At 49.1% G+C, this 70,786-nt stretch overlaps 1 protein-coding gene and 1 non-coding gene across 3 annotated transcripts; both read left to right on the forward strand.

Moving 5' to 3' along the window:
- The first annotated feature begins 21,067 nt into the window (after window positions 1-21,067).
- Window positions 21,068-45,343, forward strand: Sparc (secreted protein acidic and cysteine rich). Of its 2 annotated transcripts, none has more exons than XM_048437737.3 (10): window positions 21,068-21,213; window positions 30,554-30,623; window positions 32,945-33,007; window positions 33,632-33,719; window positions 34,962-35,083; window positions 38,565-38,685; window positions 40,839-40,972; window positions 41,466-41,614; window positions 43,523-43,671; window positions 44,252-45,343. In XM_048437737.3, exons 2-10 carry the CDS (start codon window positions 30,567-30,569, stop codon window positions 44,278-44,280), a joined length of 912 nt encoding a protein of 303 aa, XP_048293694.1. In that variant the 5' UTR covers window positions 21,068-21,213; window positions 30,554-30,566; the 3' UTR covers window positions 44,281-45,343. The 2 variants fall into 2 exon arrangements, with proteins under 2 accessions (XP_048293694.1, XP_048293695.1); XM_048437738.3 differs by having other exon boundaries at window positions 32,948-33,007.
- LOC146892925 (U6 spliceosomal RNA) lies at window positions 32,490-32,591 on the forward strand. The gene has a single exon (XR_015003947.2). It is a non-coding gene; the product is annotated as a U6 spliceosomal RNA (small nuclear RNA).
- Window positions 45,344-70,786: the final 25,443 nt, after the last annotated feature.

Consider the following 70,786-nt stretch of genomic DNA (forward strand, 5'->3'; position numbering starts at 1 on the left):
TGTATCGGGTCTCAAGTTCTGCAGGTTGGCCTTGAATTTGCTTTGTCACTGAAGATAACCTTGAACTCCTGGTCTTCCCACCTTCACCTCCCGAGTGCTGTGTGTGCCCAGGCTGTGTGTGGATGCCTTTCTAATAAAGGAAGCTGAGAAAAGGTGGGAGAGGGCCACACTGATCCTACCCCAGCTTGCAAGGTCCTGATGTGGCTGGGTGAGGAGAGTGTACTGGACCAGGGCATTGGAGGACCCTCAAGAAGAGGTTGTGGTGGGGGCTCCCTGTCTATCCTCCACCTGGCACTGTGTCTCCAGGTGGAGCATATAACCCACAAAGTCGCCAGCTTATAGGTGCTTCACCGAAACCAGTTTCTGGGCTCCGCACTTGAGAATACCCCCCTGCCCACCCCACATCTTTCCACTCTACAAGATCACTGACATCCCACCCTGGGCCTGGCTCCCCTTCTGCCCTCAGTGTAGGCTGAATTTGGAAATAGCCCTCCTAGAGGCAGCTGTTTGTGGCCACATGGCTCCCGTTTTACCTAAACAGAAGCTGTGGTCCCTATGCATGCCCAGTAATTAGAGGGCCACAAAGCCAGAGATGGCAAGGAACGGCAGGAAGGAGAGGCCGGAAGACAGAAGATGATCAGCCTGGGGCCTGTAAAGTGCCACACCCCCTCTGTGAGGTTAAGACCCTCCCAATGCCACCTCAGCTTCTGCCTCCGCTGCAGACCAAACTTCCTGTGGGGACAGGTGCTCCGGGCATTCTGGACCGGGGCAGAACTGCCCTGAACCCAATCGCTTCCCCAGTCTTCCTTCTTGCTCTCCCTACTCCGACTGAGATACACGCTACCTCTTCATATTGGTGCTCTGGCAGTTTGACCCAGGATTCACATAGTTCAGGTTGGCCTGGAACTTCCGATCCTCCAGCCTCCACGTCCTGAGGGTTTGGGACCACAGACATGCATCATGATGCCCGTTTCTACAGTACTGGAGGTGGAACCCAGGACTTCATGTGCTCTGGGCGAGCACTCTGCCAGCGGAGACACACCCCCAGATCCTCACTCTCCCACACTTCGTGTTTCTTCTTTGTCCCTGAAGTAGTGTCTCATTACACAACCCAGGCTGGGCTTGAACCCCAGGCCCTCCTGCCCTCACCACCCCCATCCGGGAGTCACAGGTTCTTGCGACATCATCGGCTCATCGTCATTTTCTCATTTTCCACTTTCGAAGAATACCGGCCGAGTGTTCTTCGTAAGTTGTCTCGCTAGCGGGGTTGACTAACATTTTTGCTGGATTCCACTGGATCTGGGGGAGGACAAACCCCTTTACTATAGTGTCTGGGAGGAGCCTAGCGTGTCCTGTGGCCTGGCCCTGGCCATGTTACCTGAGGGCACTGAGGTGGACTATACCACTTTCTTCCCCCTGTAAAACAACCGCTTTTCTCTTTCCATACTCAGCTCTCAGGAAGGAAAGTCGCCTGGCCAGCCTCACATAAGGGGGGGGGGGTGAGAAATAAGTTCCCCCTACCCAGGGTGGGGGCAGGGAGTCCCTTCATGTACTAGTTGAAAGATGTTATTTGGAAATCCTGGGCCTTCTGTCTTTTCATGTCTGAGTAGCTGGATGACATTGTATTGTGATTTATCTCACCAGCCAGCCAGTCCAGCACAGTTAGTGAGCTCCAGTGTCGGCGAGCGACCAGGTCTCCAAAAATAAGTGGGATGTTGGTCATGGTGGTGCATGCCTTCGCCGCAGCAGTCAGGAGGCTGAAGCAGAAGATAAGGGTTTGAGGCCAGCCTAGGCTATGAGTAGGGAGACCCTATCTCTCTATCTCAAAACAAATGAACATGGATCTGGGGAGATGGCTCCGTGGCTGAGAATATACTGCTCTTGTAGAGGATCTGAGTTTAGCTCCCAGCATCCACAATTAAGAATAAGTCTTTTTGTTTCTTTGTTTTGTTTTTTGAGACAAGGTTTCTTCTCTGTAGCTTTGGAGCCTGTCCTGGAACTAGCACTTGTAGACCAGGCTGGCCTCAAACTCACAGAGATCTGCCTGCCTCTGCCTCCTGAGGGATTAAAGGCATGCACTACCACCGCTGGGCTAAAAATAAGTCTTAAAAACAAGCAAACACCCCTAAAGCATATACCTGGTTCACTTACATTTGTGACTACTGTACTGGTTTATTAACATGGGCTGGAGTTAACAATCCTGTGCCTATTCTCTCCAAAGTAAAATGCCAGGCTGTGTGTGGTGGCACACACCTTTGATCCTAGCACTTGAGAGGCAGAGGCTGGTGGATCTCTGTGAGTTCAAGCCCAGCCTGCTCTATAAGAATGAGTTCTAGGCCCTTTGGGGATATATAGTGAGACTCTGCCACAAAATAATAATAAAAATAATAAATTAATCAATTAATTAAAATATAAACTGATTGCTATTAAAGGTGATGGGGTGGCACTCGTCTCTGCTTTAGATATTTCTCAAATTTAACATTTAATGTCCCAAGACTTTATATCCCAAGAAACCTTTGAATTTGGAATAAAACAAGATGTTCTGCTGCCACATTTAACTAAGGAATAAACATTTGAGGAGTATAAATAAAAAGTGGTCAGATTGAACAATCAAGCAGTCATCTTTGCCTTTGCTCCCAAATGGAACTCTGAAGCAAATACTGTCCACAGAAAACCCCCCTCCCCACCAGAACATTTGCTGTTATTGTTGGGAGATGACTCAGGGTTTTAGGTGACTGGACAGTATTCCGTCATGCAACTTCGCCTCCATCTTATTTAACCTGGTCCCCACAGATGGAAATTTTCTTTCTTTCCAATATTTGACCATAATTACCAAGTCTGACATAAACATCCGTATTTATCTGTAAACTGGCAAACCCGGGGTAGTAACTTGTTTTGAAAACAAAGTTTTCCTGCTAAAAACCAAACTTCTGGGAGTCTCTTTTCCTTCAGGTGGACCAGGGATGAGTTAATATAGGTTCCTAGCCAAGACCCTGGGAAAGCAGCCCAGATGAGGGGAGAGGCATCCTGGGGTGCAGGAGTGAGATGGGAAAACAGCCTCCTCCTGTGGTTCCCCACTGGGAGAGGGTTGTTTATTAAGGCGGGTGGGAGAAGAGCCGGCCAGACACTGAGGGGTCCAGTGCTGGCCGCGCAGGACAGAGAGACTGGGCCTATTCAGTGAGGCTCTAAAAGAAGCAAGGAAAGGCAGGAAAAACAAGCCCAGACACACACTGGGTGGCTGCTGGCTGGCCCAGCCTCTGGGTACACTAAGTTCGTGCAATGCCAGGCAATGGGACCCAGCCAGCTCTTCCCAGGAATCCACCCCAAGCTGGGCAGGTCTCAGTTGGCTCCTCAGCTCCACAATTGCTTCCTGGGGCTATAAGGATTCTTACAGAGTTTGGGGGAGTTCAGTACTTTTCCAGAAAGATGGGCCTCCTGGACCAGGAAAGTGATTTTCCAGTGCACTGTGCACTGTGTCTGTGTGGATACGTCCTTACCTACTTCAGGAGTGGCAGGACCCTATCCGTCTGTTCTGGGCAGAGTGATGTTTGACATAAAAGACCTCAGTGTCAAACAGAAAAAAAAGTTTGAGAAATGTTGGGCAGGCCTGCCGAAATCAAGCAGAACTGGAATGCTGGGCCTCATGGCCCAAGCCTACAATCCCAGCACTTGAGAGGCAGAGGCAGGAGGAACAAAATCTTCCCCAGCTCCATAGCAAGTTCAAGGCCATCTTGGGCCACCTGATATCCTGCCTTTTCCCCACCCTCCACTCCTCACCCCCCACCCCCAAAAATCTAGAATTGTGGGACATGTTTATAAGGTTTCTAAATGCAAGAACAAGGAGGAAATTGAACCAGATTAAGACTAACTAATACAGCCGGGCGGTGGTGGTACATGCCTTTAATCCCAGCACTCGGGAGGCAGAGGCAGGCAGATCTCTGTAAGTTCGAGGCATCTTGGTCTACAAGAGCTAGTTCCAGGACAGGCTCCAAAAGCTACAGAGAAACCCTGTCTCAAAAAACCAAAAAAAACCAAAAACCAAAAAACAAAAAAACAACAACAAAAAAACTAATATAAACCTGTTGCTGGTGGCTCATGTAATGGTCTGTCCTGTCCCTTTAAGAGACAAGCCCCACCCACTCATTCACTCCTCCCCCTTTAGTTGAGGCAAGAGGTTCTTCCTTCTGCCCAGGTTCTCTTCAGAAGAGGTGACTGAGGCCTTTTCTCCTCTCTCCCTCTGTTTCTCTTTCTCTCCCCCTCTCCCCCTTCCCTTTCCTTCCATAACCCATAACTATACCCAAACCCTCTCTCTGACCCTATCTGTCTCCCATGCACCGTGGCTCCTCATGGGACCAGCTGCCCTGCAGAGTTCTCTCACCTGCCACCTCCCACCTGCCTAGGACCTACAGAGGCCTGGAGTGATGGGAACCGGTTGCCCCTTGAGGCCTGCCATCCCCTCTTGGGGAACCATAGCGTTTTATCTAAACCATTACAAGTCATGCCTTAAATCTAGCACTCAGGAGGCAGAGGCAGGCGGATCTCTATGAGTTTGATGCCAGCCTGATCTACAGAGCAAGTTCCAGGCCTGCCAAGGCTACACCAAGAAACCCTGTCTAGAAAAAGGAAAAAGAAAAAAAAAAGATAAAAAGAAAAAAAAACCAAAAAAACAAAAAGATTAGGAAAGTTATTAACACCATAGACAATATGACTGAGGTTTGGAAGCAAGTTCAAGTCCACAGAGCTCACTGGGAAGGGGATGGTGTCCTTTCACGTAAGTTTCAGAGAGTCTCAAGCCTTGCGGTTGGTTAGTAGTCCATAGTATTCATTTGTAGTTAGACTGTCTCTAGTTCCTAGGCACCAGGAGACAATAGAGAGATTGGGCTCTTTAGCTAATGTGTGTCTGTTTCACTGGATACCTTACCTGTAGCTCCTGAGTGGTCAGAGGAAACTTCCTTTGGAGACCTGAGCCACAGCAGGGTGCCTGTGAGCTACCCTGAGGGCAATACACCAAAGGCCCAACTTCAAGTGTGGTGGTGCATGCTTGTAATCCCAGCACACAGGGCGGCACCCAGGGCAGAAACTGGCGGCCAAAGCAAGTTGAAGGCCGGGAGGCCAGCCTGGGCTGCTAGAGACTCTGTTTAAAACAACAGCAACACACACACACACACACACACACACAAAGGAAGGAAGGAAACACTAATCAAAGCTGTTTATCGGCAGAATTCTCAGAGCCTTCCATAAGCCATTTGTATGAACAAATATGTGTTTGAAACTTTTCAAAAGAGAAACCAAGTGGGAACCACTCGCCCAATGTCTAGTCCTTGGATCCTTTACTGAACACACAGTAACTAGGCCTAACCTTGAGCATACAAGGATCTGACTCAGGGAACCCTTTGAAACCTGGCCAGTGAGAGAGGGGTCTGAATGCTGCCACACCCTACACAGGCACATCCTGCCCTGTCTTTGACAAGGTGGCCTAATTGGCTTTCGTGAGCATGAAGCTTTCTCCTGAACTGAGCCACGGCAGGCAGAGGAGCAGCTGTGGCAGGAGAGCCCAAACTCTCTCCCACCTTCCATGCAGTAGCTCCCCCTTACCACAGTGTCAGGGTCCAGCCTCGACAAAAATACCTCTGGCCAGGGTAAGAGCATGGGATTAGAAATATAGTGAAGAATACGAAGAGGCGAATGAAAATCATAAAATTTAATAAAATTTTAATAAAATAATAAAGTTTAATTTCCAGCAACTTAAAATACCCTTGATCCCAAAAGGTAGGAGTAAGGCAAAAGACTGCATTAACATGATACAAGGAAATGAACAGACCAATTGAAAATCACAGGCTACGTTCATAGTTAAACATCCTGTTGCTAGAACAAAACAATTCACCAAGTCACGCTCACGCCTGGACCAAAACATTCTGTAGGCAAACCACTCCCAGAGTGGAATCCCAAGTTATCTCCATAAAAGGGAACTGGAACTTAGTTGGAATCCTTGACTTTTGCTTGAGGTGGGAACAGGTCTACTTCTCTATTTCTGGAGCGCAAGGGCTGGCAGTTAGCCACACCTGTTGACAATAACCTCTCTGAGCAGAACTCGCTGATTTCAGCTAGGTGGGACCTTTGTTTTGAGGTAGAAGCACAATAGCCTTGCAGGAATTAGTTCCAACTCTCTGACCTTTGGTCAACGTGGAAACAGGCTCATAATTTCGGACCTCCATACTACAGTGATCTCTGAGGCCCATACGTGATGGGCTTGGATATGCGATATGAGAGGTATCTGCCCCCCCATTCCGAATGCTGGATTTGTGGAGACCTGAAAGGCTCTCTTTATCAGTCTGCACCCAACTACAGCTAAAGTGTCTGCCTGGACTTTGCTAATACTGGTCTACCTAGGAAGAACCATGGCCAGAGTCTCGACAGCCATTCATTTTCCTGAGATCAGCGTGGGAAAAAGTAGGGTTGATGGGGGCTCAGGTCGTAGGCCCTGTATTGGAGGCTGGGTTTACAAGACTTTCCTGGGGTCACAGGACAAGGCAAGTACGTTGTATCTTCACCCCTTCTCTTGAGGTCCATTGGAAAACCTCAAGTTTCTCAGAGGAAACTTTAGTCACGGATTGTTGGTTGGTCTTCAGCACACATTGCCCTGTGGACATTTACACACCATCTTGTGAAGCGTGCATACAGTTAGAGTCAGTCAAAGGCCTGACTCTATAGGCCTATAGAGTCATTTGTAGAGCATTTGCCTAGCATATATGAGAGACTGAGTTTGTTCTATAGCAATACAGACACATACATACATGCACGCACACACGCACGTACGCACGCATGCACACATAGAGGCAGCTCCACTTTGTGTAATTGTTTGCTCGGTGTCTGTAAGTCCAGCACTCAGGAGTCTGTAGCAAGAGGATCACAGGTCCAAAGCCAGATTGAACTACACCTGAGAAGGGGTGGGGACGGGGGTCAGAGCAGAAAGAGCAGAAAGGGACTACCTCTGAAGCTGTAGGCTTGTTGTTTTGTTTCATTGAGACAGGATTTTATTGTTAATATTCTTTAAAAAAAATATGCTGGCGTGACCCCAGCGTGCTCACAGAGCAACCACTAGTCCGGCAGAGACAGCTGTGGGTCCCTGCAAGGTCCCCAGGGGCCACCTCAGAGCAGATGGGAGCGCATCCTGTCCCGGGCAGGCTGACTGTGGGCAGGCAGGCAGGAGACAGAGACATGGACATGTAAAATGAGATTAAAATATTTATTCAGGGTTATGGAGGAAAAGGGGAGGGGGTAGAGAAAGAAGGGGAGAGGGAGAAGGAGAGGGAGAGAAAGAAAGACAGAAACAGAGGAAAGGAGAGAGAGAAAAGACAGAAAACACGTGTGCACATGCCAAGAGAGGGAACAGAAAGAAAGATGGCGGCCAGAGGTCAGAAGTCTCTGGGAGTAGGCGTGGCTTGCCCCTTAAAGGGACCAGAGATCAAAAGGAATGACATAACAATTTTTTTTTTTTTTTTAGTTTTTCGAGACAGGGTTTCTTTGTAGCTTTGGAGCTGTCCTGGAGCTAGCTCTTGTAGACCAGGCTGGCCTTGAACTCATAGAGATCCACCTGCCTCTGCCTCCCAAGTGCTGGGATTAAAGGTGTGCACCACACCGCACAGCACGTGATCAAAGTCTTACCAGCTTCTCAAAGTAGATAAAAGAGGCTTTGGCCAAACTGCTGCTTTTCATGTTTGTTTGTTGTACATATATGTGCATATGTGTACAGTGCATGTAAAGACCAGAGGTCAACATCAGGTGAGGTGTTTTCCTCAATCTCTCTCAATCTTTTTTATTTTTATTTTTTTGAGACAGGCTCTCAGTATGTAGTCTTGGGTGGTGTGGAATTTGCTATGTAGACCAGGGCTGGCCTTGAACTCACAGAGATTCAACTGTTCCTGCTGGGATTAAAGTCAAACACCACCAGGCCCAGCTCTACCTTAATTAATTTTTAGGACAGATCTGTCTGGGAACTGAGAACTCCCTTATCCAAGGAGACTAGGTCATCAAGTGGCAGGCATTTTCCTATCTCCACCCACGCAGAGCTGTGATTGCACCTGTGCTCGGCAGTGCCTGGCTTTTTCCATTGATCCTCACACTGATGTGGCAAGCTCTTGACCTACTGAGCCATCTCCCCAGGCCATGCAAAGTGTTCTTATAGGAAAGTTATGTTGTGGTAATAAGGTAGTGTTTGCTATCCAGCCAGATTGGCGGCTACCTAAGAGGAAGGAAGGGCATGTGTGTCCGCGGAATTCTATTTTTCTTTTTGGAAGTTTTCGAGAGGGTCTGGAGAGATAGCTCTTACTGTTCTTCCAAAGAACCTGGGTTTGGTACTCAGCCGTCTCATGGTGGCTCACATCGGCGAGCTTTCCTCTAAGCTCTACTTCTGTGTAAGCGCACAGGCATGCTCCTCACCAGTATTAACAAAGGTACTAAAAGAAGAGATCTACGTAATGACTCACAGGAACCCCTTCTTTCCCACCACATCTCTCAGCTCCTAGAAAACCTTTCCGAATCTGGTAGACTCCGACTCTCCTTCCCTTCTTACTATTCATTTGAAAAAAGCGTCCGTTGAGAACTTTCAACTTTAAAATAAATCTAAGCTTGTAAGAACTGTAAAAGATACTAGAACTCAGGAAATTAGCCAGCTTTCTCTAATGGCAGCATGCTATGTGGGATTTTAAAAATTTGTCTGTCTATTTACTTATTTATTTATTTTTCATGTTTCACAAATGTTTATTCATTTCATTCATAAATACTATACTCATCTTTGGAGTTCTCTTCTCCAAAGCCTTCTATGATTTCACTTGAACTAGGAATAAAGACCAAACTCATTGAACTTCCATTCAAAACCCTCCAAATATGTACCTATACATCTTTAGAATGTATCTAAACTGCCCAACCTGTAAAGAAATCAGCACCTGTTCCTTTTTGTATCCTACTACTTTTAATTTATTTTTTAGCTTACCTTTATTTATTTATTGTGTGGGGGGAAGGGGGTGCATACATGGTACATCATACATGTGGAGGTCAGAGGACAACTTGAAAGAAATAGCTTCTATCATGCAGGTCCTGGGAATTGATCTTGGGTCATCAGGCTTGACAGCAAGTACCTATACCAACGGAATCATATCTCTGACCCTTGCTTTGTTTTGAGACAAACTCTCACTAATTCAGGCAGGCCTTGAATTCACAATCCTTCTGCTTCAGCCTCCTGAGTGCTAAGGTTACAGGCATGCACTTCCTTATATAACACACACACACACACACACACACACACACACACATATATATATATATATACTTTTCTAGCAAGTTTTGGTAGCTTATGTAATCCTCACAACAGCCTTATAAGAATATAACTTATGTTACAAAAAATTGGTGCAGAATCAGGACTGACTTTCAGATCTTGTCTGTTCCCCCAACACCTCCCTTGCTCTCCCCAGAAAAAAAGAAGACTGGGGTGAGGATGAGAATCCCAAAAGAATGCAGTTCTTCCTGCGCCCTGAGGAGGTAGAGCCAGCCGACTGCTGTAATATAGACGGGCCTCTCCTGAACAGATTGGCTGCACAGCCAGTGGAATTACGTTTGTGACCCAGACAGCAGCCCCAGACATGGCTTCAGTTCCATCAGGAGCCAGGACAAGCTCTCTGGCCTCCTCTGTGTCCCCTGTCACAACTGCCTTGTCTTTCCACTTCCTAGTCTGCTGCTCCTCTTCATCCTGAGGGCGACTCTTCCCTCCACACAAGGCTCATCTTCTTGTCTCCCGCTCACTTGGCTGCACAGAGCCAGAAAGTAAATATTTAGTTGAGTGTGCTAGAACATGCCATGATCTCTGCACTTGGGAGTAGGAGGCAGGAAGATCAGAGGTTCAATATCTTCCTGGGCTGCATGAATGAGGTCGTCTTGGACTATAGGAAGCCCAGGGCAAGGAGAGAAAGGGGGGAAAGGGAGAGAAGAGAGATAGAGACAAAGGTAGAGATTGATTGGACTTCTATTGAAAATACAAAACCCATTCTCCTGCCAAAATAAGTACAAAAGATAATTATGGAACTATCCTTAAGAGAAGATAGGAGTTCTTAAACTTTTAAATTTTGTTACCTATGGGATTTTTTTTATTATTGTGACAAAGCAAATGTAATAAAAATTTCTTTTCTGTTCTTACTCTTGCTTTCACTCTCTCCAGAATCCTGCTATGTGGTTCAGGCTGGTCTGTAACTAGAGATTCGCCCCCACCCCCCACTCCACACCTCTGCCCTTCCCTGTCCCACTAAGTCATGGAATTACAGGCATGGCCACTGTGCTGCTTAGTTTTTATCATATTGACATGAATAATAGAGTCACCTGGGAAGAAAGAATCTCAATTGAGGAATTGCCTCCACCACTTTGGCCTGTAGGCAGTTTCTTGATTGATGAGGGAGGGCCTAGCTCACTAAGAGCAGTATCACTCCTAGGTAGATGGTCCTGGCCTCTATAAGAAGACAGACTGAGCAAGCCATGAGGAGCAAGTCGGTAAGCAGGATCCTCCATGACCTCGGCTTCAGGTCCTGCCTCCAGGTTCTTGCCCGGCCTTCCCTCAATGATGGGCTATTACTTGGAAGCCTAAGGTGGAGTAAGTGTGTTTCTCCTAGATTCCATTTGGCCAGGGTCTTATCACAGCAATAGAAAAACAAACCAGAACAGTCGCCATGCCCAGCCCCATAACCTGAAGTCTCCATGGGAGACCAATCCCAGTCAGATAAGGCCACAGCAGTTACGAAGGCTGACAATGGTACATATTCTGGGAAAGAGTCAGAGAGAAAAGTCAGTCAACACACAGAAAAGATAATCGTGGCTTTGTGATGGGTGCTACAAAGACAATAGCTCAGAGTAAAAGAATAGAGGAGATATGTGGGGAGGGGCTGGCCACTGGTGACTCTCTCCAAGATTAGGATGATTAAAAGTTAGAGGATACATGGTCTACGTGTTGAGATCCTTTCTCAACAATACAACATGTTGGCGGAGCAGGATGAACAAAGGAAGGGGTGTCTTGTCTGTGAAGACCTACTTAGAGAGGCAGGTAGAACCAAGGTGATGCTGATGGGCCAAGTCATAATGGGCTTGAAGGACTAAGAGACAGAAGCTGGGTTACATTCTACTGAGGAAAAACACTGGCCCGGCTCATGGCGGAGCCCTGGCTTATTCCGGAGGCCCTCCATCCTTACTCTCTATGATTTTCTGTCTCCCAGGCACTAATCCTGCTGTGCGCCTGTCTGTTCACCTCTGTGTTTGTCTCTTCTCTGACCCCTCCAACTTCCTTTCTGCCTCCTACATAAATGGGTGGCACCTCTGGGTGTTAGGTTCAGATGTAGAGAGCTTCACAGACTCGGATGTAACCACCCTGTCCCTGCCCTCAAGAACCTTATCCCTCTGCAGCAGGAGAGCAATTTCCCAGCTAAATTCACACTGTTATCACGAAGTTACATCCCCTGCCCTTCTTGTCTATCACTATTTTTAAACTACCAGTACATTTTAATTAAGAATGTGTGTGTGAAAGCACATAGGCATGAATATTACTGTGAGTGTACTCAGGTCAGTGGGTTGCTTACAAGAGCTGATTCTCTCCTACCACAATGGTCCTGGACATTTGAACTCAGGTCTTCAGGCTTGGCAGCAAGCGCCTTTACCAACGGAGCAATCTCCCCCGCCCAAGTTTTACTCTTCCTGGTGTGATACTGTCTTTCTCTGGTGGCCTCTGCTTCCTTCCCTCACAGTCTTGCTTACCTTTTCTCTCTGATTTCTCATGATTTTTTTTTTTCGAGACAGGGTTTCTCTGTAGCTTTGGAGCCTGTCCTGGAACTCACTCTGTAGATTAGACTGGCCTTGAACTCATAGAGATCCACCTGCCTCTGCCTCCCGCCTGCAGGGATTAAAGGCGTGTGCCACCACCACCCAGTGATTTCTTATTCTTTTATAAATTAAAAAAGATTTTCTTTATTAACTTTAAAATCACATGCATGTATGTGTACTTTGTGTGAGTGTATGCACCTGAGTACAGGTATTCATTGGCCCAGAAGGGGGCATCCTCTGGAGTTGGAGTTCACAGGTGGTTGTGAGCTTCTTGTGAACACCAGGAATTTAACTTGAACCCTTAGCAAGGGCCGTACACATTATTAAACCCTGAGCCATCTCTCTGGCCTTTTTTTGAGACAGGGTCTCACTGTCTGGCCAGGAACTTGCTATGTAGACCAGGCTGGCCTCCAACACACAGAGATCCTTTTACTTCTCCCTCTGGAGTCCTGGGGTTACAGGGTCACACTGTGTAACCCAGGTTAGCCTTGTGCTCCTCGCCTTCCTGCCTCAGTCTCCAGAGTGCTGAGAAAGCACCATCATGCAAGCCTTGATCCCCAGTTTTAAAAGGGTGAAATAAGACAAGATTACATGCTGGTGAGAAATCCCACATGGAGGTAGCAAGGAGGAAATGAAATGGCGCTCATCTTCACCTCTTTCCAATCTATCCCCTCCTCTGGGCACTCATAGCTCGGTGTGTGCGCAGAAGTCTCAGGTCTCCACTAGCCATCCCTTTTGGTTGTACACATTCTGGAGAGTGGGAGAGGGGAGTTTGTGCCACTGTGGATTGCACCCAGGGGCCCAATGAGTGTTAAACCAGTTCTTTTCCACTCAACTACCCCAGCCTACTACTAACCTTGTAACTGTCTCTCTTTATATATTTATGTATGTGCGCATGTGTGTGGGTGTGTGTGCGTCCCATAATACTTGAGAAGATCAGAGGACAACTTTTAGGAGTCAGTCCTCTCCTTCCACCCTGTAGGTCCTGGGGATGGAATTCAGACCATTGGGCTAAGCGGCAAGTGACTTTATTCATTGAGCTCTACCAATCTTTTTGATAGCTCTCTCTCTCTCTCTCTCTCTCTCTCTCTCTTTTCCCCTTCCCTCCCTCCCTCTCCCACACCCTATCTCTCCCACTAGCTTCTGCCCTGTCCTCCCTACTCTCTCCCTTCCATTCTCGATTCATGTTAGTTCTGCCTCTCAGTAAAATGTAGGGTTTGTTTGTGTGTGTGTGACAGTCTTAACTGCGTTGACCAGACTAGCCTTGAGTTTCCAGTCTCTTGCCTTAGGCTCTCAAGTGGTTAGAAATACAGGTAAGAGCCACCAAAGCTGTGTGCTTGACTTAATAGGAAGGGTTTTGTTTGTTTTTTCAAGGTTGTTTTTGTTTATTTGAGGCGGAGTCTCCTATAGGGATGCTGGCCAGAGCTGAGTGTAGCACTTGGAAGGTGGAGGCAGGAGGATCAGGTCAAGATCATCCTTGACTACAAAGAGAACTCAAGACCAGTCTAGGCTACGTTAGATCCTGTCTCAAAACCAAAAAAAATTATTACTATTATTTTTACTTCTCTTTCATAGAAAGAGAGAGAGAGGGCTGGAGAGATGGCTCAGTGGTTAAGAGCACTGCCTGCTCTTTCAAAGGTCCTGAGTTCAATTCCCAGCAACCACATGGTGGCTCACAACCATCTGTAATGAGATCTGGTGCCCTCTTCTGGCCTGCAGGCATACATTCAGACAGAATACTGTATACATAATAAATAAAATCTTTAAAAGAAAAAAAAAAAACAAAGAGAGAGAGAGAAAGAAGGAGGAAAGAAAAGAAAAGAAGAAGCCGAAAGATAATACAAAGGGAATTCAAAGACAGGCATGTGCAGACAGGCCGTGAATGAATGAGCAAATGCTGGGAACATCTGCTAGGCCATATGAGATACTGATTAGTATCCTCCAAGGAAATTAGATTGTGTCAGTGGACATAAATCCATGGGTTAACATGTAACTGTAGAGCACAAGCCCTAATCAAAAGTAAACAGGGAATCCCACAAAGATAAGCCCTGAGCAGAGATAGAGCCTGGACGGGCTCAGGCACCACGCTCCCAGCCAGTTTAGAGGTCACTGGATTGACCTTTGGCCACTATCACATTCCACCTCTTTCTCTGTGACGTAGGTTATGACTCTCTGTCTCTCAACTTTGATGCATCTCTTCATTTGTCTCTTCTTTGTCACCTTCTAGGACTTGTTTTCTTTCACTCCATCTCTGCCTTGATTTAACAAATTCCACTGATGACCTCACTGGGGGCAGGGAGGGGGAGAGAGGGTAGGCTATGCCCAGGGTCTGTACCAGGTGCTATGGGGAAATAACAGGGCTCCATCCTACCTACCTTGGTCTCTGTCTGTGTTTCTCTGCAAAACTGAAAAAAAATCACAGGGAAATTCTGAGGACCTGGAGGAGAGGGGGGTGTGGGGACGTGGCAGTGGAGGGGAGGGCCTAGAGCTACTGCAGTGAGCAGAGGCACGCTCCCAGCTTCAGCTGGCCAGAGCAGAGGTGATTTCACGCTGAAAAAATGTCTGAATCAGGAGAATAACTCAACTGAGGATGGGGAGGTGGCTGCTCAGTTGGAAAGAGGAGGGGCTGGAGACCGCAGCCTGGAACCAGATGGGATATCTGGCTAGGATCTGGCCCAGCTCTCTTTTCTCACTCATTGTTCTGGAATCTTAGTCTATGCTGCAAGTGAAGGGTCACACTGAAGACCAGGATCTAGATCAGGAAGAGCTTTGGGGATGAGGTAGAGAATCCTGTAGCTCTGTCAGCAGAGACAACCATTGAGCACGGAGTGAGGAATTCAGGAAGGGGGGGGGGAGCCATAAGAGGAAGAAAGGCAAACACTGAATTTAAAGTCTAAAAGATGCCTGATGGTGTCGCATGGTGGTAGATGATTTTGTCAGTATGCTCAAAGCTCTGGTTCGATCCTCAGTCCTTCTACAGTAAAGCATTTCTGGCATGGGTGCGGTGGTGCACTCCTTTGATTCCAGCATTAGGGAGACAGAGGCAGGTGGGATCTCTGAGTTTGAGGCCAACCTGGTCTACAGAGCAAGTTCCAGCCAAGGTTAAACACATTGTGAGACCCCGTCTAAAAGAAACGTAATTCATGAGGGGAAAAGCTATTTATAGAGAGTTTGATTATTTTTTTCCAGGCATCTTAATAGCTATAGAACCCTTGTTCACAATTAAAGGAGCAAAATGACTGGGGACACAAAAAGAAAGACAGAGCTGGGGCCACCACCTTGCCCTTTGTTTCCTACTGTTGAGAAAGTCAGCTGAAGCTGACACACTCATCTCCAGGATGGCTTAAGACCAGGAGGTTGGAGTTGACTTGCCGTGTCTTTGTCTGACTAGTGAGGTGCTTAAGTCTCTCAGCTTCCCATCTAGAGCTCTTTTTAAAAGGTTGAGAAAACAGTCATGTGAGCAGGTAAAGGTGCTTGCTACCAAGGCTGACAACCTGGATTCGATTCCTGGCACCCACACAGTAGAAGGTGAGAACGAACCCCCACTAGTGATCCTTCGGTTTCCAAATGTGTGCGGTAGCACCCCTGCCCCCAGAAATGTAATTTAAAAGAAGTTAAATGCAAACAGAAATCAAAAGTTGAAAGAACAGAAAGGAGGAAAGACGCCGAGGAGGAAAACCAGGCGTGGAGCGAGAAGAAAGTAGGCAGCTATTTTCAGATCCAAGCTACAGGGCTGGCAGTGTACAACCATGATCCCAGAACTCTGGAGGCTGAGCACGGAGGACAGCACATTCCAGGGCAGCCAGAATGAGAGCCTGTGTCCAAACCATGAAAACAAACTCCAGATTACCAGGTTAGATGTTGTCTCTTCTCTCTGAAGACAATGAAAGGAGACGGGGCTTGGGAGACACTGGGTTCCCTAAGTGAAAGAAGACTCCAGTTTCTCACTGGTGACCCCAGGGGAGCTGGGTGTTTTTGTTTGAAGAGAAAACCTTTTGAGAGGGGAGAGAGGACCGGTCTCTGGGTGGGAGACACTGGGCTTCAGGGTTGAAAGCACACACTTCCTACTGTCCCAGCCTATGTGAAGGAGCTGCAGTATCCAGAGGCTTGCCGGAAGTGGGTCTCTCGCCTTTAGAGGCCCCTGCTCTCCTCTCAGTACTTTCATGTACACGAAGAGCCAGGGGGCTCAGCATCCATTAACACACTTGAAATGTTTTTGGTTTTGTTGCCTCTTTCTTTGTCAGGACAGGATCTTACCCTGCAGAAGAGAGGATTGGACTTTATTACATAAACTAGGCTGTCCTCAAACTTGCAATCCTCCTGCTTCAGCCTCCTGAGTGCTGAAACTATAATGCATAGGCCACCATGCCTGGCCTCAATTTTTTTCAGAACAGTAAAGTGTGTGTGTGTGTGTGTGTGTGTATGCTCGTATACACCATCCATGCATGCAGGTGCCCTCAGAGGCCGGAAGAGTTTTGGGTCTCTGGGAGCTAGAGTTGCAGGTGGTTGTGAGCCTCCTGATGTAGGGTGCTGGGAACCAACCTTAGGTCCTCTGCAAGAGCAGCAGGTACTCTTAACCATAGAGCCATCTCTTCAGCCCCCTCAAATTTTGTTTTCAAGTAGTAAAATCACTTTCAGAAGTGAGATCTTAGGCAAAAATCTGATTTGTTAGCCAGGACATAGCAGTTCTCAGGCCGAAGCCGGGGCAGGGTAGAGACCTGGAAACCTGCCCCCACTCTTTATCCTCTTGAGGTTTTCATGTGGGATCCTAGGACTTCACAGAACCTGAGCAAGCCACTAAGAAAGGATCTTAGAGCCCGTGAGGGGGTCCAGGAGCCAGGAATGGGGAGCACGGCACAACAGGACACTTTTGTTGTCAGCAAAGAGTACCTTTCACCGGGGTTGGACTTCTCTAGGGATACAGAGTAGAAACTGAACTAGACTCTTCTTCTGGGGCATCTGAGCTCTCCAGGAGATGCATGGAGTGAGTGGCTGAGTCATGGGCTGGGTTGCCACGTCCCAGTCTGACTAGTCCTCATCATTCCTGGCTTCCCACACAGCCACTGAAACTGACAGAGGTTTGCTTTGTGGGCCCTGCCAGGGCCGTGTAAAGCTGCCACGTGTCAGGGTTGGGCGGCCCAGCTTTCCTCTTCCCTTCAGAAAGGAGTTCTAGGGGGTTCAGAAAATTGGTGCCTGCTTGGGAATGTTCCTGGCCTTCGACCAGCGGCCAGTCTATTACAGATCCGGATTGAGAAGCCAGTCTACCACCTTGCTCCTCCATCCAGGTCAAGCAGCAGAAGACAGTGCAGGCCAGGGCAGATCCTACGCCCCCAAGGCATGGATGAAAACCCTGAAGGAAAATGGAAGTGCCACAGAACCGGAACATGAACTTCTGGCATTCACACCCTGAGCTCCTGTCCTCCTTCATCTCCCTAAGTGATCGGTGACAGGCGTGTACTACCGTGCCCATCTTCATGCAGTGCTGGAGGCTGCACCCAGAGCCTTGTGGCTGCTAGGCAACCACTCTACCAAATGATCGACAGCTCCGCCCCACACATCTCTACCCTTTCAGAGTCCTTGTCCATATGCACAGCAGGAGCCAGACTTGGTTCCCAATACTTGCATCAGGTGGCTTACAACCACCTATAACCCCAGCTCTATACAGCGAATCAAATGATTCTCATGTCACCTCATTTAATATTCACAAGAACATCCTAAGAAGTTTCTATTTGGATAAACCGAGGCTGGAGGTTAAGTAACATGCCTCAACTTACACAGAATTAAATGACTTGTCCCATGTTCAAGCCCAGCGCTCTGACTGCAAAGCCAGCTCTGATACCACTCTCTTGAACTGTCTTCTGTCTACCTCGGTCAAGGCAGTCTTAGAGAACCCCACCTTCTCTACCTACGGATCATATCCATGCACCGCTCAATGAGCCCAGAAGATAAAAGCCCTTTGTGGATTGCACAGCATTGAGGGCAAGTTCCTAGGTGTCTGGGGGAGTACAGTGAGAGAAACGAAGGGCCGAAGTCAAATTTCATCCTCCTTTGTGTTTGGCCTTGCCCTGATCAGTAGCCTCTGTGCCCAGGGGACCAAGGCCTGGGTGACAATGGGATCTTTGTGTCCTCCAGCCAATGAGAAGATCTGATTGGAGAAAGATGCAGTAACAAGGCAATGGGCTGAATCAGTCTCTGGTGTGCCCCACCCTGTGAGCCCAGCAGCCTTGGCTCTGAGCCAGATACACAGAGAGTACATCCATCCACGAAAGCTGTGATACATGATCCTGCCCCTGCGTCTAGAGCAGGCCAAGCTGGCACCAGCTCAGTCTGGGTTAGAATATCGAGGCCCTAGGCGCTGCCATCCACGCTGTTCCATTGGTCTTGTAAAGCCTTTATTTCCTAACCGTTCAAGGAAAGTGGGACTGGGTTGGAGTTGGTAGATTAAGAATTTTGAGGTGAAGTAGCGTCATCATGGGGCCTTATAATATGGAGGAAGGAAGATCAAAGCCAGACAAAGAAACAACGGAAGCAGAAGTAGAGGTGGAAGTGAGGCACTTAGAAGGCAGAGGGAAGCAGGCTGAGGACGTAGCTCATCAGGCAGGATGCTTGCTTAGCTTGCAGGAAGCTCGCTTGGCTTGCAGGAAGCCCCGGTTTCCATTCTCAGCATCACATAAAATAGGCATGGGGAGTTGGACGTCAGGTCACAGGGGCATGCCCAAGGCAGTGGGCTAGAGGGACACAACTGGAGCAGGCTGGAGGGGACTGGGAGGGGGTGTCGGCCTGGAGCAAAGACCTCAAGGTCCTGGCTTGTTATTTTGCAAAATGTGAAACAGGTGCAGTGGCTGGAGAAGTGGCCCCAGAGTTAAGAGTGCTTGCTGGTCTTGCAAAGGACCCAAGTTTGATTCCCAGCACTCACGTCAGAAAACTCACAAGCACCGGCTCTCCAGTTCCAAGAGACTCTGATACCTTTTCCTGGCTTCTAACACACACACACACACACACTTCCTGTTTTGTAAGAGTCATCAGAAAATCTATGCAAAAAAAAAAAAAACTTGTTCCATTGCTTGGTCCAAAGTATGTGTTTAAAAAAATGCTATTTAGGGCCGGGCAGTGGTGATACATGCTTTTAATCCTAGTACTTGGTAGGCAAAGACAGGCGGATCTCTGTGAGTTCGAGGCCAGCCTGGTCTACAGAAGCTAGTTCCAGGACAGGCACCAAAGCTACAGAGAAACTCTGTCTCAAAAAAAAGCAAAAAGAAAAAGAAAAAGAAAGAAATGCTTTTCAGGGTCTGGAGAGATGGCTCAGTGGGTAAGAGCACTGACTGCTCTTCCAGAAGACCTGGGTTCAAATCCCAGCATCCACATGGCAGCTCACAACTATCTGTAACTCCAAGATTTGACATTCTCACATAGACATACATGCAGCCAATGCACATAAAATCATAAAAATAAGGACATTTTTTAAAAAAGAAATGCTATTCAAAGCTGGGCGGTGGTAGACACCTTTAATCCCAGCACTCTGGAGGCAGAGGCAGGTGGATCTCTGTAGGCTGAATACTGTAAACATAATTAATTAAATCTTTAAAAAACAAAACAACAAAACCAACTAGCTAATTAAAACCCTTCCAACTGAGAGATGCATGAGGTCCCTGTTTTGCCCGGGCTGCTGTCAAGGAGAGGAAGTATGTGATGTGACAGCTATGAGGAGGAAGGGAAATGAGGCTAAGGGTATCCACTCTCCTGTGAGGGAGGCAAGGAGACAGTTGAGTGGCCAAAAAGGTCTCTCTAAGGGGGACACCTTAGAATAGAGTTCTGAGGGATGTGAAAAGTCTGGGCTCAGGAAAATCACGTGGAGAAATGTCTTGCAGCCAAGGGGAGCAGGAGGAGTGTGGTAAAGTGAGGACATGGCAAGAAAGGGAGGGGCCCTGGTGTGTAGAAGTTTATCCCTAGACTGTTCCCTGCCTTCTCTAATTCCATGTTACCCAAACCCAAGGACTACTTCAATATCTCTGCCTTTCAGGAAGGCTCTGCCAGTCTGATTCTCTGGGAGAAGCCTTAGGGTCTGCATCACCGAAGATGTGGTTCTATGCTTGAGGTATATTCTTTTACCCACAGCCAAAGTTCCTGCAGCATCCATTATGGTACCCCCTGAAGTAGACAGGCACAAAGTGCTCGGTCAAGAGCTGTCACATGGATGGGCAGTTCACTGGGCTGACGTGTAGACTCAGCTTTCTTGGACCACTTTCGGTCAGATGTTGTATACAAGCTGTTTGCCCAGCATGAGCCTGTGCCCTTGTTATTAAAATGGTCTCTTAACAGCGTCTAAGTCAGGCTGGGAATGTAGATTAATTGATAGAGTGCTTGCCTAGCATGTGCTAATCCCTGGATCCAATCTCCAACACCATATAAACTAGTCTTGGTGGTACACGTCTGTAATGCTAGCACCCAGGAAGTAGAGGCAGGGAGATCAAAAGTTCAAGGTTATCCTCGACCACGTGATAAGTAAGTGGTCAGTATGAGACCTTGTCCAAAAACAAACAACATCTAAATGGAAGGCCTGTTATGTCAACCATGGCTTCCCCACTACCCCTCGCTATTGCTTCCCATCTTTCAATATTACTGCTCTCCGTGTTTGTCAGGTACCGATGATGCCAGTCTCCCAGCAAGTTCAAATCCCTCATTTATCTATGGTTGGTGCCGCTAGAGTTAGAGGGGGACTTTATGGACCAAGACTTCACCTCATCATCAATGTCACCAGCAGTAGCTTGTTTCGTTGGCACTGAGAAAATTCTGGACTTGTTTTTGTCACAACTCCCCCACTCCTCGAATTGCTCTGCCCTTCTGCACATCACCTAAGTCCACAGGAAGGTTCAGTCAAGTTCACTAGCCGGCTGGAAAGCCAGGACACTGGCTTTAGCTGTGTCTCTTGGGTAATGCCTTGGACACTTCAGGCCTCGGGCCTCAGCCGGCCTCAGGCTGAACAAGACCGGTGCTGTTCTAGGTGACTTCTGCGGCTGTTCCAGCCCTGACCCTCATGTCTGTTTAGGCAGCAGCCCCAGAACAGATGAGGCAGGTGGGGCCAGGGTGTCTGGGTACCACAGTCTGCCACAAGGCAAGGAAGGAAGAAAGAAAAGACGGTTAGCTTTGGTTCTGGGGAGAAGGGGGGGGGAGGCAGGCCAAGGGAAGGAGGAGACAGAAGAGGAGGAGGGCCTTGGGTGGAGGCGGAGGGTGAGACAGACCCTGCCCAGAGCCCCAAGTGCTTCCTGCTGCTTGTCTCTAAACCCCTCCACATTCCTGCAGCCCTTCAGACCGCCGGGACCGTTCTGCCGCCTGCCTGCCTACCTGCCTGTCTGCGCCGAGGTATGCACCACCCTGCCAGCCCCTGTCCTTCTGTAGGCTCCATCAGTCCCTATGCCCCTTCCCTTTGACTAGCCTGGGGTGGGGGGGAGGTAAGCTAAAGGGAGGCTTCCCTTCAGCGCACAGGCTGGAAGCCTGTTGCTCACTCACAGGGGAACTCTCTGTAGCTCTGCAGAAAGTAGCCACGATTTGTAGAGAATACTGTCTCTCTGTAGGCTCTCCGGGGGCAGAGGCCGCTAGTCTGTCCTCGGTCACCCTCGGTGGCAGCTGTCTCCTCTTCTGGGAATCTGATCCTGGTTGGCCCATCACCACCCGGAGAGTCCGTCCGGCTGGCAGCCTGCTGGGTCTGGCTCCCTAGTCCAGGAGAACAGAGAGAGAGTTCTGGGTCAGAGTGCTGCTGCCCAAACGTGACTTTGCAAGAAGGATAAACCAATCTGAACAGCAAAGGCGAGGCATTGCCTCTGATCCCTTCCTTCGGGAAGGCTCAGGTCCCTGGAGTCTCAGCCCACCCCCACCTCACCCCGTGGTAAATGCTATTGTCTTTCCCAGCCTGGGATTGCCATTGTTCCCATTCTAATTCTGAGAGCTGGTCACCACAGGAACCCACCGACAGTTGCTTTAGCTGTATCTAGACATCTGAGAAAATCAACTGATACGATCGATCCAAACCTGGGAGTGAGGTGATTGGAGTAGAAAAGCAGGGGGATTTGGGTTCCAGGACACCTTTCACACCTCACTGCTGAACCCACCCAAGACTCGCACCAGCCTCGGGGGTGCCTGTCTGCTCCGAGCTATTCTGTGAACTTTCCCAGGGTGGCCAAGAGAAGTCTCACCCGAAGGGAACAGACACAAGACATCTTCCCCAGGGACAGAGAGCATATCTGCAGGGGGAAAGTCTTCACTGATGACCTTCTAGGTTAAGTTTCTTGAACCGTCTGAGTGCAGGTAGTGGAATGAGATGCAGACCCTATGTGGGGTGGCAAGCTTTAGGCACAGTTTGTGGGCAATCTCACCAAGGCATCTCCCTTGAGTTTAGCCTTCCTGTCCTAATGAAGAAGGTTAGTCTTTGGAGTACCTAAATTCCCATAAGACTTTGAGCCCATGAACAGAACTTTGAATAGCTTCAGGGCGTCTCTGGAAGTTCCTGCAAATTATTGTGTGCATAGTGTAGGTGTGTGTGTGTGTGTGTGTGTGTGTGTGTGTGCAAGTGCGTGCATGTGCGTATGCTTGTGTGTGTAAGAGATGACGAGTGTCCGTAGCTTTCAGATTTAAGATCTTCCCAAACAGATATCAGACCCCCAGAATGGTGCAAGGGGGTGATGCGGAGAATAGAAACAAATTTGTATTTGTCAAGGATTAATCCAGAAAGGAGTGACTGGGAGAAGAGAGAGTTAACTCAGCCATCAACTGCCACATCGACAGGGCCGCACGGGGAGGGGAGCGGGGAGGAGGGGGGAGGAGGGGGAGGTCCTGGGAAGGAGTCAGCTTTTGAAACTTTCTCCAAGTCCCACCCACCAAGAGGCTCTTCTCCCTGGTGACTCACTCCGAGAGGAATGCGAGTTGCCACGGTAACCTTTTTTTTTTTTAACCCCTAGGGTCTCCGCCTACTGATTGGGAGGGAACTCTGGGAACGGTCAGGGACCGTCAAGTTCCAGTCCCCCACGCCACCATTCCACCCCATTCCCGTCCCAAATACAGAGTCGACAGCAAATTCCTGGCCCCCTCCTCATCTCCCAAATCCCAGGGCCCCCAGGACTGTGATAAGCCTCTAGTGAGGCCCTTTGCAGGACAGGGAGTTTGGGTTTGTGCTCAGAAGGTGTTGTTAAACCTTGAACTATCTGTCTTCTTCCTGAGCTCTGACTTCCTCCCTATTTCGGGCAGTAACAACAGCCTAGGAGAGGTGCTGGATGAAAGCGGATAATGCACGCACCGGGAAGCATTTTACGGACCTCGTTCGCTCGCTTCTAGCCGATAGATTTTAGCACAGATGGGATTCTTCAAAGCCCGTTTCCTCCTGGCGGCTCCAACGTTTGGGGTCCAGAGAACATCTTAGTAAAAGTGCTGTCAGGAATACTTAAAAACACATAGATTAAATTCATTTCAATTTGGGAGTCTTCTTGTCGATTTCCCAAGAGCAATGCGCTCTCCACTACAGAAAGTCTGGCCATTAGGACTGGGACCTGAACTCAGTCTGAAGTGCTTGCTGGGTAAGCCTGAAGACCTGAGTCTTGATCCTCAGCCCCTACACGGGGAGCCAGGTATGGTGCACGCCTGTCTGTAATCCCAGCATTGGGGAGGCAGAGACAAGCAGAGCACTCACTGGCCAGCCTGCCTACCTGGCAGGATAGTGAGAGACCTTGTCTCCAAATGTAAAAGAGATGGGTATGGTGACACAAGCCTTTAGTCCCAACACTCAGAAAGTATAGGGAAACTGACCTCTGCGAGGTAGGGGCCCGCCTGGTCTATGTAAGTGGATTCCAGGCTAGTTGGGGTTTTGTGTATACACACACACACACACACACACACACACACACACACACACAAAACACATACAGGAAAGGAAGGGCAGGTATTGGTCAAAAGCAGGGGTTATAATTCAATGGTAACATCGGGAAAGATGCTCCCTGTCTTAGCCTCAGTTTCCCAGTCTGTCAGATGGGGACAGTCTGAGCTTGATATCCCCTGAACCCAGTCCCAGGCCCTGACTGCCTTGGAAGGCGCAGCACCCTGCACGTTGAATAGCAGCCTCCTTTCTCGTCTGAGGAGAGGATCAGGAAAGAAGGCTCTGGTGGCACTGGCTCTGGGTGGTCCCGCACCCAGCTGTGGGCTCCGCAACCCAGTGCACATCTGTGCTTTCACTTCCATCTGCAGCTTTCCATGTTGAAAATAAGCTTTAAACAGCAGAGGTTATGAAGCAAAGAATGCTCGCCTGTCGAGTCCTTTTGGGCTGGTGGAAGAGTCTGGGGGGAGATAAATAAGCAAAACACATGGGGTACAGAGTTTAAATATGTAGACACTGACTTTACCACACACATGGCTAAAAAAAAGTGCAGAATGCAGCCACACCCTCACATTCTTCTCTCTGAGTGAGAGCCTCACTTACACATGCACGTGCATGCACACACATGCATGCATGCATGCACACATGCACATACACACCACACACGGAAAGAAATTCTCTAAGTACATCTTTAAAAAAATATTAGTTTTAGCTGGGCAGTGGCGGTGCACACCTTTAATCCCAGCATTCAGGAGGGAGGGGCAGGCAGATCTCTGTGAGTTTGAGGCCAGCCTGGTCTACAGAGCTAAATTAGTTTTTATTTATGTGGATAAATACATAGTGTGTGTGTGTGTGTGTGTGTGTGTGTGTGTGTGTGTGTGTGTAAGCACAATGCTTGTGGGTGCCCTCAGAGACCAGGTTGGGGCACCTAAATCCCCAGACCTAGAGTTACACGTACCTGTGATCAGCCTGATATGGGTGCTGGGAACTAAACATGGGTCTTTGATAGAGCAGTAAGTATTTTTAAGAGTTCAGTCAGTTCTCCAGCCATCATGCCCCTTCCCCAGGTACATCTTGTGAGTATGAAAACCTTGATCCTTATATATCAACAGATGCCAAGTCAGGAAGGCCATTTGTCACCTATACAGACACACCATCAAGGATGCAAACACACCTACCGTCATGAAGAAGACATCTCTTTCTCCCTCTCTTCCCCCGACCGCCATCCCCCCACAGAGAGAGAGAGAGAGAGAGAGAGAGAGAGAGAGAGAGAGAGAGATGAGTGCCCTCTTTATTTCAAAAACTGAAACTCAGAAAGAAAAGAAACTCACTTGAGATTATACAACAGGTTGGTGACTGAGTCCAGCCTCCCAATCCTTGGAACCTTGTCAGGTTCTGGTCAGTTTGGAGCTGACCTTGCTCTGTAGACCCTAAATCATTCATAATACATAATTAACAGCAATTCCTCCCTCCTTTTGCTGGCCTACAGTAGCCTTCCCCAGCCTGAGTGTCTTGGTCATTAGGCCCAAAGCCCAACGAATGGGAATTCTGAGTAGTTTCTTAGTTGTTTCCCACTGGCCCCTCCTTAGCTCCCAACTTAAAACAGGCAGGAGAGTCTGGCAGAAGGTTCCAGTCAACTTTCCCCTATACTATAGTGTGTGAATCCTTGCGACCCATGGGACAGCTAACTGGCTTGCGCAGGATCAGGGCTAGCGCCAGCAAATGGTGACTTAACAGAACCCTTTCGAGAACAGCCTCCGCCTTGGCCAGGAGTGTGTTGGGCAGCAAATCAGCTCTGCTTTCGCCTGCCGGGCCATAGATATCTACTAGGAAAGCCATGAGCAGAGACAGTGACTTGGTCCTTCCAGGAACTTGATATAAAGTCCTGGGTTAAAGGCTCTTTTAGGGTCATCCTGTACTGCTTGTGACATTAGGATCTCAGACTTCAGTGGAAAAAAAAATCATAATTAAAGTTTATATATTTCTGAATTTTTGACTCAGAAGCCACCTTGTCCTAGGAATCTGAGTGAGTTATTTTCTTTCTGTAAGCCATGAGTTTTTTGTCTAAAGTAGAGGCACAATAAAGAACTGTCATGTGACTCAATGGCAAGCCATTAGTAGTGGCTGTCAGAATGGTATTAGAATTCTAATGCCACTCCAGTCTTTGAGGGAAAGAGATTATACGATTGATTAGTAATGTCTGCCACACACACAGGCGGGGTATGGGAGGGTTGGTATGCTATTTATCTGCTCCTTTTGGAATCCCTTAGTCCTTTCCAGATGTTACATCTTAGATACTTTGATGTTTCTTATCCCCCTGTATTTGTGGCCACCCCTGATGCCGCAGGGATGACTGTACATTGAGTCCTTTCCTTTTGCCTTTATTTGTTCTGGAGAAAATTGAAAACTCAGCCTGGGCTGCCAGCAGGACCCAGTCACATGGTCTGGAGGGAGCACAGGCAGCAGGAACTCCTCCAGTCTGGTCTAGACAAAGTAAAACGTGGCACTTTAGGAAACTATGTGGAATTTCAGCAGGGCTGTGTCCAGCCGCAAACTCTGGAGCCGCCTCTGAGCTGACCAGAACCAATTCTAGGTTTTAACATCTGTGACTCTTAACTACTTCCCTTCCAACAAGAAACAGAAATAAAAACAAGGAATCTGGTGCCAGGGGGGAGAGGGAGCATTCCAAAATCTGCTAACTTAACCCAGGAGTTCAGAACAGATCAGGACTTTGGGGGCTTCCTTGCCCAAGGGTGTCTGGCTGTTTCTAGGGGAATCAGGCCCAATTCCCCTCCTATTATACTGAGCTCTTTCTCTCCCTCCGTGTGTGTGTGTGTGTGTGTGTGTGTGTGTGTGTGAGATGTGTGCTTGCGCTTGTGTGTCTGTGCTTGTGGAAACCAGAGTCAGCCTCAGCTGTTGCCCCTCAGCTCTGTCCACTCTGTTTTGGGGACAGGTCTTTCACTGACCTTTATCTTGCTGATTCGGCTGGACTGATTGGCCGGCAAGCCCCAGATCTCTTCTGCTTACAGGCATGCGCTGCCATGCCCGGCTTTTACATGAGTCCTTGGGATCTGAACTCAGGTCCTCGTGATTGCATAGCAAGCACTTATTAATTGAGCCCCCATTCCTGTTTTTTGTTTGTTTGCATTTTGAATTTCATGCATAGACACAGTGACATGGTCCAGCAAAGGCCCTGGTCTGTTAGGGAGACTGCTCTTTGGAGCAAGCTTATTCAACAAGGCCTTCACACTGGCAGCATTTCAAGGTTCAGTAACCCCCTGGACCTAGCCTGGTGGTGCCCAGCACTTAGGAAACAGAAACAGGAAGATCACAGATATGAGGCCAGCTTTGGCTACATAATGAGAACTTGTCTTAAAACACAGAACAGTTCCCTCATCCCCAAAACCCCAAACCAACCAAACGGTGTGGCGATTCAGGCCTGTATTCTCAACATTTGGGAGGTGGAGGCAGGAGGATCTGGCATTTGAGACCATCTTTGGCTACAGATCAAGTTCAAGGCCAGCCTAGCTCTCTAAGACCCTTAGAAAGTTTTCTGAGATTGCATTTCTCCACACACTTTCCACCTAAGTTAAATCGTCCTAAGAATCTGTGGTTCTGAGCAACACTGTCTAAAAGCCCACAGTACCAAAGCACCCTCAGGTTTCGATACTCAGTGGCATCTCTGTGTCCATATGGAGCTCCCAGGAGCTCCTTTGGGTTTCAAGGGAAGCAAGCTGGGGGCTGGCTGTACTTTTCCACCCCAACTCTTCCATCTGAAGAGTTAGACAAGTGACCTCTGCTTCGGGTCCTGCTGGCAGCCCCAGCGAGTTTTCAGCTCTCTCCAGAACAAATACAGGCAGAAGAAAGGGATTCAATGTACGGAATAGGGGAAGGGGGTGCCAGGGCACCAACCGGGGCTGTCTGCATTTGGTGGTCACCAAGCCAAGAGTAATACACCTCCACTTCCTCCCCCTGCCCAGGGCATTTTTCCTACCTACATCTCAGGCCAGTTTGGCCCTAGTGGGCACCATCCTGATGACCATCCCGGGAGCAGGTAGCTGCCAAGGGAAACATGGCACAGAGTTGAGAGACCATGCTGATACCTGTCACTCATGTGCTGGGCTGCTGGCTTGGCATGGATCTTCCTCTTCAGGCCTCTTCTTCTCCTCTGTGCTATTGGGCAGAAAGACCTGTCTCAGGCTGTCTTTGCAAAGCTGGCTTGTGAAGATTCTGAAGGTACTGATCTGTTCCCCAGCAAGCTGGACCCAGGTTTGGGTTTGGAAGATCGTGGCTGCACCTCCGGCCGAAGAGGCTGGGGTCCACTCTTCAAAGCTAGCTGGAGGTACAACAGTCACCCCAGCCAGACCAGAGCTTTGAAGAGTGGACCCCAGCCTCTTCGGCCAGAGGTGCATTATAGAACCTCAGAGATGCATCTCATGGGCAAGCAGGGGATGTAGCTCTTCATCCAGACTAGTTAAGCCCCTGCCCCACCAGCTGCTCACCCTGATATTTAGAGGAGAAAGATTCTGGGATTGGTGAAGCACCAGGCAGAGCTGGGATGTGGACAATGCCCACCTCCCCTGAGAGTTTATATGTCTGTTTTCTCCCTACCCTCACCTAGTCTCTGGGCTTAAGGCTGTGAAGCACTCTAGCACTCGGGTCCTGAGGCAGGGCAGATGAGAGAGCAGGATGATGGAGGCAAGACAGTCTTGGGGTCCCCAGATCCCCTCCTTCTCCTTCTGCACAGACGGGGCAGCCAACCTTAAGTCTCTCTAACCGAAAGGCATGACATCTCTGGTCCTATCCTGGCTACCTCTCCAGTGATTGGACTTCTCTGTTTTTGAAGCCTGGAGTGGGTGACGTGTGGGCTCTAGCTGACAGCCCCACTTTGACCTTTCCATTTCAAACAACCTCAGACAAGGTCCTCATTGATACCCCCTCTCCTGTCCCATCTGCCAAAAGTCGCATACAGAGGATGTTGAACTCGCATTTTCCAAACGGAGAAGCAAGAAGGGAAACAAGAGAACAGCTATGAGAGGGGAAAGAATGTTCCAGAAGCTGACTAGAAAAAAGAAGGCCAGACCTTTCCGCCAGGCAGAGCTGTCCTGAAGCAACGACAAGCTTCCAAGTCAATTCATTGACTTCTTTACAGTTTTACTTCAAGTCCTCACCATGAAGTAGGGGGTGAGGCTCTTCCCAGCTGAAGTTATCGCAGGATTGTTATGATCTATTCTTCTTCTGCCTGTTCTGCTACTTGGGTCCCATCTGAATAGTTCCATGGTGCTGCAGATTGATTGAACTCAGGGTCTTGTGCATGCTAGCCAAACATGATACTACTGGGCTACACCCTCAACTCTAAGATGTTTGGGAATCTAGACTCTTTTTTTTTTCTTTCAAAGACTATTATCCAAGGGAAGAAGGTAGATGCTAGAGGAGGGGCTATGTCAAGGCCAGTTTTCTTTGTGTTTGCTTGGCGTCAGGGACTGAAAGCTAAGCGTGTACTCCACTCCTCTGCCACCCTCCCAACCTTCTATTATTGTAAGCGTTTTGAAGACTGTGTCCATCGTCTCAAAGTTGGCCTCCTCTAGCCCTCTCTGTTGACAGAGGAGCCAAGGTTTAGAGGGAACAAAGAATTTAATCCATACAGGGAGACAATATCGAGGTAGAGTGAGAACCTGGGCATTCAATCCAAACCTTGTAGCTCTGCCCATACTGCCAAGGCATCTCCCAGCACCAAGTTTTGCCAGTTGAGAATGAAAAAGCGTGAAGAAGCAAGGGTTGGTGGGGCGGATAGGGAACTCTTGGGTAGGCAGATAAGGCATCGCCATTGCTCCTTTGAAAGCTCTTGGGTGGCAGAGGGAGCAGGCTTGCTCTGTGTGTCTGTGGAAAGAGACAGAGTAGACCACAAGCTTGAGGGAGGCAGATTTAGGAAGAACTTTCTAGATCCATTTGGTAACAGAAGCCCATCTGGTTAGCCTAAGGAGTCAGATGTCCCCACCACAGGTCCCTGAGTCACCAGCAGAGGTCTGGTCCAAGGTCCCTTCCTGGCTTGAGTTGGAGAGTTCAGAGTTTAACATCTTGAAAGCTGGGTCAGAGCAGTGATCAGGGGGCCTTTCTAGGTCTTAGCTTGACACAAGGGCACGGCTGGGTGATTTCCCTGGAGGACCCAAAGAAGGCTGTCCCTCTGGGCAGATCTCAGGTTTCCACCACCCCAGAGCATGGAGCTTTGTTTTCAAAATCACATAGTCCCTGATTCCTCTCTTGTTGAGGAGGAGGGAGTGTGGAGGGGGAGAGGAGAGGGAGGAGGGAGGAAGAAGAGAAGGGGAAGGGGGAAATGGAGGTAGAAGAAAAGAGGGAGGGAGAAGGGAAGCAGGGAAGGGGGAGTAAAAGTCAGGGGAGGAGTAGAGGAGAGAGAGCTTGAGGAATGAGAGGGGGAAAGGTCTTGGAACAAGAGCCCAAACTTTTTAACCCATTGTCTTTGTCCAAACACGTCCAAAACCAAAAATCAATGTACTTAGAATGGAGACTTCATCTCGTGACCATAAATAGGAAATTCTGTACCTTCATCCTCAATAGCAGGAAACTGGGAGGTGGGAAGGGCCTCGAAGCAAACAAACCGATACCATTCACTTGCAGCTGCACGGTTTCCCCTGGAGGCCCCAGGCCAGGTCTGCTTCTTGCTGAAGAAGTAGGACAATGGGTCTTAGAGGTCCAAAGGGCATCTTAGCCGCAAATGAGGCTTCCTTTTCACTGCCAAATGCTTAACACCCCCCATCCAAAGTCACCTTCCATCTCTCAGGAGGAAGTGTCTCTTACTGACCCCATATTCTCTCCTCCCCGCAGGGTTCCCAGCACCATGAGGGCCTGGATCTTCTTTCTCCTCTGCCTGGCCGGGAGGGCCTTGGCAGCCCCTGTAAGTACCCAAAGATGCTGTCTGAGTTCTGACTCATCCCATTTTCTCCAGTTTCTGAACCTGCTCTGGGTGCTCAAGGAGACAGCAGGCCTGGGATGTGACTCAGTTGCTAGAGTGCTTTGCTTAGCACTCATGCACAAAGCCGTGGGTTCGGTCCCCGGCATTGCATAAACCCAGCCTGATAGAACACACCTATAACTCTAACCTTTGGAAGGTAGAGGTAGGAGGGTCGGGAGTTCAAGGTCATCCTCAGCTATAGTGAGTTTCAGAACAACTTGGGTTACCTGATATACTGTTTTAAAATAAAGAAATAGGGTTAGAAAGTGGCTAAGAGCACTTTCAGAGAACCCAAGTTCAGTCCTCAGAACCCATATGGTGGCTTACAGCCAGGGGCTCTGGCTTCTTGTGGGTACCAGTCGTGCATATGATATACAGACATACATGCAGGCAAAACCCTCATACACATAAAATAAAATAAAGAAATCTAGAAAAAGATTTTTAAAAATATCTGTTTTGGGGGGCTGGAGGGATGACTCAGCAGGAAAGAACACTGATTGCTCTTCCAGAGGACCCAGGTTCAAAGCTCAGCACCCACATGGCAGCTCACAACTGTCTGTCACTCCAGTTCCAGGGGGAATCCCATGCCCTCACACAGACATGTATGCAGGCAAAACACCAATACACGTAAAAAATACATACATAAATAAATTTTTTAAAAATATATCTTTTTCTTAAGTCAGCCAGGTTAGGAGAAATAATGGGAAGAAACTATTGGGTAAAGGTTCCAAAAGAGCGAACTCCCTGTAACCCATAGGTCAGAGCTTGCACGGCAGTTCAGGGTCCTTTAGCAGGAACTGGCCTCTAATCTGAAGGCTTATCTATGGGGGGGAAGCTGGGAAAGGCCCTAGGTCCTGGGAAAGGGACAGGCTGGCTTGAACCCATGAAGCTATTTGATTATAAGTAACTGGCTCCAGCTGAATTGTGGGGCGCAGAGAAGATGCAGACAGAGATCATGACATCGGAGGCTGTTGGAGGCCTGGGACAAGGCGGCTCCAATGAAATCTTGGAGTAAGACTGGACCTGGGCCGGCTTCCTGGGAGTGGGGGAGGTTGCCATCAAAATGAACCAGAGGTGACCTTTACTCCAACTTTAGGGAATGTGTTGGATATAAAGCGAGACAAAACAAAAAGGAAACATATTCAAAGAGAGCCAATCTGGCCAAATGAGATCCCAGCACCCCCCCTCCCCCCAAGGCCTTGCTCACTATGTACAATTTGCCTCCAACTCCCATTCCTGGGTTATCTGAGCCAGCACGCCTGGCTAGGAACAGCTTCTTTCAATCCGGCATTCCCTGATAGCAGTTTCTGGCCAAAACTCGTCAGGCAGGCAGATTTTGACTGAAGACTTGGAGAGGTTACTTTCAATTTTGGAAGCGACTGCAGTCAATCAGAGGCCTCAAGGTTTTGTGTAGGCCCCACCTGATCTCCTGGAGTCTGAAAGGCTAGGAGGGAATTTTCTAGTAACAATAAAACAAAACAAGGTCACACATGATAGAAAGGAAGGTGGGAAATGTATAAGAAGTCACAGAGGGTGTGTTCGTTCTGTCTGGGTCTCAGTTTCCCCATCTGTGACTTAAAGGGAGTTCACCCGTCTCTTTCGTTTTCAGACCGTATTGAGACTTGACCAGCAAAAACACTCCTGTCAATAAAATAATGGTTTGGTGGAAAGTCTGTAAAAGCCAAGTCTGGTGGCTTGAGCCCATGACTCCAGCTTTTGGAAGGCGAAAACGTAATCGGCCAGTTCAAGGCCCGCCTGAGCTCTGTAGCAAGATCCTGCCCAAATGAAATGAAATATTGAGATAAGGGCTTGCTTCAGTAGTGGATTGACTAAAACGGAAATGATACAGAAAAGATCGGCACAACCCTGGTGCAAGGGGACACATGAATACATGAACTATTCCATACTTTGAAAGAAAAGAAATAAAGACGGGGCCAGGGAGATGGCTCAGCAGCCAAGCTGACAAACTGAGTTTGAGCCCCGGGACCCATCCACACGGTGGAAAGAAAGAATTGACTCTCACACGTGACCTCACTGTGGCGTGGGTGCTCACTCCATCCCACACGTACAACTCGTGCATACAAATTAAATTAAAATGCAATAACAAACGTTCTGAAGGAAGGTAGAGAGGAGAGTGGAGTTGCGCTGTGTGCTCCAGCCTGAGACCTCAGTGACCCCAGGCTTGTGTTCCCAGCCTGAGACACTCCAGAGAGGAAGCTGGCTGTGACCTTGACCAACTCTCTGAACCCTGTTTTCTTTTCCAGCAGCAGACCGAAGCCCCTGAGGAGGAGATAGTGGCGGAGGAAACTGTGGCCGAGGATACTGGGGTACGTATGTGGTGTGTCGGTGGTGACCCCACCCCTGGCCCCCTTCTGCCTAGTCCCTTCCTTGGCCCATCCAGGCAAGGGCAGTGGGGCTCCTCACTGGAATGGTCCGTATAACTTCCTCTTGTGTGCACACAGGGCCCAGATATTAACTGGATCATCCCCAGACACTCCCGACTGTTCCCCAAACTTTCAGTTGAGCCCCGAGGTTGGGAGTATTCAGAAATGTTTGGGCTTCATATTTCTTCCATTATTATCCACAGTCTCCCTGTTGTGAAAAGGGAACCACACAGTTGGGCCTGGTAGGCGTAAAGGTCTTGGTATGCCTTTTGTCCTAACATCTTGGAGGCCTCTGATTCATCTTAATGGAATTTTGGGGCTCTAGCCATATTAATAAAGAATAATAAAGCGAACAGACTAATAATAAATATAGGATTCCATCACAATTCTCCACCCTAGCATTTGCCCTATGGTCTGGGCCCAGCCTACATTTTCCCAGTGTGTCCCTCACACTCTCTTGTGGGTTTCTGAAGCTTCATGCAGGCTCCTTCTTCTTCTCTGCAATTCTCTTCCCAGACTGGGATGGGGTGGGGAACCCTGTTCTCATTCTTTCTCTTAAATGCCCAGGTCCCTGTGGGTGCCAACCCAGTCCAGGTGGAAATGGGAGAGTTTGAGGACGGTGCTGAGGAAACGGTCGAGGAGGTGGTGGCTGACAGTAAGTCTCTTCCCTGTCACTTGGCACATCTAGATGGCCCTTGCCCACGTGGAGACACAAGGACATGGCCCAGGAGGTTTCTGACCAAGGGGATGCACTGTGGGGCCCTGGCAGCTGTAGAGGGCCAGCTGGGAATCCTCAGGCTAGGGGAGTCTGGGATAGATTTATTTATAACCAGTCCATCCAAGCTGTGAAGGGCAGAGGAAACTCCACAGTTGGGTGTCACATTCCCACAAAGGTCATGGTCACATCTGGTCACCAAGATTCCCCCAGGGCCTCAGTCTGGACTCGAGCTCCTCCCAGGAGCCCATCTGAAAAAGCTGACTGACTCACTCAATTTCTACTTGATCCAAGGAAGCAGGGGTGTAGGGAAGAAGCCTGACGTCAATTCTAATGCCTCGAGTAGAGAGGGAGTGACTCAGGGCCCCAGGCTTCAGTCCACAGGCTGAGGCATCTGGGTCCAACAGATGAGAGGCGTGGAGTTTGGAAGCAGAGATTCAAACCTTGTTGAATTTGAAGCAGGGCTTCCATATCTTAACAAAGCAATTGTGCAGATGGAAGCCCCCAAGGAAATGGCCCAGTGGGTAAGATCACTTGCTTCCCAAGCATGAAGACCTGAGTTCAAATCCCCAGCACCCACTTCAGCTTTCTTGAGCGGACAGTTAAGGGTATTTGAAAAGAGCTGGGCAGGCTTACTGAAGCAGGGGCTGGGGTCTTGAGTCATATCCTTTTCCTCTTCTGTGCCCAGCCATTGTTTCCTGTCGAAGCTGGGCCCATTGTCTACAGTGGACCTGGGTTCTTCCTTTTCCTTTGGGGACACCTGGTTCTATTCCGTTGGACCTCATAGCTCACTGAATCCATGACAACAGCTCAGTCTTCCAAGTCATTCTAGAAAATGCTTTGAATCCAGAAATGCTGCACTGTGGTTGCTCAGCAGGGAACTGAGAATCTAGGTGTTGTTTTAGTCTCTGGGAGATCCATATGCACCCCAGGTTTCTGAGTCCCAGACTGAGGTTTTAGCCCTCTGAAAAGGGCCTAGTCCTGACCTCGAACTGAATCTCTAATCCCCAGACTGAGTCAAATATTTTCTAAACTCCATGACTGAGCACAGGGAATTGGGGGATGCCCAAATCTCTGGTGTTGGGAGTCTAGTACGGCAAAAAGTTGTCAGCCCCAAATTTCCATCTGTGGTGTAGGGGGCTGTGCCATCCTGATAAACTGACACTATGTTCTGTCCTCCAGACCCCTGCCAGAATCACCACTGCAAACATGGCAAGGTGTGTGAGCTGGACGAGAGCAACACCCCGATGTGTGTGTGCCAGGACCCCACCACCTGCCCTGCTCCCATTGGCGAGTTTGAGAAGGTAAGAGCAGGGACCCGCGCCCTGCAAAGCTCGATGTGTTAAGAAATCGGTGGGCATGGGAGACCTAGCCGGGCAGCTCCATTCTCAGAAGTCCTCTCCCTGCAACCAGTCGGAACAGGAAAGAGGAGCTGAATCATAGTTGAGGGCCTCCTTGGCCCCACCCTTCCAGCCACTGATGAGAATCCAAAAGAATTTACTCGTACCACCAGGCTCCAGACTCTGTGTTGAACTTGATCACTAAGTGCTACATAATCTCAGATGGAATGCACTCTCGTTCATAATTTTATTATTATTTTTTTTTAAAGAAGTAAATGGTTTTATTTATTTATTTATTTATTATGCATACAATAACAATATTCTGTAAGCCACCATGTGGTTGCTGGGAATTGAACTCAGGACCTTTGGAAGAGCAGGCTATGCTCTTAACCACTGAGCCATCTCTCCAGCCCTATTATTTTTTTTTTTTACATTTTATTTATTATGTGTGTATGAGTATGTGTATCATGCATGTGGAGGTCAGAGGACTTGCTGGGGTCTGTTCTCTCCTTCCACCATGTGGGGTGCAGGATCTTAAACATCAGGCTTGGTGACAGGCACCTTTACTTGTTAAACCATCCCGCTGGCCCTGTATTGCATGTAGTTAGCAAAGCATTGTGCCTAGATGGGGGTCTAGGGTCTGCTTAAAGGCTCACTGCCAACCCCATCTCCATCACTTGGTAACTGTGAGATCTTAGCCAAGGTGCTGAGAGGTTCTAAGTCTTGATCCCCTCATAACTTAAAAGGAAGAGAGAGTCCTGAACTCCTAGAGCTGCCCTGCATTTGTTAAAGGATGCCAGGCATGTGCCAAGGACCTAGCGTTGTTATTTTTTAGGCCTATCCATTCTATCTCCAATAGCGTGCACTTACCATGTATCCATCCACCCACCCATCCACACATCTGTCATGTATGTATGCACTAATTCTTATGCATTCATCCACCCATACAACTATAAATCCACCCATGAATCCGTCCACTTACTCAGCTACCCATCAACACACCCACTCATCCACCCACCCATCTATCTGGCCATCTACTCACCCATCTGTTCATTCATTCATCTATCCATCCACCCACCCACTTAACCACCCCTTCACTCACTCTACTCAACCATTTAAAGCTCACCATCTATCCATCCATCCTTCCATCCTTCTGTTCATCTATATAGTCATCCATCTATCCATCCATCCCTCTACACACTCACCTATTCATTCATTCAAGCAAATACTTTTTGGATGCTTACTTAGGCCAACTATTGTGGTAGGGACTATCTGGTCCAGGGCAGAAAACCTGGTACCACTGTTCTTCCAGAAACTTTTAATCTTGCTGCTTATTTTTAAATATCTTTCCAGGACAAACCTTGCTTCTGGGCTTCAAATATTATCTTCATTTGTTAAAATTGTTTTATTGATCTATATACTTTTCTCCACTCTCCTCTCTTTCTCCCTCCTTCCTTTCAACCCTCTCCCATGATCCCATGCTTTCAATTTCTCAAGAGATCTTGTCTTTTTCTATTTCCCACAAAGAGTAGATCTATATATGTCTCTCTTAGCGTCCTCTTTGTTGTCTAGGTTCTCTTATTAGCTTCACTTTTAACTCTCTCCACCCCATCCCACGGCTCTCTGGTGCTGCAATCTCCCCCCACAGCAATGTGTAAGCCTTTACTACTCCAGGTTCTTCCCCTATCAAAGGGTGCTCCTACCTAGGCCTCTGCTCTTACTTAGCCCTCAGCCTCTCTTTCTGGTTCCTCTATGACCAGAGGTTTTCCAGCAGGACTCAGTGAGTCAGTCAGCCCAGCGGAGGTTCACCCCAGCCCATATTCTAGTCGTCTGGATCACATGGGAAGCAGAGAGAGGCTGCAGCACCCAGGAGTCTTCATCCAGGAGGATCACACAGCATTCTCTCTTACCCAGCCCCATACATGGTGCAGTGATGCGCCTGCTTAGAGGAGCCCGCTGGAGGCAGTTCTCTCCTTCCATCATGTGGCATCTTTACCTGCTGAGCTGGTTTTATTTGAGCAAACCCTGGTGGCCCAGGCCTATCCCAGGCACAGGGAGGCTGGAGTAAGTGACAAGTTGAAAGTTCAAGACTTGGCCCTGCCACTTACAGCTAGCTTGGCCAATGTAGTGAGACAGTGTCTTAAAATAAAACAGTAAAGGGATAAGGCTTTGAATCTGGGATAGAGAACCTACCTACCATGCAGCAAGCTATTCAGCTCCGGCACTTTAAAAATGGTTTTACCAGGGACTGGTCCCATAGCTGAGTGTGGACCAATTCTAGACTCCCACCGGGAAGCATGGGTACCCTGCCTAAAGCACCTCTGCAGGCAGCCCATGCTCAGTGAACGACTAGGGAAATGTCATCAGCCGAGCTCCAGGCCCCAGGCCATGGACACCTTTATGCTTCCTTCCTTCTTTGTGTTCATATGTTTGTGTGTGTGCCTACATGTGTGTATGTCATGGTCTGTGTTAGCAGCCAGTTCTCTTCTTCTACCATGAGGATCCTGGGATCAAACTCGGTTCAGTAAGCTTGGTGGCAAGTTTTGGTTTTATTTTGTTTTGTTTTTTGAGACAGGGTTTCTCCATGTAGCCCCGACTGTCCTGGAACTTGCTTCATAGATTAGGCAGGCCTTGAATTCACAGAGACAGAGCTCCATCTGTCTCTGCTTTCTGAGCACTGGCATTAAAGGTGTGCGCCCCCACTTCCTGACTTGAGTGTCATTACTCTCTGAGTTATCTCACCTGCCCCACTGTGTCTTCCGGAAGGATAGTGGTTCCTGGCTTGCAGTGTTCTTTATGCAAGGACACGTCTTCCCCAGCCCTTTCTTTCACTCTCTTTGAAGTACCTTCCATGTCTTGACAGTGACTCAGATACGCTTCTGCTCCAGAATCACCCCTAGCTCTCATATGGGGGAACAGTGGGATCTTGAGCGACTATCTTAGTCAGCGTTCTAGTGCTGTGAAGAGACACCATGACCATGGCCACTCTTAGAGAGGAATACATTTCATTGGGGCTGCCTTACAGTGTCAGAGGTTTAGTCCATTACTATCACAGAGGGAAGTATGGTGGCACACAAGCAGACATGGTGCAGGAGAAGGAGCTGAGAATTCTGCACCTTGATCCACAGAAGGAAGGAATAAACTGCCACATAAGGCGTGGCTTGAGCATCTGAGTCCCCAAAACTCGTCCCCAAGGACCACTTCCTCCAACAAGGCCATTACCTCCTAATAGTGCCACTCCCTATGGGCCTATGTGGGCCACTTTCTTTCAAACTACCGCAGTGGGCTTCTGTTCCCCAACCTCCGATTCACGTTGTGTGTGAGAACTTGGCTGTTATTATTCATCGTTTGGGTTCCTGTGTCCCCATCTCTGAAATGAGCAAGGACAGGGCTACCAGGTCAGGCTTTGGGAATGAAGGAGAGGTGCCCTGTGCTTGGTCAACAGGTGTGCAGCAACGACAACAAGACCTTCGACTCCTCCTGCCACTTCTTTGCTACCAAGTGCACCCTGGAGGGCACCAAGAAGGGTCACAAGCTCCACCTGGACTACATTGGGCCATGCAAATGTGAGTGTCCTCACACCTTCCAGCCTTCTCCTCAGGGAGACGGTTCCGTATTCTCTGTGATCTTGGGTAAATGTCTTCCTCTCTCTGAGCTTCAGTGTACTCACTCATAAAATAAATTCAGGCCTTCTTTTCTCCCAGGAAGAGACTTAACTGTCATAGGGGCACATTTTAGAGAAGATTGAGGATGTTCTTTTCTTTTCTTTTTTCTTTCTCTTTCCTTTTTTTTTTTTTTTTTTTTTTGAGCCTGGGTTTCCCTTGGCTCTCCTGGAACTTGCCCTGTAGACCAGGCTGGCCTCAAACTCACAGAGATCCTCCTGCCTCTGCCTCTTGAGTGCTGAGATTAAAGGTGTGCGCCACCATTGCCAGGCAAGGCTGATCCTTCATAAGGCTAACTCAAATCCTTCCTGCTTCAAGACAGTAAAATCAAAACTATATTTGATCTGGGCCTGCAGGGTATTTTAAATGTCTTTCAATTTGGATGGTTTTCAAATAGGGGTGTGCCTGGAGCTGGGGAGATGGCTCAGTGGGTAAAGTGCTTGCCATACAAGCCTAAGGACTGAGTTCTACCCCAGAACCTTTGTAAAAAGGCTACGTGTGATAACACACACTTGTGCTCCCAGTACTGGGGAAGTGGAGCCTGAAGAATCTCTAGGGCTCGCAGGCCAGTCCTCCTAGCCTAATCAGTGAGCACCAGGTCAGAGAAAGAGAGAGAGAGAGAGAGACAGAGAGAGAGAGAGAGAGAGCATGTCTCAAAAAGTAAGTCAGATGACCCCTGATATGTGATATCTGAGACTGACCTGTGCCCATACATATATGACTGTGAACACACATCTATGCCAAAATAAATAACTAAATAACTACATTTAAAAATAGGGGCGTACCTTTCCTTTCCTTCTGTTTCCTCTGTATTGGCACAGACCCTTAGCTCCCCACTCCCTCATATTCCTCGTCCCCCTTTTCTAGAAGTCTAGGGGTTTTGAAGAGATGCCAGGAGCTCTGCCTGGCTCATTGTTAGTGACCCAAGCACAAATTCTGCTTCCCTATCATATGAGTCTCCTAAACCACTCAGTGCCCACGAGACAGCATAAGCTGTGTATAGCATGTTCTGTATAGGGAACATCCTTCCCTGTGGGCTGGGACTATGGCTAAGTGGTAGAGCAATTGTCTGGTGTGCACAAGGGCCTAGATCTCATCCCCCTGCTCTGCAAGCCAAACTGAACCAAACTCAAACAAAGGAGAGCCCCTCCCCAGCCTGAGGTTTTCAGCTGTAGGAAGTGAGGGCAGGAAACAATGTCCCAATAGTTAGCCCTGAGCTCTTAATAACAGGGCTGGAGTGTGCAAGGAAGGGCATAGATTAGAGAGCCTTAGAGAAGACAGGGTGGGGGAAGTGCGCAGGGAGGCTTGGGCCGTGACGTGACAAGAGGCATGTTCTAAGGAGCCCTTAACAAGTGGATGCTGATGCCTCTGAGGCCATCCCCCTCCTCATCCAGCTCCATGTGGGGATTCCCACTCCCGGATGGCAGTGGTCCTAGCCTCAAAGGTACATTCTTTGGATTCACAGTAACAAAAGAGATTGCACCAGATTGCCCTCTCCTCCCCGCCGGTATCTATTCTAACTGGGTGCAGGCTGATGGTCTGATACTCTGACTGCAAGCAAGAGCCTTCTCTTGCTCACTGCTAAGTTCAATGACCGGAGAGCCTGAACGAAATCTCGAGGTGTGATATTCTGGGGTTAAAATCTCTAAAGAGGTTCTGGGGGTTGTATACTCTTGAGCCTTCTCCCCACTGTTGCTATGTTGGACCTCTATGGATAGAGGTTGTTTCAAGTACCTTCCAGGGTTTGGCCTCCAATGGCTGAGATCACATCCCACCCATCACCTAGGAAGATGCAAGAGCATCTGGGGTGGCAGTGTGCCCTATTAGGTTAGGTGCAACTTGGGGAGCCTCAGGACCCTTGAGCTTTCCCATGCAGTCTTCTTTACTTACCACGTAAAGACGTTGAGAAGGGTCTGCCTCAGAGGGACAGAGGGTCCATGGCCAAGGTTGCCCAGTGAAGTGCCTGTAGGGAGTAGGGCAAGAAGCCGAGAGTAGCCAGGTAGTGTGTCTGCACTCTGGCAGGGCCAGGTTGACTAATCTTGTCTTCTGTGCCCTAGACATCCCCCCTTGCCTGGATACAGAGCTGACTGAGTTCCCTCTGCGCATGCGTGACTGGCTCAAAAATGTCCTGGTCACCTTGTACGAGAGAGATGAGGGCAACAATCTCCTCACTGAGAAGCAGAAGCTGCGGGTAAGTGGCCTCCTCCCAGCTTGGACCATTCTGCCTGCTCTTGATCTCTTTGGACCCCGCTGATGGGGATCTATGGCCAATTCTTAGAACCAGGTCCCAAGGTGGCCCCACATTGCAGGGTGCCTTCACCTTGGATTCCAGCACACAAACTTCCAGCTGCCTTTGGAGGCTCTGAGAAGGTCTGTAACAGACGGACCCAAAGCATAACCCTGTTATTCCTTCTCCATCTGAGTCAACAGGTCTTCTCCTTTAGTGGGCATACGTAGCCCCATGCCAGAGACCTAATATTGATTTCTCAGCCTCTTCTTTAGCCTCCTTAGGCGGCGGTGGCATGAGGCAGGCGGTCCTATGACCTCCCCATCTATGGACAAGCTGCTGGCTCCCACTAGGGCCTCTCTCTTCCTCTCACTGTGGGCTCTGGCCTTGACTGGCCTCTCGTCACAGAGGGGAGGGGGCTGGGACACTTGGTCACCTTATGATTCTGCACCTACAGGTGAAGAAGATCCATGAGAATGAGAAGCGCCTGGAGGCCGGAGATCACTCCGTGGAGCTGCTGGCCCGAGACTTCGAGAAGAACTACAACATGTACATCTTCCCTGTCCACTGGCAGTTTGGCCAGCTGGACCAGCACCCCAGTGATGGGTAAGAGTCAGGGTCCTCAGGACCATAGGCTCAGTTCTGGCCTGGACTGAGGCTGGTATGGGTATGAGATGAGTCTGTAAGGCCCCTCGGCTCAAGACTCCACGGTCTGCTTAGGGTTAGAGCAGATGGAACGAGTAACCTGAGAAGAGATGAAGGCTTGGGAGGAAGAAAACCCTGAGACCTTCTAACATGAGAAGCAGGAGCCGTCAGTACAAAGAATGATCCCTGCACCCGTGAAGGCAGGGGCGGGGGACCCATGTTTGCGGAGAGAGAGCATCCAGGAACAGACTCCAATGTGACCCAGGGCCAAGGCACAGCTGCCTTGCTCATGTCTCATTCGTGCTTGCTCGCGGTCCTTCAACAAACTACGGCCATCATCCCAGTAGCCATGTCCCAGATCCAGATCCAGACTGAGTTTGAGCTCCATGGAGAGCTCCTGGCCCCAGAAATTCCTCAAAAATCAGTCAATGGCTTCCACATCGCAAATTCCTGACTTGGGTGGTGACCAGGGCATTAAGGAGACTGCAGGGAATTCGGAGGACAGGCAGTACCTGAGCTGACACTGTGTAACACACACACACACACACACACACACACACACACACACACACACACTCCGCTGTCACTGCTGGCCTCCTTTTGCAGCCATGAATGTAAGAGATCCTGTTTAGCTCCCAAAGAGGCAACTCACTCGATCCTTCCTGGAGCCGTTTTGGCTCTTTGCTTTGAATGTCAGAAACAGGTGATCACTCAGGGGACAGGCAGGGCCACCCTGCTGGCATGTCTGGGAGAAAGAAACCAGGCCAGGAAGACTCGCTCTGTGTCCGGCTATGCGCCAGGACACTGCCCACCCTGCTGGTCAACACCCCCGCCCCCAGTGCCTGGCTCTCCTAGGCTCTGGGAAGCTCTCAGCTGCTCCTCTCCCAAGCTCTTGCTGTGGCTAGGATCCAACTGAGTGACACGGGAGTATGAAGGGGAGAGTCCTAGGGGACATCCCGATCCCATGAGCCAAGTGGCCTAGAGAAAGTTCTAGATAGATTGCCGGGGCTGGTTGGCTGGGAAAATGCTCCAATCTCCTCTTGGTCAGAGTTGTTGGTGGCCTTGCAGCTGCCTGAGCCTGTTTTCTTACAGAACAGTGAAGGAGGGGCCTGCTCGGTTCAGATTCTGTGTGATGCTTCTTGCAAACAGGAGCCTGTGAAGAACATTGGAGTCATGGAATCCCCTGAAGTCCCTTGCGGGTATTAGTGTTCTAGGGACAATTAGTTGGGATTCTGAAGGAAGGAAAGAAAAAGAAGAAAAGATCCTGCCCTGGAGTCCAGCAGGGAGGACAGTGAGAGGGATTCCAGAGGGCAATCCTTTATTCATTCATTGCGTGATATACAGAGGACGCAAGAAGGTCCTGTACCCCTTCCATCTCGCTGCCAAGCCAGTCCTGGCTCAGCCCCTCCCAGAAGTCAGAGACATCACCAGGTACATGCTAGATACATGCTAGGCAAGATTGTCACTAGGAAATTCTAGGAAGGTCTCTTATCACTGAGCCACCCCACACCATAGCCCCTTACTAGATGATTCTAGACAAATACTCTACCACTGAGTCTTTCCCCCAATCCTTTACTGGTAGATTCTCAATGGGGAATTCAAGTGACCCTTACAATGAAGCCACTGAGACTCAGAACCGGAACAGCCAGTTCCTCTCCATGTCATATAGAATAGGAGACTGAGGCTCAGAGTGGGTAGTGTGGCATTGTAGGTTTCATTGTAGGTTCAAGGCAGAGCTGTGGTAAAGTCAGGTCCATGGCAGAGCTGTGGGTAAAGCCAGGATGCCAGCCCTGGACTTCTACCACTGGCTTCCCGTATTGGGCTATGGGTTCTCCCATGCTCACACCCTTCCCCTCTCTTTTCTGCCAGGTACCTGTCCCACACTGAGCTGGCCCCACTGCGTGCTCCCCTCATCCCCATGGAACACTGCACCACACGCTTCTTCGAGACCTGTGACTTGGACAATGACAAGTACATCGCCCTGGATGAATGGGCCGGCTGCTTTGGCATCAAGGAGCGTAAGTGTTGGGGTTCTGGGTGAAGATGTGCCCCTGAGGGATGGAATGTCGTCACTTCCGCTCTGGTGGTTCTCTCTGGCGTTTGTCTGTCCTGTCTGTCTCCTTTGCCTGTTATTTGCTGTCTTTGTGCCCTGAAGGTCTCTTTCCTGACCTTTAAACATTAGTCCTCCACAGAAGCGTTATTTTGGGAACTGGCTGACTCGGGAGAGGAAACAGGAAGTACAACTTGGCAGCCAGTTCAAGAGATGGAAACAGGCTAGAGTGGGGGGATTAAGGTCCCGCTCAACCTCTTCTCAGTGACCCTGACTGGACACTGGTGCTGGGATGGGAGGAAATCCAGCAGACCCTAGGACCCTAGGACGGACACCCAGCCTCCCCGTTTTATTAGCGCATAGAGATTATACACAATGATGGATTTCATTATGACATTTTCATACATCTACACAGTATATTTTGATCATCTTTGTGGCTCATTACCCTCCTGCTCCCACTCCTGCTGCCCCCTCCTCTTCCTAACCAGCCCCCTTCTACTTTCATGTGGCAGAACCTTCTTTTAACTCTAACTCTTCTTCCTTTGCAGAGGACATCAACAAGGACCTGGTGATCTAAGTTCACACCTCTTTCTGCAGTCCCGGATTCTCTCCCTCTGATGTCCCCCTTACCATTCCCCCTTTGTTTAAAATGTTTGGATGGTCGGCTGTTCTGCCTGGGGATAAGGTGCTAACATAGATCTAACTGAATACATTAACGGTGCTAAAAGAAGAAAAAAAAGGATACTATAACCTAAGTCATGGCATTTTCCCATGTAACTCGACTCTGGGGCGTGGCCCATCCACAGCCCCCTCGTCCCCTCCACGGCCCAGTGTCTCACTGGCTATGTTGGAAATGGAGTCACACGAGCTTGCCTTACACAAGCATGAGGTATCTTTAGCTTTCATTCCTGTTTTCCTCTTGACTCTAACACTCACCCACCCAGACTCTGCTGATCTCATTTTGGGGTGGGGGCTACCTGGGGTCTTCCCCAGGTGTTTCGTAGGTAGGTAAAGGAAAGTGACAGACATAGGATACAAAACTTGGGCAAGGATGCTCTGAGACCCGAGGATCCACCAGTCAGAACCCAGTCATGGCAGCCTAGGTCAACGATTGCAAGAATATTCCGGAGCTGTGCGAACTCCCAGCGGCCCAAGACCTCACTATCTCCTCCACTCTTTAGGCAGTTTCTTTCTGTGTTGGGTTGTTGGTTCGAATTTTGGCAAGCCATGGGAATATGGGTGGATCAGAACATCTCACAGGATTCTCCTACTGATAATGGGCTTTCGGGGTTCTTCCTGGGGGCTCCAGGCACTGGGAGGCCGTTTCAGGGAAGCAAGACTCAAGAGGAAGGCGTAGAAAGTTGTAACGTAGAGAAAGTGAAGCTGGTGAAATGGTTTGATTTTTCACATCTAGACGGCTATCATGAAGTTTCTAGCATGCCCCCCCCCCTGCTAGTAACCATCTACTAATCAAGAGAAACTTCCAAGTCAATGGAATGGTCGGATCTCGCAGGCTAAGAATTTGTTCACCTCCAAGCATTTCATGAAAAAGCTGCTTCTCATTAATCATGCAAACTCTCACAACGACGTGAAGAGCTTGACAAATCTTTCAAAATAAAAAGTAACGACTTAGAAACTGCCGTCCTGGGTGATGGTGTGTGTGTGTCTTGGTCTCAGGCACTTTATTTCCCCTGACCCACAGATACTTGGGCATCTTTGTGCACACCTGCATGGATGCAAGCCCACTATTATGCTTTTACAGACACTTAGACACACACTCATACACAGGGAAGCCTTGGCTCCTGTGAGCACTAATTTAACAGGTGAAGAGTTCATTCAGTTCCTGGCTGCGGTGTAGCTCAGTTGGTAGAGCATTTGCCCAGCGTACACAAAGCCCTGGGGTTGATTGATCCCAGCACTGTGTAAACTGGGTGTGGTGGAGAAAGCCTGTGATCCCAGCACTGGGGAGATGGAGGCAGGATAGTCAAAATTTCAAAGTCTTCCTCAGCTGCATAGTGAGATGGAGGCCAGCCTGGGCTACATGAGACTTTGCAGGGGGTGGATTAGTTCTTTAATCATTGCAGCCGCACCTCGAGTGCCTGAGAACCATGTGGTAGCTTTGGTCACCCCACGGAAAAGGATACATTTTCACCAAGGGAAAGTTCTAGGTAGCTGAGTCATCCATCCTGTAATCCCGGCACTTGGGAGGCAGACACGAGCAGATCTCCACAAGTTTGAGGCCAGCCTGATCTACATAGTTATAGGCCAGCAAAAATTGTATGATGATGAGAACCTGCTTTTAAAAAAAAAAAATCTAGACCCTCAAAAGCCACAGAACACTCTATGAATCTTGCTCCGATCAGATGTGCTAATGTGATGTTTCAGGCTCCTATTCCCGAAATTCCTTGGAGAGGAAGGGACTGATTGGAAAGATCTGTAGATCTGTATCCTCCAGTGGGCCACGCAGCAGGTTCTTCTGACAGTCTAAGGATGATTAACTCGAGTTTCTAGAGCAGAAACTAGCTGGATTCTTGTCTGTGTAACGGGATGGGGGAAGGAAGAGAGGTCCCGGGCAGTTGTGTCCTCACCATGTGATGTGTACAAGCCCAGCACCACTGATGGTCTCTGGACAGTCAGAGGGCTTAGGAAGTTCCTACAGTGCTGCATTCACTAGCTGTTGCTTATCAGGCGACTCCCACGTATGAGACAGAAACACACAGCTGAACAACTCCCTTCAGACAGAATGGGGCTTGAAGGGAAATGAAGACCTGTGCTGGTGCGAGAACCGAACCTGTTTCCTCTGGCCAGAACTTGACCCCGTGGGTGATTGATGCAGTCTTGCCCCTGGGCCGGTCTGGGCTGGATCATCTATAAACATGCTGTACTGACTCCCAAAGTCCAGCTCTCAACTAACCTGGAACCCAGGGCTTGGGTGACTTGGCTGTCCTGGGACTTGGCTATCCCTTGGCAGTGAATACAGGGAGGAGGTGGAGCTTAGCATGCCTCCCATTCCCATAAGTGAGCATCTCCTATATTGAATCTTTGGAATTTCCAAAAAAGCCAGCATTGAAGAATTAAGAATCAAGATTGAGTTGAGGGTCCTGGGAGGGCAGGACAATGGGCGGCGCACACTGCAGTCCACAATAAAGTTGGTCCTCTGCCAGCAGAGCTGACAGGAGCATCAGTCTCCTTAGACATGGCGCTTCCCTGTTCACCTGGCTCTGTCCTCCCCTCCCTTTAATGCAAATTACTTAAGACACACCTGAATCCTACACTTGGTAGTGGGCATGGGGGCAGGAGCAGGCAGATCTCAAAATTGAGGTTAGCTTGGGTTACATAGTTCTAGGTCATCCACATATTCATCACAAGACCCTGTCTCAACAACTAAACCAAGACAAATAAATACCCACCCCCAAAGTCCTTTAATAGCCAAAGGAAATTATATCCTTACCCTAGATGGAAGACCAACTTCATGTAGCCTAGAACATGACTGGGGCTGTGACTCAGTGGAGAGAGGACTTGCCCTGAGTTTGAATCCAGAACAAAAGAAATTGGGAATGGAAGCAGAAAGCTATAATTCCAGTCTTTGGGAAGTAGAAGCAGGAGAATCAGAAGTTCAAGGTTATCCTTGTCTACAGGTAAGACAGAAGCTAGCCTGGTATGCTGGCTGGTCTTATGTCAACTTGACACACAAACCAGAGTTACCTGAAAGGAAGAATCTTGATCAAGAAGATGCCTCCACGAGATCCAGCTGTAGGGCATTTTTTTCTTTTCTTTTTTTTTTTTTAAAGATTTATTTATTTATTATACATACATTGTTCAGCCTCCACATATGCCTGCAGGCCAGAAGAGGGCACCAGATCTCATTCCAGATAGTTGTGAGCCACCCTGTGGTTGCTGGGAATTGAACTCAAGACCTCTGGAAGAGCAGTCAGTGCTCTTAACTTCTGAGCCATCTCTCCAGCCCCCTGTAGGGCATTTTCTTAATTAGTGATTGATGGAGGGGCCATTGTGGGTGTGGCCATCCCTAGTAGGCTAATGATCTTGGGCTCTGTAAAAATCAGGCTGAGCAAGCCAGTAAGCAGTACCCTCCCATGGCCTCTGCATCAGCTCCTGCCTCCAGGTTCCTGCCATGTTTGAGTTCTGTCCTGATTTCCTTCTATGATAAACAGCAATGTGGAGGTGTAAGCCAAATGAACCCTTTCCTCCCCAACTTGCTTTATGGTCACGGTGCTTTGTTGCAGCAATAGAAACCCTCACTAAGACACCTGGGCTACATGAGACCCTATTTTAAAAATAAAACAACACACACACCCCAAAACCCATCTATACCCTAGAGATAGACCTTAAAGATAAACAAATACGAACAGTGAGGAACAATGTCATACACAAGTGCTTGTGTCCCGTGCCTCTCACTAAGAAAGAAGTCAGACCTTGCCCTTGACAACCACACAGTTCAAAGGAAAACCAAAATCACAAGTAATTAGACATAAATTAAGGCCGACCAAAGAGCTTTCCTAAAACCATCTTGGAGCTGAAATGGTGATTGTCCCTCCCTTAGGGGAGGTGTAGGTCTTTGGGGGACCATTGAAGACTCACCGTTTCCAGGAGAGCAGGTAACCAGAACCTTGAGATGGGAGGTACCTGGGTCAAAGGAACCAGAAAGGGACACTTCCCATCCTTCCTCCCTCCCTCCCATAGTCCCATCTTCTCTTCCTCCTATCCTCCTATTCATCCTCCCTCCCTCCCCGGCCCCATGTAACAGAATAGAGCCTTTGCCAACACTCCAGTCTCATGGTCCATTTGTGAAAACCCTGGCAGTAATGTTTCTGTCTCTCAGGCTGTGGTGCGCGGTACTGCCTCTCAGGCTGTGGTGCGGGGTACAGAAAAGGTCAATAAGTCATCACCACCACCATTGGCCTCTCTCTTTTTAACTGCGATGCCCCATTATTCCCTCAGTCTAGACCTGTCCTCGCCCCTTTTCTCCTGACAGTCATACTTCTTCCTTAAGGCCGCATGTGCTTTGGGAAGGAACTCAGGGGCATCCCAGTCCTGCTGGGCTGCACCAGGCTACTCAGAGTCTGCTTTAGTTCTCGCTGCAGGGACTCTAAGTGTTAAATATGTCCAAACTGAAACAGGAGAATAGGCGTACTCAAAGGAGACAGAAGGGCCTGAGCAGGGCTGGAAATGTGACATCCAGTCAGCTGTGGGTGGGGGCCTCTTTTCTTCTACATAATGGTCAATGGGCAGCTGGACCACTGAGTGATACCTTAAGGAACTCTATGCTCTCTTTTTCTATTTGAATAGATGGCTTCAGGCATATCAGACCCTGGTAGCCCTTATAACCTGATTTCCAGCTGTACTCTCAGATCCAGCGGGACCCAGTCACCAAACCAGGAGGCATCAAGGAGAGTCCAGTGCCCCCTGGTGGTGCTAGAAAGAATGGTTCCCAGGGATGCAGGATGTGATATTTTACAGTCATAGGGTGGCCCAGTATGGCCCCTCATTTTCCACATTTGAAATACGAGTTTCAGAGAAGCAGAACCCCTTAGGTAGGATCACCCGGTAAAACACAAGACTCCTGGCTTTATTTGATTTTTGTACAAACAATAATTTTTTTAAAAACAAGTTTAACCACATCTCATTTGCAGTGATGTCTACTCAAATGGCTTGTTGGATCCTGAGGTTCACATTTAACTGTGTGTTCCTGTGGTAAGTCTAGCAACATTCCAAGCTCAGCCACTGAATCCATGTCTGAGCTGGGCCTGCAACCCATACTTGACCAACCATTTCTCCCATCACCCTGGCCCAGTTTCCTGGGGTCTTAAGACAACTCAGGCTGACTGCGAGCTCCCCAAGGAGCCGAGGATGACCTTGATCTCCCGATCCTCTAGCCCCCACCTCCCAAGGCTGGGATCACAGGCGCGTCACCACTGTGTCTCGTGTCTCCTGCTTGCAGCTTTGCCCGGTCTTCAGCGGGGGCACCGAAGACATTAGTGTCATTCTGGCACAGAATGATCGGAGGACCGGAGCCCCAGCTGTGCCAACCAAAAGGCGTGGTTCAGGTGGGAGAGAGGTGAGTCTTCTCTTGAGCTCCTGTCACCACTGAGAAACCCTGCAAGGTCCCATAATAGACCCATGCCCAGCGTCCCTGGTCCAGGCTGGGAGTGAGAGCAGCTCGGGCAGCTACATTTCTGGGGATTCTTCCAGGTGATTCTGGTCTTAGTAACCCAAACTGAGATATCCGTCTATTGTGGGTGGCACCGTTCCCTGGGCCAGGACTCTGGACGGTGTGGAAAGGAGAATGTTGAGATGAACAGCAAGGATTCATTGTCCGCTTCTTCCTGACTGGGGATGAACCGTGACCAGCCACTTCAGACCCCCTGCCGCCTCCACTTCCCTGCCACAATGGACTGACGCTGTGAGCCAAGACAAACCTTTCCTTAATTAAAGTCGTTTTCATCTGTGTATTTTATCACAGCGAATAAGAAGAAGAAGAGACTGAGACATTCCATCCGAAAAAAAAGCAAGTGCTGGGTCTTGAGGCCATTCCCTCCGAACGGAAACATTCCTTTAGGGAAGCTAATGAAACTTGTAATGTCCAGGAAACTCTGAAAATTGCAACACCCAGAAGCCCTTCCGCAGGGTCACACCAGCAGGGAGCAGCTGCTGAAGAAGAGGAGACTCTCGGGAAAGCTGCCAGTAAGTTAGGCACGAAGCCCCGGGATGCAGCTGTTGGGAGCTGCCCCTCACAGTGGAGTGTGCTCTTCGGTGATGCAGCTGTTCTTAAGTCACCCATGCTCCTGGAAGTGTCCCCAATAAACTGGCTTGTGCACTAAGTTCGACTTGAGTGGAGTTGATCTATTCCTTTTGTCTATCTAGAGTGAATAGACTTTTTTTTTTCATGTCTTCCCAAGTAAAGTCACACAGCAGCTGGGCGTAGAGTCCTATGGGTAGAGTTCTTATGTAGAGTCCTGTGTGCTTGCCTCGCTCGCAAGTGCAAGGACCTGGGTTCCATCTCTAGCACAGCAAAGAAAAAATGGAAACCATAACCTGAGCTATGCAGGAGGTGAGGACCTCACAGCGCTGTACTGACTAGCTCATTGAAGACCCTCCGGCTTTTCCAGCCTCTGTCACTGAATGCCAGTGTCACGGACCTCCAAACACCACCGCAACATTCCCAGGGGCAGTGCGGCCACCACTATTGGGAGTCCTTCGCGCAAGTTTACTGAGCACTACCACCAGAGACCAGCAGGGGGCAGCCTGCCCTCAGGAACGGACTCTCCCCAGTCACTTGGCTCAGGCAATAAGTAATGAACGGTGGGTTTTGAAGACTTTGGGGAATCATTTACTCTGCGGCACCACTCAGCACACTGTCACACAGGTGGGGAAACTGAGTCTCAGAAAAAAGATGTGTGACCCAGCTCAGAACCTGCTCTTCGTGACGCGGTCAGAATCCCCAGGACAGAACCCCAGAGGACACCTCCAGCCCTCAGGCAAAGGATCTCTGAAGAGGGGGCGGAGGCCTCTGGAGTTGGAGCCTGGCTGCTGAGGGCAGAAGAGACCATAACTTGCCAGAGTGCAAGGGGAGAAGCTGGGATCTGCTTCTCTGACGCAAATGCAGGTCTGAAATGGAAGATCACGTGATGGCCGCCAAGTCACCAAGCCTCCTCCTACTTCCAGCCAGTATTAAAAATACTTCGGCAAGTGAGAACTACCGAACAGAACAGCCCACACTGTGCAGACGGCTATAAAATGAGACAAACTAACATTCACTATTCTTTGTATATATTTCAGGAGATGCACTGATAGTAGAAGATAATAATAAAATAACATAGGCACTGTCTATCTATCCTTCTGTCCGTCCTTACCTGGATTTTGCATTTCTGTTACCCAGTAGAACGGGGCACCTTTAAGAAAGTCTACAAGCAGAAGCCACTGTTAGAGAAAATTTAAATGTGCACTCCTGAGTGCTCGCAGTATGTGTGGAGGTTGGGGAGAAACTCCTGGGAGTCAGTTTTCTCCTTGCACCTGTAGGTACTGGGGATCAAACTCAGGCCTTGGTGGCAAGTTCCTTCATCCAGCGACCCTCCTCCTTTTTTGAGACAGAATCACCTGTAGCCCAGGCTGCTTGGACTCTGTGTTGATGATCCTGAATTTCTGATCCCCCTGCCTCCACCTCCCAAGTGCTGCACTTACTGTCACAAAGCACCATGCTTGGTTTATGTCGTTCTGGGAACTGAACTCAAAGCTGTATTACATACTAGACAAACACTCTACCAATTGGGTCACACTCAAACCTTTCGTTTTATTTTTATTTTTGAGCCAAGTCTTATTCTATATATAGCCCAGGCTGGCCTGGAGTTCTACTCTGTAGCCCAGGCTGGCCTCAAACTTGCTGAAATCCTCCTGCTTCAGCCTCCTGAGTTCTGAGATTAGAGTTGGGAAACATCACACCTGGATCGTGTGTTTATTTTAGAATTTGAACTACCAATCAGAATCTCTTTCAGGTGGTGGCTTCTGAGCGTCCCCTTCCTTGTGGGGACCCTACTGTGTGACCCAAATACCCTGTGCTGCGGAGCAGGCTGCAGAAAGCAGCATGTGCACACATCTCCACACGCAGAGCAGGCTTTCTTCAGGATGGACGGCTGCAAATGGAGCTGCCGGCCAAAGGACATATGTGTGCGCATTCTTGGCAGACGGTGCCAAGATGACTGCCAAATGCACCAATTTCTACTTCTTCCTCAGTTGTCTCAGAAGCCATTTTCATCCTGGCACTCACCTCATTTCTTGCTTTATATGTATGGTGTATGACATGCATGCATGTTCACATACATATGGGTATATGTGCATGTAAGTGATGCAGGTGCGGAGGCCTGAGATTGACGTCCAAGGGTCTCCCTTTGGGGAGATCTCTTCCACCTTATTCTTCATGGCAGTCTTCAAGTCAAACCCACAGTTTGAGGATGTGGTGCGTCTCACTAGCCAGCTTGCACTGGGCATGCCCTATGTCGGGCAGGTGGGCCTCCATGTCTGCCTGGCATCTGTGTGGATTCTGGGGATCTGAACTCGGGGGCCTTTGCTTGAGCAGCAGACACTTTAACCACTGATAGACTCAGATAGTCAGGTTGGCTGGTGCCCAAATGTCTGTTGTACCCCTAACTGCATGTGTGGGACCGCCCTGAGAAGTGGGTGGAGCCTTCACACAGACACGTGGGCTTTCTTCTCTCTTTCCCCTTCCCTTTCTGCCCCTCTCATTCCTGGGAAGACAGGAGGCTGCTGCAGAACAGCCCTCCACCTGAACCTGCCCCAGTCCCTCCTCCAAGGCCCCCAGCCATCTTCCCACACGCTGAACAAGTCCTGGCCTCCCTCCCAGGGTGCCCATGTGGTGTCTGAGATAACATCTTATCAAGTCCTTTGCCAAGAAGCCTGCCTTTTTCTGCCCCTGGAAGGAATTATTTTCACTTGTTCTGAAGGAGTCTCTGCATGCTCTCTCTCCTTCTGCCAAGAAACCCGAGAGGCCCTGAATTCCTCCGCACCTGGATGCAGGCTCTTTTGGTTTAATCTACCCAGCACCTTCCAAAGGGCTTGAGAGGATGGGACTACAAGCTGCTTAAAGGCTTAGAGCGGGGAGTGAGGGAGCGTCTGCCTGTGCTTGGTGAGGCCTCTTGGATGAAAGACTGGTGGAGAAGGAGGGTTTACTGGAGGGGGCAGAGATCCCCCTGGGGCTGCTCAGAGGGGACCTGCCAGCCACATCACCAAAACTGCTGAGCAAGACCATTTGCAGCCCTAAGTTCTCAGAGCTGGAAGGCATGGAAGGCGGGGAGTGTTTAGGGAGGAGATCAGAGTTACTGCACCTCATGCAACCCCAGAGGACACTGAACTGAGTGGTGTACCCCCTCTTACCCTCACTTAGCCTCCCAGTGGCTATCAGGACCACAACATAGAACCTGTGGGAAGAGTCTAAACATTTTTTTTGGGGGGGAGATTTATTAATTTATTTGAGTTTTTATTTCATGTATATGGGTGTTTGCCTGCATGTATGTCTGTGCACCACATGAGTGCCAGTGCTTGCAGAGGCCAGAAGAGGGCACTGGATTGCTGGGGATGGAGGTATAGACAGTTGTGAGTCACCCAACTTGGGTGCTGAGAACTGAACGCAGTTCAGCAGCAAGCACTCTTAACCACTGAGACATCTCTCTGGCCTCTTAAATGTCTTTTTGATTCTGATTTAGTTAATTAATTAATCTCTCTCTCTGCGTGTGTATGTCTGTGTGTATGCACACATACGTGCGTGAGTGTGCACATACATCTCTGTATGAGGAGGAAGAAGGGAGTGTCTGGTCCCTAGGAGCTGGAGTTACACATGGTTCCAGGCCATGAGGAAACCCCAGAAGCAGAAGCCCACCACAGACCAGTGAGAACCGAGGGGAGAGACGTCCCTCAACCACACAAACCTGGCCATGTTCTAAATCTCTGCCCATCGCTCTTAGGGTCTCTGAGGACTCCTAGTAAGATGGAGAACTTGGTGAGGATATGGCGGCAAAAGGCTGACATCTCTGCACTTGGGAGGTGGAGGCAGAGTGATCATGGGTTCCAGATCCAGGCTGGGGTTGTAGCTCACTTGATGAAACACCTGCCGGACACCCAGGGAGCTCTGGGTTCACTCTCTGTCACCACATAAACCAGGCAAGATGGTGAACACTTGCAATCCCAGCACTTGGGAGTGGAGGCAGGAGGATCAAAAGTTCCAAGTCATTCTCTGCTACAAAGTGAGTTCAAGGCCAGCTTGGGATACCTGAGCCTGCTGAAAACAAAGACCAAAGAACGTTATCTACCCCTTACCACCCTTCTCTTTTCCTCTTTTCCTCTTTTCTTTTTTCCTTTCTTTCTTCCTTCCTTCCTTCCTTCCTTCCTTCCTTTATTTTATTTTTTTTTTTTGAGACAGGGTTTCTCTGTCCTGGAACATGCTCTGTAGACCAAGTGGGTCTCAAACTCATTGCTGTACCCACACACAAATACAAATAAATAAAAGCAATGAAAATAAGTCTTTGGAGCTGGAGAGATGGCTTAGCAGCTAGCAGCACTTACTACTTTTGCAGAGGACCAGATTTGTTTCACAGCACCCACCTAGTGCCTCACGACCATCCTAACGTCAGTTCCAGAGGATCCATCTCCCTCTTCTGGTCTCCTCATGCACCCAGCACTTGCAGAGATTGGTTTTTACAGAGGTAGCTGAAGGGGCAGGAATTCCTGGAGGGGAAGACTAGGGGTGTTGTAATTGGAATCTTGGGGGGTCTCTGCTTGGATTGTGGAGTGGGAGGGAAGCACAGCCTTGCTGCCCCCCTCTTTTCAACCTCTGCTCATCTCCATTTGCCTTGGGCTAGTATCCAACTACAAGACCTGTTTGCAAACCAGCAAACAAGAGAGCAAACAAAGAGCTGTGTGTGTACGGCTGTAACCAGTCCCGCAGGTGGCTGGGGTGCATCCAAAAGCAGCTCTGGGCTCTGGAGCACATGGCATTTGGGAAGCGGAGGGATGAGAGCTACTCGCCTGGCTGTCCAGGCCACCCTGCCCTCCACCCCTGCAGTGGTCACAGTGGGCATCAGAGGCAGGCATGGATCACACAAGCTGAGCACCTGTCCACTCCCCTCGTCCTCCCGAAGACCCAAGTGGAGCACTGGTCACACCCTGCTCCCTGGAGTCAGGACTGGAAACCCCTTCAAGGAACTCAGCAGGTCACTAGCAGCACTGCCGGAGCAGACAGCCAGGCTTGTTCTGCTCTCCCTCTGCAGCCACAAGGAAGAAGCGGAGGCCAGGAGCTGCCTGCAGAGCCTAGCAGCTGGCCTCCTTCGGGTCCCTCCATGGGGCAGAGTTTTTCCCCTTCCTGCCTTCCCGTTTAGAGCCTCGACACTTTGCAAAGCTCAGGACAGGTACTTTCTAGCCCTTAGTGGTCCCCCTCCACTCCTGGCCATTTCTGCATCTGCTGTTTTTGTATAGACTACTTGTGTGGGCTTGATTGTCTTGGATTCTGTCTGTAGACAAGGCTGGCTTTGAACTCAGAGATCCTCTGCCTCTTGAGTCCTGGGATTAAAGGTGTGTGCCACCACCACCTGGATTTTTCAGTGTCTCTTGTACTCGACTAAATTAGGAACACAGAGTCAGAAAGGCCCTGAAGTTAGATGGAAACTGTCATTACCCTCTCCTTGTGCCACAGAGAGGTGGACACTGGGGCTTAGAACAAGTTTCCATAGGTGGGCAGGCCTTGGGGATGAGTTGAACTAAGCGATAAGGGTGATCCCTGCTGCATGCCCATAGAGGCAGAGAGAATTTTAGTCTCTAGATCTGAGATCATCTGTGTGGTGGTTTGAATGAGAATGTCCCCCATCTGATCAGGTGTTTGAAGGGTTGGGAAGGCTTAGGAGGCAAAGCCTTGTTGGAGGAAGTGGGTTGCTGGAGCGGGCTTTGAGAGCTTAAAGACTTGCGTCATTTTGAGTTTGCACTCTCAGCTTCCTGCTTGCAGTTCTAAGCCATGAGCTCTCAGCTCGCCTCTCCAGTCACCATGACTGCCTGCTGCCATGCTTCCCTGCTGTGATGGCGATCCCTTCCTTGGTCACAGCGGTAGAAAACCTAAGACAGTTCATGCATGCATGCATATGAGTATGTGTGTGTACCTGTGCCTTGGCATGCACATGGTCAGAAGACAGCTCTGTGGAGTCTGTTCTCTCCTTCCACCATTGTGTGGGTCCCAGGTATCAAATGCAGGGCTCCAATCTTAGCCGGCAAGTGTCTTTACCTGCTGAGCCATCTCAGTAGTCCAAGGTGCAGTTTTTACTTTTTTTCTATCTGCGTGAGCCTTACTGGCTTCTTCCTTGTCTATGAGATAACTGAGCCTGGGAAGAGAGGAGCGGTGACGTCTCCCCATGTCCTTTCTCCCCTATGCTCACTCCCCATACAACAGCACCTTAGGTCTAGAGGGCCTCTTTCCCCTCCTTCCCCATTCCTCCCCCCCGCCATTCTCAATACACTTCTTTTGCTTTCATGGTGGGCATTGCTCATTGGCCTTGTGAGATAAGAACCCTGAATTGGCTCTGGTGTTGGAAGTTCTGCTGGGCTGATTGACTGCTCAGCACCTTTGTACCAATGCCAAGCTCTCGTGAGTCTGGTGGTCAATCTCTTCCTACTTCTTGATCTGCTGAAATGTGAGAAAGGGCTCACTGCTACCGCCATACCTTCTCCACCATGATGGGTGGCATTTCCTTAAACCATGGGCCACATACATCCTTCCTTCCTTAAGGGGAGGAGGTTGCTTACCTCATAGTGTCTATGAGGCAAAGAAATGAAAAGGAGGGGCCAGGGCCCAAATACTTCTGTAACATGAGGGGCCAGCGTGTTGGGGTTTCTGTCCTGCCCAGTACCCCACAACCGGCAAATCCCAAAGAGAAATCACACACAGGACTCCATAAGATTATAAACTGATTGGCCCATTAGGCCAGGCTTCTTGTTAATCCTTGTAACTTATATTAACCCATTATTCTCATCTATGTTAGCCATAATGGCTCCGTACCTTTCTCAGCTGGGCAAGTTACATGCTGCCTCTTCAGTGGTCTGCGCAGGAGTGGCTGAGGGCTTCCTGTGTCCCAGAATACTCCCAGTCTCTTTACTCCACTCCTACTTCCTGTCTGGCTTTCCCGCCTATACTGCCTGCCTGGCCAATCAGCATTTTATTAAAATATGATTGACAGAATACAGACAATATTCCTGCACCATACTTCCTTTGAGTGTAGCCTCCATGTTCCTGAAAGACTTTTAATTAGGCCCCACCTCTTACAGGTTCTCTGACCTCTCAAGAGGACTTGCAGGTTGGGGACCTTTAAGGGACATTTTATCTTAATTGTTGTGTCCATAGAGTTCCTTGAGTTTAGACTATCTGACCTTGGGAAATGCAGAATATTAAGTTTATGTGTCCCCCTTTGTCTATAAGCATGTGGTATACACAGGTGTTTGTATGCATGTATGTGAAAGTGCATATGTGTTTCTCTCTGTGTGTAGAATAGATTGACTTCCGGTGTCTTCCTTGTTCTCACCACATATGCTGAAGCAGGGTCTTTCACCGGAACCCGTACCTTGCTGATCTGACTAGCCGAGCTAGCCAGCTTGCTCTGGGTTGCCTGTCTCCGCCCCATGGACATGCAGATTACAGATGGGCTAGCCCAGCCACCGGGCATTGTGTGAGTGCTAGGTATCCCTGGGTCATGGGACTGTTGTGAGGATGAAATGAGATCAGATCTAGTCACGGTCGCTTCAGTGGTGGTCGTTATTGTGAGCGCTGTAGGGAAGGATGAAGACCTACCTGCTCATCAGAGGTGTCAAAGAGCGTGCCCATTAGCCTTCCACCCCTCGACAAAACAGCAGAGGAGGAGCGGCTTATTTGGGGTGACATTTTCATCCTGCGGTCACTTGGGTCCCTTGCATCTGTAACCCCGGGTTGGGCAGAGCACTGCTGTGGGAGCCCGGGATGGAAGAGAGCTGCCACAAGCCCCTCTTCTAAGTTTTCAGCACTTTCCTATGGTCCATCAGATGATCAAGTAGCCTAGAAATGGGTGAATCATGAGGGCTTGTAGATCTCAGAGACCTCATGATCCCCCCAGCCCTCCAGCACCTTCCAAAATCACAAGAGCTGGTGTTCAGCTCTGGGCACATTGCCTTTGGGAGGTGGGGAGATTTAGTTTTAAACCGGAGCAGGAAGCGGCTTTCCGTTGCTTTGTTTTGAGACAGGGTCTCAGAACCCGCTATGTAGCCAGACTTCCAATCTTCCTGTTTCTACCTCCAGAATGCTGGGAATACAGCCATTTTCACCACTCTACCTGGTCCAAGGACTGACTTTCTCTGTATCGGATCAGTTAGACACAAGGAAGAGCCCTAGGAAGAGGAATGGGCTTTGGGGGCATTTAGCGGGAGCCTGGAGAGCCCCATGGAGGGGTGTTATGGAAGGGACTGTGTTTTCAGATGGAAATTGTGGAAGCCTGGGGTTTCACTGCTGGTGGAAGCCTTGGGGCTGGGGTGGGTTTGAGCAGCTGCAGTTCCAGTAGCTCACAGGGAGCCATCAGGTCTTTAAGCACTTGAGTTCTGACACGCCTAGCCTGGGATCTCTTCCAGGCACTTGGTTTCCAGTCCCAGAGCCTAGCTGACTGTCAGTCACACAGCCGGAGCTGTGAGAGCAGAGGAATTGGTCAGGATGGCTCTGTGCGTGGATGTGTGTGTGTGTGTGTGTGTGTGTGTGTGTGTGTGTGTGTGTGTGTGTAAGCCCTTGGAAGTGACTTCTCTGGGCCCGAGATCTCAGTTTGCATCAAATAACAGCAGCTGACAGTTTTTGCATCCACTGCATGGCTGCAAGGGGACACTGCAGCACTTAATTTTTTTTTTAGGAAACTTGACTCAGAGAACCAAATCCTTAGCTTCAATACAGAAATAAATTTTAGGTCAAGCCAGTGTGCAGTAGGGTTAGAGGGGATTAAAGATATTTCAATGCAGATTTTATTTAAAAACAAGGTTTTTAAACAAGGGTTTAAAGGGTTTAAGCAATGGTTAAGAGAAAGAGATGCTTAGAGAACGAAACACATCCAAGTGTGGATGTGGGGCTATTTCAATAAAGTGTCTTAATCATTTGGAAGAGGAAACCTCAATTGAGAAAATGTCCCCAATTAGATTGACCTATAGGCAAATCAATAGGGGCATTTCTTCTTCTTCTTCTTTTTTTAAAATATTTATTTATTTATTATGTATACAATATTCTGTCTGTATGTATGCCTGCAGGCCAGAAGAGGGCACCAGACCCCATTACAGATGGTTGTGAGCCACCATGTGGTTGCTGGGAATTGAACTTGGGACCTTTGGAAGAGCAGGCAATGCTCTTAACCTCTGAGCTATCTCTCCAGCCCAATAGGGGCATTTCTTGCTAAATAATAAATGTGGCCCAGTTCACTGTGGGTGGTGCCCCTCCTAAGCAAGAGGTCCTAAGTGGTATAAGAAAGCAGGCTGAGCAAGCCCTGGAGAGCAAGACAGGAAGCAGCCCTTCTCATGGCCTCTGTTTCAGTTCCCACCTCCAGGTTCCTGCCGTGCTTAAGCGCCTGCCCTGGTTCCACTCAGCGATGGATTGGGATTGGGATCTGCAAGTCAAACAAACCTTTCCTCCCCAATGTTGCCTCTCATAATGGCGTTTTATCACAGCAATAGAAAGAAAACTTAAGACCCCTTTGGTCCCGAGACTACTGTGCATGGGGTGACTAGACACAAGGGAGTCTTTGGGAGGCCTGCTCAACTCTATTCGGAGACTCCTAAAACTTATGGAAACACAAAATTACAGCGTGATCCGCTGGGTGACAGCTTACGGGCAGGGTGCCTCTGTCCTGTCTTTTCTCTGTAGCCCCTGCACTATGGGACGGTACACGAGCTGGGAACTAAGCTGGAGACTTAAAAACACATGCACAGAGAGAGAGAGACACGGGGACTCGGGTCATCCTTGATACAAGAATGCCAACTTTATTGTGCTCCAGGGAAGCTTCTATATCAGGGATCCTTAACTGATTGCCACGCCCCAGCTCTTGGGATCTTTCAGCTGAAGGCCTCACCAGAACCCACTCCCCTGCCACCAGGGTCTCGTGCTCAGAGCAGCTGCAGGCACAGGTAAACAAGTTGTTTTGCTCAGTTCACTCCAGCAGGCAAAGGGTCTGAGGCAGGCAAAGAAAGTCAAGGGGCCAGGGGTCTGCAGCCCCCAACAGCTCTCCCTTTTCTATATAATTAAACCAGGCCTGTCTTGGGTTGCAGAAGCACATATCCACATCTTACCCGTCATAAAGAACACTTTCCTCAGCACACAAGGCCTCTGTCTTCGGTTGACTGTGGCAGGCTCCTGCCTTATCTGTCTCTAGCTCACTGGTCTTCCCACAGCCTGCTCACCCATACTGCTCTTGGAGAAAGCCCACTTTCTTGGGCAAATAGCAATTTACATCACTGCTGTTGCTGCAGCTGCCTGTTGTAGAGGCAGAGCAACAGAAACCCTCCAGCTACAGGAGTTCCGAAGGCCAGCATTCAGCAAGCCTTGGCCTTATGGGAGTGGCTGGACCAGCATGGGCGTGCCACAAACATAATGAAAGAAAGGAAGCAGCCAACCGCATGCTCTGACTGCTCTTATTAAAGGAGGTCTATAGGTCAAACCGGAAAATGCCCTGGCGAAAATGCCCATTAAGGGAATTCTGGATCTCTAAGGCAGTGGCAACCTGTCTGGCTAGGGGATCAACAGTGCTAGCCACAGCAATCATCTGACTGGTGGCAATTCCGGTTTTCTCAGAGGCTGGAGGCCACAGTGATGACAATAGCAGCCACCTGCGGTGATCCCGAAGTCTCGGTGGGAAGGCTCAGCACCAATTGACTCACTGGAACAGGCACCAAGACTGGAACCTGGCCCACAGTGACGTCATCTGGTTAGCCCAACAGCCGTTCAAAAGACACAAAACTTGAGAACAGTTAAGGGCAGAATCATTAATTAGGCACAGACAGCTGCAAGAGAAGCCCTATTTTGGCTCTGGTTTTCCATCTTGCTGTGCTATTAAACAGGGTAGAATCCTGCACAGCCAAGGGTCCAAAATTTAAACAAGCACGAAGTCCACAGAGATACCATCCTGTGAAGGTAGACACTACCATATTGGGCTGGATTCCAGAAGTGAAACTCTTGAGAATCCTTGCTAACATTCTTGTAAAGTGGTCACGGTCCCCATCACCATAATGAATAATGTGCTCTGGCCATAAATCATAGTACCAGGCCATCATTTAGCACAAGGAGAAAGAAAACTCGGCAAAAATAAAACACAAACTATCAGACAGCTTCCACATACCAGTAACATTATTATGTCTCCAATCAATAGCTGGCTGTTCCATAGCCCAATCAATGGAAAGGAAGTACAACCACATGGGACTAGCCAGTCCTACTGGCATTAGGACCAACAGATTCCTGACGGGGGCCCATGGCATCTGTTGGTCATGGCTGATGATCAGGAGAACCGTCCAAAGGATACACAAGCCATTCAGGAATCCAAATGGGGCTTTCAACATCCTGTGGAAACACATACAATTCCATGCCTCCAAATGATGTCTGGATCAGGCCCCTTCCATGCTCCAGTCAATACAAACTTCCACCACACCATCGGATGAGTAGAGCCACGGGGCTGCCAGTGCCACTGAGCAGCCAATGTTTGAGTATGTGATTCAATTGTTAGACAATTTAATATATATAGGATATTAGAAAGGATATCCCAGGGAGTACTATACTCCTTCCCCACTTTTTTATGAATATAGTCTTTGAGAGTTCGGTGAGCCTGTTCCACTATAGCCTGTCCTTGGGGATTGTAAGGAATCTCCAGGATTCTTTATGAAGGATGTCATAATTGTCACAGAATAATTGAGAGCCTTTACTGATATAAGCTGGTTCATTGTCCGTTTAAATCAATTTTGGGGCCCCCATGGAGGCAATGGCTTTTTACATCCTTCACCTTTTCCCTTGAGTGGGCAGAGGCAAAGAGCATGCCTGAGTAATTCATATATCCACAGAAACATGTGCAAGTCCCAATTTGCCAAAAGATGCCACATGAGTAATGTCCACCTTCCAGATATGATTGGGCAAAAGACCCCAAGAATTAACTCCTAGATGAGGAACAGGGGTAAGTTCGGCATACAAAGAACATGCTTTGACAATCTTTTTTTTTAATGGTTTATTTAACTTTATTTTATGTGCATTGGTGTGAAGGTGTTAAATCCCCTGGAACTAGATCTTCAGACAGTTGTGAGCTGCCATGTGGGTGCTGGGAATTGAACCCGGGTCCTCTGGAAGAACAGTCAGTGCTCTTAACCATTGAGCCATCTCTCTCCAGCCCATGCTTTGACAATCTTAAGAGCTTTTTCCTTAGAAATTTTATATGTGAGCCTCAAAGAAGTAACATTAAGATGGAACTTACCATGTGCCCATTGGGCAGAGGCCAAGGAATCCTGGGACAGAGAGATTAAGAGAGCATGGGTCCACTTGATCAACCTGTGTATTGCCTTCGCAATACATCCTCCGCACCTGGATGCAGGCTCTTTTGGTTTAATCTACCCAGCACCTTCCAAAGGGCTTGAGAGGATGGGACTACAAGCTGCTTAAAGGCTTAGAGCGGGGAGTGAGGGAGCGTCTGCCTGTGCTTGGTGAGGCCTCTTGGATGAAAGACTGGTGGAGAAGGAGGGTTTACTGGAGGGGGCAGAGATCCCCCTGGGGCTGCTCAGAGGGGACCTGCCAGCCACATCACCAAAACTGCTGAGCAAGACCATTTGCAGCCCTAAGTTCTCAGAGCTGGAAGGCATGGAAGGCGGGGAGTGTTTAGGGAGGAGATCAGAGTTACTGCACCTCATGCAACCCCAGAGGACACTGAACTGAGTGGTGTACCCCCTCTTACCCTCACTTAGCCTCCCAGTGGCTATCAGGACCACAACATAGAACCTGTGGGAAGAGTCTAAACATTTTTTTTGGGGGGGAGATTTATTAATTTATTTGAGTTTTTATTTCATGTATATGGGTGTTTGCCTGCATGTATGTCTGTGCACCACATGAGTGCCAGTGCTTGCAGAGGCCAGAAGAGGGCACTGGATTGCTGGGGATGGAGGTATAGACAGTTGTGAGTCACCCAACTTGGGTGCTGAGAACTGAACGCAGTTCAGCAGCAAGCACTCTTAACCACTGAGACATCTCTCTGGCCTCTTAAATGTCTTTTTGATTCTGATTTAGTTAATTAATTAATCTCTCTCTCTGCGTGTGTATGTCTGTGTGTATGCACACATACGTGCGTGAGTGTGCACATACATCTCTGTATGAGGAGGAAGAAGGGAGTGTCTGGTCCCTAGGAGCTGGAGTTACACATGGTTCCAGGCCATGAGGAAACCCCAGAAGCAGAAGCCCACCACAGACCAGTGAGAACCGAGGGGAGAGACGTCCCTCAACCACACAAACCTGGCCATGTTCTAAATCTCTGCCCATCGCTCTTAGGGTCTCTGAGGACTCCTAGTAAGATGGAGAACTTGGTGAGGATATGGCGGCAAAAGGCTGACATCTCTGCACTTGGGAGGTGGAGGCAGAGTGATCATGGGTTCCAGATCCAGGCTGGGGTTGTAGCTCACTTGATGAAACACCTGCCGGACACCCAGGGAGCTCTGGGTTCACTCTCTGTCACCACATAAACCAGGCAAGATGGTGAACACTTGCAATCCCAGCACTTGGGAGTGGAGGCAGGAGGATCAAAAGTTCCAAGTCATTCTCTGCTACAAAGTGAGTTCAAGGCCAGCTTGGGATACCTGAGCCTGCTGAAAACAAAGACCAAAGAACGTTATCTACCCCTTACCACCCTTCTCTTTTCCTCTTTTCCTCTTTTCTTTTTTCCTTTCTTTCTTCCTTCCTTCCTTCCTTCCTTCCTTCCTTTATTTTATTTTTTTTTTTTGAGACAGGGTTTCTCTGTCCTGGAACATGCTCTGTAGACCAAGTGGGTCTCAAACTCATTGCTGTACCCACACACAAATACAAATAAATAAAAGCAATGAAAATAAGTCTTTGGAGCTGGAGAGATGGCTTAGCAGCTAGCAGCACTTACTACTTTTGCAGAGGACCAGATTTGTTTCACAGCACCCACCTAGTGCCTCACGACCATCCTAACGTCAGTTCCAGAGGATCCATCTCCCTCTTCTGGTCTCCTCATGCACCCAGCACTTGCAGAGATTGGTTTTTACAGAGGTAGCTGAAGGGGCAGGAATTCCTGGAGGGGAAGACTAGGGGTGTTGTAATTGGAATCTTGGGGGGTCTCTGCTTGGATTGTGGAGTGGGAGGGAAGCACAGCCTTGCTGCCCCCCTCTTTTCAACCTCTGCTCATCTCCATTTGCCTTGGGCTAGTATCCAACTACAAGACCTGTTTGCAAACCAGCAAACAAGAGAGCAAACAAAGAGCTGTGTGTGTACGGCTGTAACCAGTCCCGCAGGTGGCTGGGGTGCATCCAAAAGCAGCTCTGGGCTCTGGAGCACATGGCATTTGGGAAGCGGAGGGATGAGAGCTACTCGCCTGGCTGTCCAGGCCACCCTGCCCTCCACCCCTGCAGTGGTCACAGTGGGCATCAGAGGCAGGCATGGATCACACAAGCTGAGCACCTGTCCACTCCCCTCGTCCTCCCGAAGACCCAAGTGGAGCACTGGTCACACCCTGCTCCCTGGAGTCAGGACTGGAAACCCCTTCAAGGAACTCAGCAGGTCACTAGCAGCACTGCCGGAGCAGACAGCCAGGCTTGTTCTGCTCTCCCTCTGCAGCCACAAGGAAGAAGCGGAGGCCAGGAGCTGCCTGCAGAGCCTAGCAGCTGGCCTCCTTCGGGTCCCTCCATGGGGCAGAGTTTTTCCCCTTCCTGCCTTCCCGTTTAGAGCCTCGACACTTTGCAAAGCTCAGGACAGGTACTTTCTAGCCCTTAGTGGTCCCCCTCCACTCCTGGCCATTTCTGCATCTGCTGTTTTTGTATAGACTACTTGTGTGGGCTTGATTGTCTTGGATTCTGTCTGTAGACAAGGCTGGCTTTGAACTCAGAGATCCTCTGCCTCTTGAGTCCTGGGATTAAAGGTGTGTGCCACCACCACCTGGATTTTTCAGTGTCTCTTGTACTCGACTAAATTAGGAACACAGAGTCAGAAAGGCCCTGAAGTTAGATGGAAACTGTCATTACCCTCTCCTTGTGCCACAGAGAGGTGGACACTGGGGCTTAGAACAAGTTTCCATAGGTGGGCAGGCCTTGGGGATGAGTTGAACTAAGCGATAAGGGTGATCCCTGCTGCATGCCCATAGAGGCAGAGAGAATTTTAGTCTCTAGATCTGAGATCATCTGTGTGGTGGTTTGAATGAGAATGTCCCCCATCTGATCAGGTGTTTGAAGGGTTGGGAAGGCTTAGGAGGCAAAGCCTTGTTGGAGGAAGTGGGTTGCTGGAGCGGGCTTTGAGAGCTTAAAGACTTGCGTCATTTTGAGTTTGCACTCTCAGCTTCCTGCTTGCAGTTCTAAGCCATGAGCTCTCAGCTCGCCTCTCCAGTCACCATGACTGCCTGCTGCCATGCTTCCCTGCTGTGATGGCGATCCCTTCCTTGGTCACAGCGGTAGAAAACCTAAGACAGTTCATGCATGCATGCATATGAGTATGTGTGTGTACCTGTGCCTTGGCATGCACATGGTCAGAAGACAGCTCTGTGGAGTCTGTTCTCTCCTTCCACCATTGTGTGGGTCCCAGGTATCAAATGCAGGGCTCCAATCTTAGCCGGCAAGTGTCTTTACCTGCTGAGCCATCTCAGTAGTCCAAGGTGCAGTTTTTACTTTTTTTCTATCTGCGTGAGCCTTACTGGCTTCTTCCTTGTCTATGAGATAACTGAGCCTGGGAAGAGAGGAGCGGTGACGTCTCCCCATGTCCTTTCTCCCCTATGCTCACTCCCCATACAACAGCACCTTAGGTCTAGAGGGCCTCTTTCCCCTCCTTCCCCATTCCTCCCCCCCGCCATTCTCAATACACTTCTTTTGCTTTCATGGTGGGCATTGCTCATTGGCCTTGTGAGATAAGAACCCTGAATTGGCTCTGGTGTTGGAAGTTCTGCTGGGCTGATTGACTGCTCAGCACCTTTGTACCAATGCCAAGCTCTCGTGAGTCTGGTGGTCAATCTCTTCCTACTTCTTGATCTGCTGAAATGTGAGAAAGGGCTCACTGCTACCGCCATACCTTCTCCACCATGATGGGTGGCATTTCCTTAAACCATGGGCCACATACATCCTTCCTTCCTTAAGGGGAGGAGGTTGCTTACCTCATAGTGTCTATGAGGCAAAGAAATGAAAAGGAGGGGCCAGGGCCCAAATACTTCTGTAACATGAGGGGCCAGCGTGTTGGGGTTTCTGTCCTGCCCAGTACCCCACAACCGGCAAATCCCAAAGAGAAATCACACACAGGACTCCATAAGATTATAAACTGATTGGCCCATTAGGCCAGGCTTCTTGTTAATCCTTGTAACTTATATTAACCCATTATTCTCATCTATGTTAGCCATAATGGCTCCGTACCTTTCTCAGCTGGGCAAGTTACATGCTGCCTCTTCAGTGGTCTGCGCAGGAGTGGCTGAGGGCTTCCTGTGTCCCAGAATACTCCCAGTCTCTTTACTCCACTCCTACTTCCTGTCTGGCTTTCCCGCCTATACTGCCTGCCTGGCCAATCAGCATTTTATTAAAATATGATTGACAGAATACAGACAATATTCCTGCACCATACTTCCTTTGAGTGTAGCCTCCATGTTCCTGAAAGACTTTTAATTAGGCCCCACCTCTTACAGGTTCTCTGACCTCTCAAGAGGACTTGCAGGTTGGGGACCTTTAAGGGACATTTTATCTTAATTGTTGTGTCCATAGAGTTCCTTGAGTTTAGACTATCTGACCTTGGGAAATGCAGAATATTAAGTTTATGTGTCCCCCTTTGTCTATAAGCATGTGGTATACACAGGTGTTTGTATGCATGTATGTGAAAGTGCATATGTGTTTCTCTCTGTGTGTAGAATAGATTGACTTCCGGTGTCTTCCTTGTTCTCACCACATATGCTGAAGCAGGGTCTTTCACCGGAACCCGTACCTTGCTGATCTGACTAGCCGAGCTAGCCAGCTTGCTCTGGGTTGCCTGTCTCCGCCCCATGGACATGCAGATTACAGATGGGCTAGCCCAGCCACCGGGCATTGTGTGAGTGCTAGGTATCCCTGGGTCATGGGACTGTTGTGAGGATGAAATGAGATCAGATCTAGTCACGGTCGCTTCAGTGGTGGTCGTTATTGTGAGCGCTGTAGGGAAGGATGAAGACCTACCTGCTCATCAGAGGTGTCAAAGAGCGTGCCCATTAGCCTTCCACCCCTCGACAAAACAGCAGAGGAGGAGCGGCTTATTTGGGGTGACATTTTCATCCTGCGGTCACTTGGGTCCCTTGCATCTGTAACCCCGGGTTGGGCAGAGCACTGCTGTGGGAGCCCGGGATGGAAGAGAGCTGCCACAAGCCCCTCTTCTAAGTTTTCAGCACTTTCCTATGGTCCATCAGATGATCAAGTAGCCTAGAAATGGGTGAATCATGAGGGCTTGTAGATCTCAGAGACCTCATGATCCCCCCAGCCCTCCAGCACCTTCCAAAATCACAAGAGCTGGTGTTCAGCTCTGGGCACATTGCCTTTGGGAGGTGGGGAGATTTAGTTTTAAACCGGAGCAGGAAGCGGCTTTCCGTTGCTTTGTTTTGAGACAGGGTCTCAGAACCCGCTATGTAGCCAGACTTCCAATCTTCCTGTTTCTACCTCCAGAATGCTGGGAATACAGCCATTTTCACCACTCTACCTGGTCCAAGGACTGACTTTCTCTGTATCGGATCAGTTAGACACAAGGAAGAGCCCTAGGAAGAGGAATGGGCTTTGGGGGCATTTAGCGGGAGCCTGGAGAGCCCCATGGAGGGGTGTTATGGAAGGGACTGTGTTTTCAGATGGAAATTGTGGAAGCCTGGGGTTTCACTGCTGGTGGAAGCCTTGGGGCTGGGGTGGGTTTGAGCAGCTGCAGTTCCAGTAGCTCACAGGGAGCCATCAGGTCTTTAAGCACTTGAGTTCTGACACGCCTAGCCTGGGATCTCTTCCAGGCACTTGGTTTCCAGTCCCAGAGCCTAGCTGACTGTCAGTCACACAGCCGGAGCTGTGAGAGCAGAGGAATTGGTCAGGATGGCTCTGTGCGTGGATGTGTGTGTGTGTGTGTGTGTGTGTGTGTGTGTGTGTGTGTGTGTGTGTAAGCCCTTGGAAGTGACTTCTCTGGGCCCGAGATCTCAGTTTGCATCAAATAACAGCAGCTGACAGTTTTTGCATCCACTGCATGGCTGCAAGGGGACACTGCAGCACTTAATTTTTTTTTTAGGAAACTTGACTCAGAGAACCAAATCCTTAGCTTCAATACAGAAATAAATTTTAGGTCAAGCCAGTGTGCAGTAGGGTTAGAGGGGATTAAAGATATTTCAATGCAGATTTTATTTAAAAACAAGGTTTTTAAACAAGGGTTTAAAGGGTTTAAGCAATGGTTAAGAGAAAGAGATGCTTAGAGAACGAAACACATCCAAGTGTGGATGTGGGGCTATTTCAATAAAGTGTCTTAATCATTTGGAAGAGGAAACCTCAATTGAGAAAATGTCCCCAATTAGATTGACCTATAGGCAAATCAATAGGGGCATTTCTTCTTCTTCTTCTTTTTTTAAAATATTTATTTATTTATTATGTATACAATATTCTGTCTGTATGTATGCCTGCAGGCCAGAAGAGGGCACCAGACCCCATTACAGATGGTTGTGAGCCACCATGTGGTTGCTGGGAATTGAACTTGGGACCTTTGGAAGAGCAGGCAATGCTCTTAACCTCTGAGCTATCTCTCCAGCCCAATAGGGGCATTTCTTGCTAAATAATAAATGTGGCCCAGTTCACTGTGGGTGGTGCCCCTCCTAAGCAAGAGGTCCTAAGTGGTATAAGAAAGCAGGCTGAGCAAGCCCTGGAGAGCAAGACAGGAAGCAGCCCTTCTCATGGCCTCTGTTTCAGTTCCCACCTCCAGGTTCCTGCCGTGCTTAAGCGCCTGCCCTGGTTCCACTCAGCGATGGATTGGGATTGGGATCTGCAAGTCAAACAAACCTTTCCTCCCCAATGTTGCCTCTCATAATGGCGTTTTATCACAGCAATAGAAAGAAAACTTAAGACCCCTTTGGTCCCGAGACTACTGTGCATGGGGTGACTAGACACAAGGGAGTCTTTGGGAGGCCTGCTCAACTCTATTCGGAGACTCCTAAAACTTATGGAAACACAAAATTACAGCGTGATCCGCTGGGTGACAGCTTACGGGCAGGGTGCCTCTGTCCTGTCTTTTCTCTGTAGCCCCTGCACTATGGGACGGTACACGAGCTGGGAACTAAGCTGGAGACTTAAAAACACATGCACAGAGAGAGAGAGACACGGGGACTCGGGTCATCCTTGATACAAGAATGCCAACTTTATTGTGCTCCAGGGAAGCTTCTATATCAGGGATCCTTAACTGATTGCCACGCCCCAGCTCTTGGGATCTTTCAGCTGAAGGCCTCACCAGAACCCACTCCCCTGCCACCAGGGTCTCGTGCTCAGAGCAGCTGCAGGCACAGGTAAACAAGTTGTTTTGCTCAGTTCACTCCAGCAGGCAAAGGGTCTGAGGCAGGCAAAGAAAGTCAAGGGGCCAGGGGTCTGCAGCCCCCAACAGCTCTCCCTTTTCTATATAATTAAACCAGGCCTGTCTTGGGTTGCAGAAGCACATATCCACATCTTACCCGTCATAAAGAACACTTTCCTCAGCACACAAGGCCTCTGTCTTCGGTTGACTGTGGCAGGCTCCTGCCTTATCTGTCTCTAGCTCACTGGTCTTCCCACAGCCTGCTCACCCATACTGCTCTTGGAGAAAGCCCACTTTCTTGGGCAAATAGCAATTTACATCACTGCTGTTGCTGCAGCTGCCTGTTGTAGAGGCAGAGCAACAGAAACCCTCCAGCTACAGGAGTTCCGAAGGCCAGCATTCAGCAAGCCTTGGCCTTATGGGAGTGGCTGGACCAGCATGGGCGTGCCACAAACATAATGAAAGAAAGGAAGCAGCCAACCGCATGCTCTGACTGCTCTTATTAAAGGAGGTCTATAGGTCAAACCGGAAAATGCCCTGGCGAAAATGCCCATTAAGGGAATTCTGGATCTCTAAGGCAGTGGCAACCTGTCTGGCTAGGGGATCAACAGTGCTAGCCACAGCAATCATCTGACTGGTGGCAATTCCGGTTTTCTCAGAGGCTGGAGGCCACAGTGATGACAATAGCAGCCACCTGCGGTGATCCCGAAGTCTCGGTGGGAAGGCTCAGCACCAATTGACTCACTGGAACAGGCACCAAGACTGGAACCTGGCCCACAGTGACGTCATCTGGTTAGCCCAACAGCCGTTCAAA

This window comes from Myodes glareolus, chromosome 9, assembly GCF_982192425.1.
Source record: "Myodes glareolus chromosome 9, mMyoGla1.1, whole genome shotgun sequence".
NCBI lineage: Eukaryota > Metazoa > Chordata > Mammalia > Rodentia > Cricetidae > Myodes > Myodes glareolus.

Bases quoted from the DNA above. Each gene is read 5' to 3' on its own strand.
- Sparc (XM_048437737.3), top strand. From the start codon at position 30,567: ATGAGGGCCTGGATCTTCTTTCTCCTCTGCCTGGCCGGGAGGGCCTTG. The intron at 38,686-40,838 runs GTGAGTGTCCTC...TCTGTGCCCTAG, and splicing joins CTACATTGGGCCATGCAAAT to ACATCCCCCCTTGCCTGGAT. The intron at 40,973-41,465 runs GTAAGTGGCCTC...CTGCACCTACAG, and splicing joins CTGAGAAGCAGAAGCTGCGG to GTGAAGAAGATCCATGAGAA.